The sequence below is a fragment of the Macaca fascicularis genome, chromosome 3, assembly GCF_037993035.2.
Source record: "Macaca fascicularis isolate 582-1 chromosome 3, T2T-MFA8v1.1".
NCBI classification, from domain to species: Eukaryota; Metazoa; Chordata; class Mammalia; order Primates; family Cercopithecidae; genus Macaca; species Macaca fascicularis.
The window spans coordinates 117,522,609-117,585,593 of record NC_088377.1 but is presented as its reverse complement, the minus strand read 5'-3'; the positions used below and the strand labels follow the sequence as shown (position 1 = coordinate 117,585,593).

The following is a 62,985-nucleotide window of genomic DNA, read 5'->3' as shown; positions in this document are numbered from 1 at the left end:
CTAACTGGATATAGGGCAGTAACATTAAAGAGTCATCAATGAAAGTGTAATTGCCCGACAGGTTGTTCCTGTCCACTGCCCAGAAAAACCCAACACTGAGAACAGCAAGAGTTGAAATAGAGAAACAGCTTCATAATTGCAGGGCCAGCCAAGCAGAAGGATGGAAGAGGTTTCTCAAATCCACCTCCCCGAATTTGGAGGCTAGGGTTTTTCAAGTATAGTTTAGCAGGCAGAGGGCTAGGGAATGCAGAATGTTGACTGGTTGGGTTGGGGATGAAATCACAGGGGTCAAAGTTGTCTTCTTGTGCTGAATCAGTTCCTGGGTGGGGGTCACAAGAATAGGTGAACCAGTTTCTTTGTATGGGCTACCAATCGGAGTGGTGCCAGCTGGTCCATCAGAATGCAAAGTCTGAAAGACAGCTCAAACATCTGTTAAAAGAAAAACTTCAGTCGAATTAAATTTAAAGGAGTTTGAGCAATAAATGATTTGTGAATTGGGCAGTCCCCAGAATTATAGCAGATTCAGAGAGACTCCAGGGATGCCTCACGGTCAGAACAAGTTTATAGACAAAAAAAGAAAGTGATGGAAGTGACATACAGAACTCAAAAGTGAGGTATAGAAACAACTGGATTGGTTACAGCTCAGCGTTTGCCTTATTTGAACACAGTTTAAACACTCAGCAGTATGTGACTGGTTGAAATATGGCTGCTGGGAGTGGCCAAGACTCAGCTGTTGTTACTGGTGCATACTCCTCAGTTAAGTTTTCAATGTTGTCTACCTATTAAGTTAGGGTTAGGTTGCAGTTCATCCACAAGGACTAAAATATAGAAGTTTGGAGTCCTTCTCAGGCCATATTTGGTTTGCTTTAACACATCAATCTTAGGTTTTACAATAGCCATATTATCTATAGGAGCAACTGGAGAGGTTAAAAATCTTATGACCACTGGCTACTTGTCTCCTGAACCACAATTCTAACCTTGTGGTGAATTCATTGGTTGTACAAAGGCAGTTTTGGTCCCTGGGCAAGGAGTGAGTTAATTTCAGGATGAGGCTATTATCATATTTGTTTTAAAGTTAAATATAAACTAAATTTCTCCCATAGTTAGCCTGGCCTACACCCTGCAATGAACAAGGACAGCTTGTGAGGTTAGAAGCAAGATGAAGTCAGATATGCCAGATTTTTTTCACTGTCATAATTTTTCTAAGACAGACTACTTTCACTGTCATAATTTTTGCAAAGGTGGTTTCAAAAGAAGTCAAAGTTCCTAACCAATATATTCAAGTCACTCATTATCAGGGTCCACCTTTTTCCTTGTATTTGTCTCATGTCATACAACCCTATGTTCTAATTAACATATAAATTACTTGCTATTTCTTTGGAGCACATCCTGATTCTCTCCTTCTACAACTTTGCTTATGCTGTCTGTTTCTTCCTAGAACGTAGCTCCCTCTCCAGGCCCCTTAACTTTGCCTTACTTTCCCCCAGCATGCACAGGCACAAAGCCTTTTTTAAGAATCCATCTTCAATACTATCTTTTCCATGATATGTGCCCATTCTTCCTGGTTGAAAGTAAACTCACATATTCAAACATTTCCACAGGACTTTAGGTTGTGGAGACCAAGCTTCTTGGCCTTCAGAATGAAGACCCAACTTCCCAATGAGGTACAGAAGCTTATATACCATCTTGAGATTATGGAAAGAATGGGGGCTTGGATGCTGGCAAAACAGCTTATGGGAGGTAGGAGAAGAGGAATTCTATTGAGAGGCAATATAATTACTAGAGAGAATGATTAGATTGGGGAACAGAGATTCACTTGTCAACAGTTCTCTTAGGAATTTAATGATCCTTGGAGACAGTTATTATCTTAAAAAAGGGTCTGTTCAAGTGTGATTACATTTTTAGTCTTCTTTCCTATAAGGAATAATATAACAAGGAAGGAACAAGAACATTATTCTCTTTGGTGAGCCCTTATGTGGATAAGGGGAAAATCTCTTCCAGTACTTGTTGATCTCTAATAGTTTTTAATTTAACCATCTCATTATACTAGGGAGCCATGCTTTGGAGTGAAATTATTTTGATTTTCTTCAGTGTATACCCTTGCTATAGCTCTTATCCTTTTCTACACTGGATTATTGTTATCCTGATTTGACTAAGTTTGTTGAGGACAGGTTTATTCATGAATCATTTTCTATCCACTTACTATTAACATCTCATTTTAGAATTAACTGTGTGTATGAGTCCATTTTCACATTGCTATAAGGAAATACCTGAGACTGGGTAATTTATAAAGAAAAGAGGCTTAATTGGCTCATGGTTCCCAAGGCTGTACAGGAAACATGGCTGGGAGGCCTCCCGAAACTTACAATCATGGCAGAAGGCGAAGAGGAAGCAAGCATATCTTCACATGGTGACAGAATGAAGGGGGATATACTATACACTTTCAAACAACCAGGTCTCTTGAGAACTCTATTATGAAACACCACTAAGGGGATGGTGCTAAACCATTAGAAACTACTTCCATGATCCAATCACCTCCCACCAGGTCCCTCCCTGAACATTGAAGATTACAATTTGACATGAGATTTGGGTGGAGACACAGAGCCAAACCATATCACCATGACATTTTGTACATGTGACATTTTGACACGCTAGTCATTTCAATAACCATCACTTATATTTTTAGCCATAAAAAATAATTTGGATTTGCCTATGCCCAGCAACTTGAACATCAAAGTAAAATAACTATTGTACATATGGTAGCATTGAGGTATTCAATATATATCCCAGTTGTGATAAAGTATTTCCTTAATGTACACTGAAACATAAAATACAATAGCAAGTAGAAATTTAAAATAAATTAAGGTATAGAAGACTCTTTGTATTAATGGTATATTGGATTAGACTTTGTATATTAGACTTTTGAACCACAATGGAAAGCTCACTTAAGTTTTGTCTTGTTCTCCATAGGCAACCAAAATATATTATTTATAGAGTGATAGATACGTTGATATTCAAATACATATGACATACTTTAATTTTTTTCTTAATCTTTCCTCATCATTCGTCAAGAAAAAAGTTTCTAGTTAAGTGTGCTGTTTTTCATCAGTACCTGAGGACTCAAAATGGAAACAAAAATTCTACTTGACTTGTAACTTTAAAATGACCCAATTATATAATCATTTTATAATTTTAAAATGCCCCTCAAATGCTAATTATGAAGTAATGAAAAAGTAGATTATTGACCATCATAAATCAGTTATTTCTTCCTTAGAATTAATAAATTATATTAAAATTACTTGATTTATCCTTTGTCTTCCACATTATCACCTGCCTCACCTGGTCAACTCCTCCACTTCCATTAGGTACAAACAATCACGCACGCACGCACGTGCACACACACACACACACTCAATACGACAAAGGTCGAGTTATAGTTTTTTTTTTTTTTTTTTTTTTGAGATGGAGTCTCATTCTGTCGCCAGGCTGGAGTGCAGTGGCGCAATTTTGGCTCACTGCGACCTCAGCCTCCTGGGTTCAAACGATTCTCCTGCCTCAGCCTCCTGAGTAGCTGGGACTACAGGCACATATCACCATCCCCAGCTAATTTTTGTATTTTTAGTAGAGATGGGGTTTCACGATGTTGGCCAGGATGGTCTCAATCTGTTGACCTCATGATCCGCCCACCTCAGCCTCCCAAAGTGCTGGGATTACAGGCATGAGCCATTACGCCTGGCCAAGTTACAGTTTTCTAAGTGTATGTTCCAGTACTAGCCCACTGCTTTATAACATGTTTGTGGAATTTGTCTTTAAATAAGTGAATTAATAAATAAAATAGGTTTAAGAGAAATATAATAAAACTTTCTCTTCCCATTATTTTCCCTAGAATCTTAGGCCATGGTCTTTCTAAATTGTCTTAATGAACTTACTCAGTGGGTAGTCCCTTGCAAAAAGAACTAATATGTTGTTTATTTGTTTTGTATATATCCATAGAGTTCATTTAAAGATATCTAAAATTGTTAGGAATCCTTTAAAAATTGGGGGTGGTTGGTATTTGACGCAATATTTCTACTCTGTATCATTTCATTAGATATCAAAATATTTTGTCTTAAATAAAACTTCCCGAAGTGCTATGATACAAATTCTCTTTTGAGCAAAAACTAAATTTCCCTCATTAACTATGCAGATGGTTTATATTAGATAATTTGAAATTAGTTGTCTAATTTCTTTTTTTTCTCTTCTCTTTTTTTTTTTTTTTGAGATGGATTTTCTCTCTTGTTGCCCAGGCTGGAGTGCAGTGGCACAATCTCGGCTCACTGCAACCTCTGCCTCCCAGGTTCAAGCGATTCTCCTGCCTCAGTCTCCCAAGTAGCTGGGATTACAGGCGTGAGCCACCATGCCCAGTTTTATTCTGTTTTTCACAAGGAGGGAGCACTTGCAATTATATATGGTTGTTCTAAACAATCATTTGAACAGTGATTGTTATATATCAGGCACATATGAACCCTTGGTAGTAAGAGTCATTTTGCTTTATCTAGACAGATAAATGTATAAGGAATACATTTTATGAAATTAAAAGGAAATTTCTGCCCATTCCCAACTCATGGTGATAAAATGATTTTTTCACTTCTTGTTCAAAGGGAATAGTGTGATAGTGCTAATCATATGCACTCTGATATTTGTGCCTTCACCCCTACCACAAGATAACCAACAGTAATAAAACAAACAAATATTGGATAAAAACAAACAAAAAAAATGTTTAAACCAGAAATGCTTAAAACAGAAAAAATCTGGCTGAAATGTGAGTTAAACATTGATGGTTTGAAGGTAGAGAAAAATTATTTTTCTCAAAATTATAATTAGTTTCTGCCTTAGAAGTTGTACAAGTCTGAATATTCCCTTGGGGCCTCCTGCTCTTAGGATTTAGAAACCCCCCCTTTATTAATTTTTTTTTTTTTTTTTTTTTTCGAGATAGAGTCTCCCTTTGTCACCCAGGCTGGAATGCAGTGGCACGATCTCAGTTCATTCAAACCCCACCTCCTGGGTTGAAGCGATTCTCCTGCCTCAGCCTCCCTGAGTAGCTGGGACTACAGGCTCGTGCTACCACGCCCAGCTGATTGGTTTTTGTATTTTTAGTAGAGACGAGGTTACACCATATTGGCCAGGCTGGTCTTGAACTCTTGACCTCAGGTCATCCGCCTGCCTTGGCCTCCCAAAGTGCTGGGATTACAGGTGTGAGCAACCACACCCAGCCTAGAAAACCCCTTGAATGGGACCATTAGGTATAAAAACATAACAAGTACCTGACTATTGGTTTTACTAATAGTGAAGTAACTGTTAATGCAGATATTTTACATTGAAAAGCTAGGCATTCTATTGTGTACTATTGCATTCAAAGTGGTTTCTCCAGGATTCATGCCTATTTAAGAATAAATAGGTATATGTCATTTGTATTTTCTCTGTATGAACATTTGCCTTCAAAACTAACACTTTTTTTGGCCGGACATGGTGGCTCACGCCTGTAATCCCAGTACTTTGGGAGGCCAAGGTGGGCAGATCACCTGAGGTCAGGAGTTTGAGACCAGCCTGGCCAACATGGTGAAACCCCATCTCTACTAAAAACACAAAAATTAGCTGAGCATGGTGGCACACATGTATAATCCTGGCTACTCGGGAGGCTGAGGCAGGAGAATCACTTGAACCCAGGAGGCAGAGGTTCCAGTGAGCCAAGATTGTGCCACTGCACTCTAACCTGGGCAATAAGAGTGAAACTATCTCAGAAAAAAAAAAAAAAAAAAACTATCCTTTTTTTGTGGAGGTCTGTGGATTCTTGTTTGAGTAGTTATTCTTAGGATAATAAGCATTCACTCAATAAATCCACTGAATTCTTACTGTGTGCCACACACACACATCACTGTAAATACGGGGGATAAGGTAGCACACAATATTGACATCCTTGCTTCCTGGAACTTACAATAGGAAATAAGAGGGGGGACAGTTAGAGAACCAACACAATAGACAGATATGAATCATGTCAGGTAGTAACAAGTGCAAAGAAGAAAAACAAAAGCAGAGTAAGGAATAGAGAGTTCTGGTGGAGAGAAGGGTTCAAGGCAGATACCTTAAATAAGGTGTTCAGGGAAGGCCTCTCTGAGGAGGTGATATTGAAGCCTCAGAAAGAGCTTACCCTCGGAAGCACAGAGACTACATGAGAGGCTCTGGAATTTGATGGGCAGCAGAGACAGAGCAGTGGTGGTGGTGAGAAGTGGTCAGGTTTGAATATGTGTGTCAAGAGGACTTGCTGAGGGGTCATGTATGATGTATGAGGATGTAGATATATTGAGTTCTAATGAATGAGATAAATATTGAGTGAAAAGAACAGGTTTAGGGGCTGAGATGCTTATCTGCCATTCATTTGTAGAGTTCAGGAAAGATGTCTATGTTGAGAAAAATTTGGGAGAATACAGATTGTTTAAATCCCTGGTATTGGATAAAATTACGTAAGGAAAAAGTATAAAGACCTAAGGAGCCTTGGAGTACTCTAACAAGAGGCCATGGAAACTTGTGACAGAGAGGATTAAAATGTTAGTGGAAGAAGACAGAAATGTACAAAAGTGTGCACAGATCTGGACTGTAGAAATAAAATATAACACACAATATTAGTTAAAGCTGGAAAGAATTAGGACTCATTTGTTCTGATGTGGCCCCTATTGAGGCCCTGTTGGACTGGATGTTCTGTCAGTCATCCCAGTGTAACCAAGTTGTTTAGCTTCAAAATGTATATTGAAACTTTTTTCCTTTCCTGCTTTTAGCCTTAAAACATACTTTAAAACTCTGTCTCTGGGCCCTTCCCACCAGACACTTATCTAATTATGTGCTTACTTAGAAGTTGCAGGGGCTAAAGTTTTTTGTTGTTGTTTGTTTTGAGACAGTCTCACTCTGTTGCCCAGGCTGGAGTGCAGTGGCATGGTCTCAACTCACTGCAGCCTCCACCTCCAGAGTTCAAGGGATTCTGCCACCTGAGCCTCTTGAGTAGCTGGAATTGTAGGTGCCCACCACCTCACCTGGCTAATTTTTGTATTTTTATTAGAGGCGGGGTTTCACCATGTTGGCCAGGCTAGTCTCGAACTCCTGACCTCAAATGATCTGTCCGCCTTGGCCTCCCAAAGTGCTGGGATTACAGGCGTGAGCCACCAGCCCCAGCCCCAGGGCCTAATCTTAAGACAAACTAGACACAAAGACCCAGTTGTGAAATTCCAGAGATCACCTCAAGGTGGTTAATCTACAACCTGGCCATTGTTGAGACTCTGATGCCAACCTGCACTCCAGGTAGACCATGACTCAAGACAGCCACCAGAACAAGACACATAGACCTTGTACCCAGCACCACTCCCACATGCCTCCATTCCAAGTTCCCCTTTTAAAACTCCTTTCCCCAGCCTAAAGCTAGAGATGGCTCCTTTGAGGCCTGAGCCCAGCCATTCTTCCACCTGTCAGCATTTGAAAAAAAAGCTGCTTTCCTTTCACATCTCACTCCTTATGCTTTGACTTCTGAGGCCCAGTGGTAAAAGGGCATCATGCCACACTACACAAGACTCACTTTCTAGGTCCCTATTTCTTAACTTTGGATCTGCCTCTTGTAGTGTGGCATGATGCCTTTTTACCACTGGGCTTCTTGGCAGTTGGACCTGCACTCAGGTATGGAGAGGCATGTGAAGGCTTTTCCAGAGGAAGGGGCAAACTGTCCTGTGACTTGGAACTGGGTGGAGCTAGGCCTTGAAGCTGTCCATAAAAGAAGTTCAGGAGGAGGGTTTAGACTTGTGGACTCTGAAAACTCTTATCTAGGACCCATTTCTAGTGAATTTTGGGTTGTACTTCCCTTCCGACATCCTCTTTTTAAAGTTTTATCAAAAATTGTACCCTGGCTCTATGCTGCCATGGATCAAAATGAATTACCCTAATTGTGAACTCCCTAGAATACAGTTGTTAAGAGACTTGGAGCCAGACACAGGAAACAAACTCCTGCTCCACTGCTTTTTAGCTGAAAAATCAGTTAGGAGGTAAATTAGTATAGGTGAGAGGTCACAAAAACCAGATGCAAGTAGTGGAAATAGGAACGGAAAAACATGAACTAAAGGGAGCTTGATAGCTAATCATAAGTGGGATATAGGAGAATTTTTTACATGGCCCTGAAATTTCCACTTGGGACTACTGAATAAACTGCCGTCAACCAAAACAGGAACTAAAAGAGGAAGGCCATGTGTTTAGCAAGGATGATAATAAAGTGATACAAGGGAATCAATGTTTATATCCCTCTCAATAATTCTCTAATAAATTCTCTATTATTCTCATAATAAATATGCATGGAAACTACTAAAGTGAGGTACCCTAAACATATACATCTATATTATCTATACACATACACACACATACACATGCTGTGACAAAGGTAAGGAAAGACACTATTTCAGTATGTACATGCTTAACTTATGTCTATCATAAAAAATCAGGCTATGGAAGAGAAGAAGAATGCCACATGCATCTGATTTTTAATTATTATTTTCATAGATTCAGGGGGTATAAGTGCAGTTGTGTTACATGGATATATCGTGTAGTAGTGAAGTCTGGGCATTTAGTGTACCCATCACCCAAATAGTGTACACCGTACCCAATAGGTAGTATTTCATCCCTCACCCTTCTCCCACCGTTTCACCTTTTGAAGTCACCAATGTCTATGATTCCACTCTATATGTCTATGTGTATCCATTGTTTAGCTTCTACTTAAAAGTGAGAACACAGGCATCAGATTTGATATGGGTCCTGATATTTAATTCAAAAAGAGAATCAAAGTACTCAGTTGTAGTTATTTAAAAGGAGAAAACTTACCCATTTCTTATGATTAGTATTTCTTCTAAGTGTCTAATCATTAATTATCTGAAATACTTACTTAAAATACAGATCACTGACTCCTCTCCTGATGATTCTGATTTGGGGGGTCTGAAACAGGAGGAACCAGGAATCTATACATTTACAAGCATTAACAGGTGATTCTTTCTCATCATTGGCCAAGTTTGGAAAACCATAATTAAAGGCAAGGTTCCCAGAAGCCCTAGTGCCTCAGTAATTTTTTAATGGTACCTCAGGCTAAAATAAATACCCAACCTTTCTATTTATGAAATTGATAGATCCAAACTTGATATTTGTAGTTATTAATATGGTCCAACAGATGTCACTGTGTTTCCCTCAAAAAGTTAAACTATCCCACAGAACCCCTAGGAATTCCGAGGCACCCCAGGGCACTGAAGCACTGTTTACAAGCTACAGCCTAAAGGGATTTTTTTCTGGCATAGAATATAAGTAAAATCTCTGAATGGGTCTTCTATAAGATCATGAAACAAAGTGAACTTTGTGTTCCACAAATTCTATTGCTTTTAGTATCATTTGTTGTTGTTTTCATATGGTTTATATATATATATATAGAGAGAGAGAGAGAGAGAGAGAGAGAGAGAACAGGCATACCAAACATTTTTCTACAGAAGCAGAGAGCACATTTATTTTGTATGTGTGTGTTGTTGGGGGGAGGGGGCACAGATTATCTTGATTGCATATTCTTTTCTTATCCATTCTCTTCCAGCCTTTAAACATGTAAAAACCATTCTTACCTCCTGAATTTGACCTATAGGCTGCAGTTTGCCAACGACTACTGTAGTTTTAAAACCTAGAGTATAACATGAAAGTGCAATTCACTGAGGGTGATTCTGCAAGATTGGAAGCCCTCAGTGTTTTTGTTTTCCTTTTTCCCCTTTTTGCTCCAGGGAAGACTATGCAAGGAATACTGGAAGGGCCTACTGGTTTCAAAACTACTGTAAACAGCGGGTGGCCATAGAATTTTCTTGCTCTAAATTCTTGACTTAAGGAGGATCTGCAAGTTATTCCAGTTTAATAAAGAATCCCTGTTGAATTTCCAAGAAAAGGAAATAGGGTATTGCACTAAGCCCTTTATCAATTATTTGCTGATTATGTGAATGGCTAATGAGATTTCACAATTATAAATAATCAGGCAATCCTTAGTTTATAATAGATTAATTATAGTTTATAATAGATCAATATAATTAATTGAATATGCCATTTGATGTTTCTAGGTTTTATTCCCAAAATTAGTGTGGCTGTCTTGAAATTATGCATTGTGCTTAGAACTTAGGATTTTACGTTGCTTTTTTCTTTTTTTTTTTGTTTGTTTGTTTGTTTTGAGACAGAGTTTCGCTCATGTTGCACAGGCTGGAGTGCAATGGCGCGATCTCGGCTCACTGCAACCTCCGCCTCCCAGATTCAAGTGATTCTCCTGCTTCAGCCTCCTGAGTAGCTGTGATTACAGGCGCCTGCCACCCCGCCCGGCTAATTTTTTGTATTTTTCGTAGAGGTGGGGTTTCCCACCAGGCTGTTTTCGACTTTAAGAATCCAGTATGACAAGTATGCACGTTCCTGTGCTAGTCATAAAAGAAATACATATCACTGGCAATAGTGGTCGTGAGAAAAACTATGATATTTCTTGAGGAAACTCCAATCTATATTTAAAAAGAAAAAAAGGACAATTTTAAAAAAGTGTACCATATAGGTTCTTCCAAGTTACAATCTTACAGCCTTCACCAAAAAGATGTTTTGTCGACTAAAGCTTTCCTACAACTTTAAGTCATTACTTCTTTTGCAAGTTGTCATAAGAACCCTGAAATTACCGCTGAAAACATTTTATAAATTTATTCATCCATAGAGACTCCAATATTCCACAAGGGCAGGGACAGTGTGTTTTGCTCACCATTTTATCCACAAGCACACAGAATTGTGTCTACAGCCTATTAGGTGTTCAATAAATATTTGTGAACTTATTGATCAAAGACAAAACTACATTTAGTCAGAATCATCCAGTGAAAAGCATTTTGCATTTGATGACTAGTAGACTTAGATGAACAGTTTTAGGACCACCGCTAATTTTCCTTGGGTCATTAGAAACATCCCTTTAGGGCTGCGGAGGGAAAATCCAATCTGGCCGCTGCCCCACAGCCTCTTTCCTTTCCGTGCGTTTGCCTCCCCGTTCTGATGAAGGAGGAAATGGAGGCGGAAGAGCAGCAGGGATTTTCTTAGCCATTTTCTTACCAACAGAGGCCCAAGGAAGCAGCATTGCACTACACTGTGGGTTGTCTTTGCGAGGAAGTGGCATTGGGCAGAGATGCAGTTCAGCAAACTTATCATTGCAGCAATTTTGGAGCTAACTTTTCGACAGTGCAAGATCTAGAAATGTGTGCAAGACATGCGAAAAGAACCACCATTAACACTGAAGATGTGAAGCTCTTAGCCAGAAGGAGTAATTCACTGCTAAAATATATCACAGACAAAAGTGAAGAGCTTGCTCAGATTAACCTAGAACGAAAGGCACAGAAGACAAAGAAGAGGATGCAAACAAAAATGCAAAGGAGCCAGCAGAGGCAGGAGTACAGGAAAGTTAAGGATTAAACTCTCTCGCTGCTTGGAAAATGCAGCTTTCTGCAGGTAGAGCCACCTAGTATGTATATGGCCACAAAGGGAATTTTGAAGGGATAAATAGAGATTTTAAAAAAAGGCTAGATGGCTTTTTGTATTGTATTTTCCAAGTCGTTAACTGCAAACGCTGGTTTTAAAGAGAACTGGACACTCAAGCAAAATACTCTTACTCCCATGTCTCACTACAGCATATGCAAATTGTTTAGTTGAATGGTATATCGGAAATTATCGCAATTAAAATTGCGTGAGCAATTTGAAAGAAAAAGAAAAAAAGAAACATCTTTCATCTTTCAGAGTGTATTTCCTTATGTGTCAAACTGGAATATTTCTATCTGTCGCCAGCTCCCAGGGATGCTGCTAGAACCACGTGAGAGAGCGCGTTCACTTGCTCTACAAAAAGCGAAGGCAGGCACAGTTACCAGCCCAGCCAACCCAGGCCGCTTAAGGCCAACTACTTGGGGACCTCCACGTCACCTCGATATACACGGGACCACCCGTAACCCGTGAACTACGGAATCCCTAACCTCGCATCACTTGGCGGCTGCCCCGCAGATGCCCTAGGCGCCCCGAGGAAAGGCCGTGCCGGGGGGGGCGGTGGGGAATCGTGCCAGGCTGGCGGGCCGCCACAGACAGGGATACCGGGAGCAACAGCTCAGGGGTGAGGCCGGAAGTCCCATCCGACCTCGCGGGCAGCCAGCGCTAGGCCGATTCGAACTCGACCTTGTTTTGGCGTTGCTAGGAGACGCGGCTCCTGCGCGCCCCCAACAGGCCGGCGCCCGGGCGGCGCGCGGGAGGGGGCGGGGACTGTCGCGTGGAGCTGCTGGGCGAGCACCGTTAGGGCAGCCTGGCGCGCGGCGCCCGCCAGGCGCCCAGTCCTCCGCCATCGCCCACGCCTTCCTGGTGCCAGGGAACAGGTATCAGCGCGCCTCCCCAGCGGCTGGGAGAAACGTTGAGTGAAGCGAAGGAAGGACGGTTAGTCAGGTGAGCTGCGGCTGGGTGGGCTGCCGCGGCGGCCACGCCCTGTCGAGGGAGAAGAGCCGATTGTGTGCGGAGGGGCAGGGTGAAGGGATCCCGCTCCGGGGAAGGTGGGCTTACCCTAGCGGGCGCGCCAGGTCTCATCTCTAGCACCTCAGGGGCCCGCGCGGTCACAGCCGGCACCCTCGGGCCTGCGGACAAAGGGTTAACGCGTTGGCGGTGACTGCGGGCCCCGGATGTGAGAGCCTCAGGTTGGCGCCCTGGCTGCGCTGCAGGTGCGCCGGGCCGAACGGAGCCGGCAGCCTGGCGGTGACCTGACCGCCCGAGGCTCCCCTTCACCTGCAGCGGCTGCTCGGCTCCCTCCGAGAACGCCGCCTTTTCTAACTTAAGGGCAACAGGTGGTGCCGGTGGACCGAGAGAGAGCCCAGCTCCGCCGTGCTGGGAGTGGCAGTTACCCTCACCAATTACGGAGCGGGGGCGGGAGTTGCATGGCTACCCTGATGCGGGTGACCAATGGGATTTGGGATCATGGGTGGACCGGGAGGAGTGGGCGTGGTCGGAGTCTGAGTCCAAGGTTTCTAGTGCGATAACTGCCAGAGCTGCTTGGAGAGCTAAGCTGGAAAGACGTGGGGGTGCTTATCCCTGCGTGGAAACGCTTGCCAATGCTTTCTCATTTGGACCCAGACTCCGGATCGGGAGGTGAGAACGTTGTTATTTTGGAAGGGTTAGGAGGTAATAGTGATCTTGGGTATGCTGTTAAGTATGTGGAATTAGATTCCCAAGATAGGACTATCAGCTTATGAGTTTTCTGCCAAATAGGCACTTTGTGGTTATGGCCACTTAGACCACATACTGTTAACTGGGTTCTTTCCAGAATGAGGTCTTTGAGGTTTGGGGGCCCAGGAGAAAAACGTACATATTACTGCAATTTAAGTAAACCAGATAATTTCAATCACTGTTATTCCATCGTTTGTCTTGAATTGTGTGTGTTTTCATGTACGTTTCATATCTCGTCTGGTTTAGCGAAGCAAGTTGTTGTAAGTTCTTCGTGTTGTTTATTTTAGCAAAGTAGAGAAAACCTGTTTTAATGTATTATTTCAGGAGAATAACTTATTATTTCTTCCCTCTCCCAGCAGTCTTATAGCTGAATCAGCTACCAAGAGAAGTTCTAAAGCGAGAAGAGAAAAGCACTTCAATTTGGGACATTTATTTGCACCTGGAAATGGGGAATGGGCTATCAGACCAGACTTCTATCCTGTCCAGCCTGCCTTCATTTCAGTCCTTCCACATTGTTATTCTGGGTTTGGACTGTGCTGGAAAGACAACTGTCTTATACAGGCTGCAGTTCAATGAATTTGTAAATACCGTACCTACCAAAGGATTTAACACTGAGAAAATTAAGGTAACCTTGGGAAATTCTAAAACAGTCACGTTTCACTTCTGGGATGTAGGTGGTCAGGAGAAGTTAAGGCCACTGTGGAAGTCATATACCAGATGCACAGATGGCATTGTATTTGTTGTGGACTCTGTTGATGTCGAAAGGATGGAGGAAGCCAAAACTGAACTTCACAAAATAACTAGGATATCAGAAAATCAAGGAGTCCCTGTACTTATAGTTGCTAACAAACAAGACTTGAGGAACTCATTGTCTCTTTCAGAAATTGAGAAATTGTTAGCAATGGGTGAACTGAGCTCATCAACTCCTTGGCATTTGCAGCCTACCTGTGCAATCATAGGAGATGGCCTAAAGGAAGGACTTGAGAAACTACATGATATGATCATTAAAAGAAGAAAAATGTTGCGGCAACAGAAAAAGAAAAGATGAATATCAATACCTATTATATCTGTGTGGAGTAGGTTTTCTCTGGTCTGATTTTGACAAATAGAAGAGTGTCTACAACCTGGTTTGCCTGTCTGCCCTCCTGGATGCTATTAAAGCTTTGTTTTGTTGAACAATCAGATGCCCAACTCTGTTGCCTTGTGGAAGATGAGTAAATGCAGTGCTTCTTAAAGTGGTCTCTTCTCCCTACCCCACAAATCTTTTGGTACTAGCATTTGGGGAAGCCAAGCAAGGATAGGAAATTGACCAGAACACAGTTGTGGAAATTTGGCCTGAAGTTAGTGAAATAAAACTTTCAAGAGTGTCTGCCTAGTGTTTTGTGCTTATATCTTTTTGCGGGGGAAGCCTTTGCAAGAAAACTGCATACAAGGCTTTGTAATGATCAAGTGCTAATCGATGGAAATGTTAAGGTAGATTAACATATATGCAGTTATACTGATCACATTGGTCCAACCAGTCCTTTTTTGAAGTAAGGAACAAGGAGTATTTTTTAAGTTTTGGCCAAATGATTTTTGACGCTTTCTGGAATCAAGTAATTTAATGGTATAGCTTAATTCTAGACAATGTTTAAGTTGGTCTGCCTTTAATAAAAATAAGATATTTGGGGTGTATTCAAGTGCATGGATTAGTTTTCCTGACAAAGCATGTTTTGGTGTGTAGTCTTACTTTTTAGAAATAGCTATGCATCGTTCTACACAGGTTTAAAACAACTTTTTGGGGGATTTAGGGCTATTATAGAAATAGTTTGTTGTCAGAAGCACTTTCTCTTGAAGAACCTAAAATAATTGACTCATTCATAGTAAATATGGGCATGTAAACTAATAAATATGCACTGGATACATATATGGATTTATGAAGAAGGAAATTAATGATTTAGTCAAGAGGATGTAATTAAAATATGTGGTCTCTAAAATATTCCAGTTATGAGATATTTGCTTTATTAATATTTGCTGGCTGAAAACAAATGTGGTTTTTATATATTTTTGTAGTGTGTTGGGAAGAGCAAAAGCTTTATAAATATACCTGATGCGCTGTAGAATGAAAATGTAAAAGATGCGCTGTAGAATGAAAATGTAAAAGATACCCTGTATGTGTTCTGAGCTTTAATTTTTTTGTTTACAAATTGAACAGTATTACATGGGCTGTCCAGTCCTGATTATAGAGAGGAAGAAATGGTAACAGTATGGCAGATAAGAATTACAATTATAGAAAATGAGGGGAAAGTAACAAACCTGTTTTATGAAAATTCAGTGGTGCTGTTTACATTGGATAAAAAGCTCTATAAGGAGGAAAGACCTTTATCTAATTCTTATCTACAGATAGAGACTTACTTCCAGTGACCATATATTACTAAATCAGCTTATTTTTTATGTCTAAAGCAACAGCTGTTGGTTCTGAAAAATCACTGAAAGAAATGCATTTTGCTAGCAGGATTTGTTTTGGCTTTGTTTTTTGTTTTTTGTTTTTTTGGTTTTTTTTAGTGGCATAACTGAGTGTTTGGAACCTTGATTCTTGTGTCACACAAAATGAATGAAGTAGCTTCATGTGGAGACTTCATATGTTAAATATTCCTGCACTAGTGATGGTCACTTAGAATGTTTATAGAAATGTGGATAATTACTACCAATAAACTGCTTGAGGCACTAGGAGAACAGTATTAGATTTTGAATTTTAATGTATTTCCACTTTTGCTGAAGCTTTTAATTAGATGTGAAATAACAACTGACCAGCTAGGCTGTTTAGTCCCATAGTAGTTTAGATCTGCTTAGATGTGACAGGCATTGAAGGCTATTTTCTTTTTTCTTTTTTTTTCTCCCTTCACTGGTAATGAAATCATGGTATCTGCTGCAAACATGAGTAGATCCATGATGGATTAATAAAGCTTGCTGGAAAAAAAAAATCAGTGTATCAATTAGATTTTTCAGTTTGCCTGTACTTTCTGTCTACCTACTATATAAAATAGTGCTGTTTTTAACTATTTCAAAAGCTTGTGTGTTGACCCTTTGTAGCCTAAGAACGTAAGCAAATTAATGTTATCTAAGTTTTTCATATTTAATGGGCAAAAACAAAGACAAAATGGCATGAACACTGTACAAACTGATTTATAGAAGACAATTTCAGCTATAAAACCCATCATAAGATTTTCTAGCATGCTAAGTTCAAGTTTCCTACCCCCTATTCTAGTTAGTAGCACCATAGGATAATGAGTCTTTAAATCCTGAAGAGTTTAGACTATGCTTTTATATCTAGTTTTCTATTATGGTGCACCTTTTCTAGTGCATATTTCTAAAATATTTTCTTGTATTTGAAGTTACTTGGTTTAATACAAAATATTAAGGACTGCTCAACTGAATCCAAATTAATATCAAAGAACAAAGTTTAAGAAAAAACCTTTTGATAAAGATAATTAATTTTAAAAATGTGCAGAGTTCTTAAAATGGCTTATAAATGGTGTTCTTAAACCATCAGAAGTTTACTAAGACTTAATCATGGAAAAATGAATTAAATATTGGGAGACAATAAATGAAGTTATTAATATATGTATAAGAAGAATTACTAGTCTGTAAATGAATGATGGTTCATGAACAGAGGGAAAGGCATAGACTTTGTTTGTACAAGGCAATTTTTTTTTCTTTTTGAGACGAAGTCTTGCTCTCTTGCCCAGGCTGTAGTGTGGTGGCACAATCTTAGCTCACTACAACCTCTGCCTCCTGTGTTCAAGTGATTCTCCTGTCTTAGCTTCCCAAGCAGCTGAGATTACAGGTACACCATCACGCCCAGCTAATTTTTATTTTTAATAGAGGGGGTTTCACCATGTTGGCCAGGCTGTTCTCAAACTCCTGACCTCAGGTGATCCTCCTGCCTCAGCCTCCCAAAGTGCTGGGATTACAGAAATTAGCCACCATGCCCAGCCTGTACAAGGCATTTGACACAAGGATTGTTCCATTAATACTTCATGGTGATGTTGAAGGAAATCTTTGGTATTTCAAGGTTCTATTTAACATAACAATTTCCTCTGTAATGTAAACAGTGATTTCATCAGCGATAATAAAGATGCAAAAAAAATGTTTTATCAAACTTTAGATGATGTAAAACAGCATTCAGCTGATGCAATTGAGAATCTTGAGTACACCATCATTTGAAGCTGGAATTTTACCTTTAAGGTCTAAATTTGGCAGAACATTCTGGAAATAGATCCTGGTGTTATGGAATACTAGAGTGTCTAAGCCTTAATATGAACCAATATAAGGTGCCAATGCAGGCCGGGCGCGGTGGCTCAAGCCTGTAATCCCAGCACTTTGGGAGGCCGAGACGGGCGGATCACGAGGTCAGGAGATCGAGACCATCCTGGGTAACACAGTGAAACCCCGTCTCTACTAAAAATACAAAAACTTAGCCGGGCGAGGTGGCAGGCGCCTGTAGTCCCAGCTACTCGGGAGGCTGAGGCAGGAGAATGGCGTAAACCCGGGAGGCGGAGCTTGCAGTGAGCTGAGATCCGGCCACTGCACTCCAGCCTGGGTGACAGAGCGAGACTCCGTCTCAAAAAAAAAAAAAAAAAAAAAAAAAGGTGCCAATGCAGAATCATAATGTTAATATTAAAATCTATGAAGATCAGAAGTAATAGTCTCAACAAAACACAGCCAGAGTATGTATCCAATTCTGTTCGTGCATATTAAAAATAAGGGAATACCTGTACAGGAAGCTAGTTTAGGAGGATGTTAAATGTACTGGCTAAAGACATGAGCTTTGGAGTCAGATCAGTGTTCAAATCCTGGCTCTCCCATTATTACACATGACCTTTTAGCAAATTCCTTGAAACTTAGGATGAGAATGCCCTCCTGGTTAAATGACTGTCTCATAATTTTGAGAGGTTTGAAATAACGTGTATAAACTTTCACATATTGCCAAGCATTTGATAAAAACTGACCTATTGTTAACCAGTAGGAATCAATATGTTTATTATTTCATCTGGGGCAATTTACTTGCAGCCTTAGTTTCTTAATTTGTAATGTGAGGATTATATCTACCATTGGGGTATAACCTTGATTTAAAAGGATTAAATCAAGCAATGATATTTAGCAGAGTAACTGACACTTAAGCATTCAATGGATAGTTTTTTTATTTTTGTTTTTGTTTTTGTGAGAAAGAGTCTCGTTCTGTCACCCAGGCTAGAGTGCAGTGGCTCAATGTCGGCTCACTGCAAGCTCAGCCTCCCGGGTTCAGGCCATTCTCCTGCCTCAGCCTCCCAAGTAGCTGGGACTACAGGCGCCAGCCACCACGCCCGGCTAATTTTTTCTGTTTTTTAGTAGAGAGTAGAGATGGGGTTTCACCGTGTTAGCCAGGAAGGTCTCAATCTCCTGACCTTGTGATCCGCCTGCCTTAGCCTCCCAAAGTGCTGGGATTATAGGCGTGAGCCACCGCGCCTGGCCCATGGATAGTTATTAATAGCCAGAATACTTTATGATCGATGTATTTAAAGAAAATACTTGTTTTGGCGGGGGAATGACTATAACATGGTGAACTCATACATGTCACAAAATGGCAACTTGGTGGAACTTGGTGAAAGTCTAAATATGCTGAACTCCCTTGAAATATGGATCATTTCCTTAGGTTTCTAAAGTACCAATTTATTGTACAATATTATCCTACCTTTCCCTGTAAGAGACAAAATTTAATTTAAAATCTCAGTTATTTTCTGGTGTAGACATACATCAAAATACAATACCTCACTTTTCAGACATTAAAATTTGAAACTATACATTATGGTTCTTCAAAATGCCTCAAGATTGTTATCTATAATTCACAAATGTTTTCTAATAGTAAGAATCTGTATGCCAACATTTAATGGAAATTTGCAGTATCTGTGGGCACATCTGGTTGGTGATGGTGGTTGTGTTTGGGGGTGATTATGTGTGCTGTGTTGTTTTCCAGTTACTTTCAGTCTTTTGTCTCGTTTTATGTCTCCTGTTTATGTTGCTCTGAAGTGGCGATTACCTGTATTAGTGGTTGAAGAGAGATGTTGAAGTTGATTCATTTCAATGAAGGTCTACCTTTAGATAAAATCTTAACTTTTTATTATGACAGATTTCAACCTTATACAAGAGTAGAATAATATAACAAACACCCAAGTATCTGTCATCTAGTTGCAGTAGTTATCAACTCAGGGTCAATCTGGTTTCCTTTATACTTCCATTCACTTCCTTCCATGACACCTTCCTTTTCCCTCTACTTCTAGATTATTTTGAAGTGAGTTCTGGAAATTACATTTTATTTATAAATATTTTGGTATATGTGTCTAAAAGATATTCACTTAAAAATTTTCACTATCACATGTAAAAAAATATATACTTCTTCAAAATAACCAAATATCCATCCAGTGTTTAGAGTTCTATTATTATTATTATTATTATTATTTGAGACAGTCTTGCTCCTTTCAACCAGGCTGGAGTGCAATGGCACGATCTCGGTTAACTGCAACCTCATTCTCCCGGGTTCAAGCAATTCTCCTGCCTCAGCCTCCCCAATAGCTAGGATTACAGACATGCGCCACCATGCGGGGCTAATTTTTGTATTTTTAGTGGATACAAGGTTTCACCATGTTGGCCAGGCTGGTCTTGAACTCCTGACCTCATGATCCGCCCAAAGTGCTGGGATTGCAGGCGTGAGAATACAGAAAATTAGCTGGGCATGGTGGCGCATGCCTGGAGTCCCAGCTACTCAGGAGGCTGAGGCAGGAGGATTGCTTGAACCCAGGAGGCAGAGGTTGCAGTGAGCCAAGATTGCGCCATCGCCCTCTAGCCTGGGCGATGAGAGCAAAACTCCATCTCAAAAAAAAAACTGTATATATATATATATACACACATATATATATATATTTGATATTTTTCTATCTCTTGCAACTTATTATTCCCATTTATGCATAAATTGTCTCATCTTTAGAGAGAACTGAGTCTTTTTCACACAACCCTAGTAATTTTGGATGGCTTTTTTGATTTCTCATTTACCACAAAGTCCCTATCTTAACCTGTACATTTCCTGTCCCAGATCTGTTTTCCTAGGATGCCAGGTTCCTTGTATTAGGAAATGGTATTTAGAGTCCACAGTCTATACTACTGGATTTGTCATTGTTTCTAGGCCTTTTCAGTGGATAGTACTAGAACTCTATTTTTTTAAGATTAGATACATTATTAATTCACAGTGATAACTCCAATTCAAAGATTTACATTCAGAATGATAAGGCATTTTTTTAGTTTCAGCGATATTCTCTCTTTTCACTCACACCAAAAATACTAATTATGAGCAACACACATTTGCTTATTTGCTTTATTCCACTTTAATCTCAATGCAATACTACTGTCAACAATTGGATGACTGGTAGTCATTTAAGAATATTGTAGTTACCTTTGTCCTTTAGGTATATCTCACTGGAGATAAATTCTTGTATTTTAAGGTCACTTAGAATTGTTATTTTCTGTGGGACTATGTTTTAGGTATATTTGTTTCACAAAATCTCTTATTTGTAGAAATGTTGACTCTGATTTATCTAATATATACAGTTCTTCAAGTATATTTAAATACTCAATTTGGGATAAAAAATTTTACACAGAATACTTTAGGAACCTCTCTTTTATAAATTGATATACATGAATGTTTTCCACAATTATGAGGAATTTTTTCTAGGCAATATTTTTCTTTTCAGTTCAAGCAGTAGAATTGTTTTGTGAAAATTCAAGTAATTTATATGGAAGACATCTGATATATAACAGGCCTCTGATAGAAAAAGAACTCTTACTTTCCTGTTGCAACTCTTTGTAATGTCAACGAGAATCTGAATATTTGTTTTATGGGGTTTTTTCTTTGTTACTTTTTGGTGCAGAAACTGAATAACTAAACAGCATGTGATTAGAAATTGTGGGCATCCAGTGGGCTGAAGTATTTCTTAAGTATTCAAATGAAAAGTGCTTGTTTCCCTTAATCTATCATCTACCTGTAGATACCCAGAAATGAGTGAGTGACAAAATGGAGTTCCCTAGAATGACATTTTTCTAAACCGGCTATACTTCAGAATGACTTAAGGAGCTCTTGAGATTCCTACACTTCACTTCAGACATTTTGAATGGAATCTTTAGGAAATGGGCCCAGTAATTTATATTCCAACTCTTTGTAGGATGTCTTTTAAACATACCTAGATCAGCCAGATTTAAAAACCGTTGCTTTGGAACTTAAAAATTGTGGGCTGGGGATGCCAGAGGGATAATACTTTTAGTGGCAGGAATAAAGGGATCATAAATAGAACTGGCCTAGGAAAACATTACCTGTCTTAGACCCTTTTCTTCTATATAGTGGAACGTTTTTCATTGGCTTGACATTTATGTCATAATAACAAAACTGAGAATGCTGTCTGATCCAGGGATGTCTCAGATCACATGGCTTAGGGGAAATCTGAGTAACCCCAGGGAAAGGCAATATGGAATAGACACTTTTCATTTTACCAATTTTATATATATTGTAGGCTTAATAGGTGATATCTTAGAAATTTACAAGTAGTCCTGCCCATCTCACAAGAGACCAGTTAAAGCTTTAGAGATGAAGTTCTATTAATAACTAGTGCCTACGGTGTTTTTTCTGTAACCCTTTTGAGAACTTTGAATGTCACAGGTTTCAATGATCGTAGCCAATTATTTTGAGGACTAGCAGATATGGTAAGGAAAAATCAAAGACCTATGACAGTAGGAATACTTGAAGAAAATGGGCAGATCCAAATGGCCTATAACCAATAGACTAAGCCCAAGATACATTTGATTTATCAAATAAGCAAAACACCTTCAGTCTATTCTATAGAGAAAGAATGGTCCTTCTTGCTTGATCAATCTGTCAGCAGCTCCTCATGTTAGAAACTGGGTGTTTCTTTTAAATTATACAGGTAGAGTATTGATATGTATTAGCTGTGTAACTTAATGCAAGCTACTTAATTTCTCTTAGCTGCAGCCTTTTCACCTTTAAATGGCGACATTCTCTCTCTTACAAGTTTATTTATGAAGGAAGCTTTATGAGTCATCTGGCATGATTTCTAGTAAGTAGATCAAACATTCACTCAAGTATGTGAATACCTCATGCTGCCGGGTGTTTAGAATATAGCAATCACCAAAACAGAGAAGGGTAGTTTGTCTCTTTCCTGCTCTAGAGTGTAAGCTCCGCAAGGACCAGGTATTTATCCATTGCCATATCCCTAACTCTTATGAACTACACAGCACATACTAAACACTCACATATGTGCATAGTTAACAAATAAATGAAACTTAATTCTAAAGTGATATCAGACAAAAGTTAGTAAAATAAAAAATGTGAAAAGTGCTATCAAGGAAACAGAGGGCTAAGGATGAGAAAACAATAGGGGTGACTTTCATTGGATAAAGTAGTTGGAGATTTTTCTTATTTATCTAAAGAGCTATGGAAAGAGTAGAAGAAAGAGCATCTCAGGCAGAGGGAACTTTACGTGCAAGGGCCCTGAGATGGAAAATCACTGAACCAAGTAGACTAAGTATGCTTAGAACTGTTGAGCAATTGAGAGAATGGCAGGATATGAAGTTGCAAAATCAGAATATAGCATTTATCTGTCTGACAATTGTATCTTTAATGATAGTTTGCTTTTACTTAGTCTTTATATATTTAGTTACAAATTACTGATATTTTGTTTAAACCTACCACATTTTTCCATTTGACCATTTGTTATTTTTATGTCCTTTCTTTCTTTTAGATTTATTAAGTCTTTTTTATTCTTACCCTATCCCCATTGTTATACATTCTTTTACTATTCTTTTTGTTATTCCACAGTTACAGCAGACATCCTTTTTTTTTTTTTTTTTTTGAGATGGAGTCTCGCTCTGTCGCCCAGGCTGGAGTGCAGTGGCCGAATTTCTGCTCACTGCAAGCTCCGCCTCCCGGGTTTACGCCATTCTCCTGCCTCAGCCTCCGGAGCACCTGGGACTACAGGCGCCTGCCACCTCGTCCGGCTAGTTTTTTGTATTTTTAGTAGAGACGGGGTTTCACCGTGTTAGCCAGGATGGTCTCGATCTCCTGACCTCGTGATCTGCCCGTTTCGGCCTCCCAAAGTGCTGGGATTACAGGCTTGAGCCACCGCGCCCGGCCGCATACGTCCTTGACTGACTAAAGCTTAATGTAAATTAGTACATTTACCACTTCTACTTTTTGGACAATATAAAAACATAAAGCTTTTTAAAATTGTATTTGCCACCCTCCCCCACCCGCCTCCCCCTGTGATATATAGGCTTTTTATTTTATTTTTTATTTTTATTTTTTTGAGACAGAGTCTTGCACTGTGGCCCAGGCTGGAGTGCATTGCCACAGTGTAGGCTCACTGCAACCTCCACCTCCAGGGTTCAAGCGATCCTGCCTCAGCCTCCCGAGTAGCTGGGACTGCAGGCGTGTGCCACCACACCCAGCTAATTTTTGTATTCTTAGTAAAGATGGGATTTCACCATGTTGACCAGGCGGGTCTCAAACCCCTGACCTCATGATCTGCCCGCCTTGGCCTCCCAAAGTGTTGGGATTACAGGCGTGAGCCACCACACCCCGTGGGCTTTTGTTTATGAATTTTTAGCTCAACGCATTTAAGATCCTCAAGACATGACTATTATTACTTTTTGCATATTTATCCTTTCTGTACTAATTTTTTTTCTTGAATCTCTATAGGTTTATTAGAACTAAAATCTAGCAAAACTTTAATTTTGGAATCTGCGATCATTTTTCTTCTGTCTGAAGAACTTCCTTTAGTGTTTTCTCAGTATAGATTCTAAAGACAGAGTCTTTCCTTTTTGGTTTCCGAAAAGATTTATTTAGTTTTATTTTTAAGTGATATTTTCACTGTGTACAGAATTTCAAGGTTGGCATTCGTTTTCTTTTAGTACAGTTGATCATTGAACAAGGAGGGCATTAGGAGCACTGACCCCTACACAGCTGAAAATTTGTGTGTACCTTTTGACTCCCTTAATTTTTTGTTGTTGTTGTTGTTGTTGTTTGTTTTTGTTTTTTGAGATAGAGTCTCGCTCTGTCACACAGGCTGGAGTGCAATGGTGCGATCTTGGCTCACTGCAACCTTCGCCTCCTGGGTTCAAGTGATTCTCCTGCCTCAGCCTCCTGAGTAGCTAGGACTACAGGTGGGCACCACCACACCGAGCTAATTTTTGCATTTTTAGTAGAGACGGGGTTTCACCATGTTGGCCAGGCTGGTCTCGAATTCCTGACCTCGTGATCCACTCATCTCGGCCTCCCAAAGCGCTGGGATTACAGGCATGAGCCACCGTACCTGGCCCACTCCCGTAAAAATTTAACCGCTAATAACCTATGGTTGGCCAGAAGTCTTACTGATAACAAACAGAAAATTAACACATAATTTGTATGTTATTTGTATTATATGCTGTATTCATACAATAAAGTAAGCTAGAGAAAAGAAAATGGTATTGAGAAAATTATAAGGAAGAGAAAATAGGTGACATAAGTACTGTGCTGTATTGATCAATACTGTAAGCTTATGTCATGTGTCTTCAAGATGAATAGTTTGCCTGAAATAGTGGGCAACCACAGCTTCAGACCTCAATCTATGGTGTATATCCAAATATTCAACTTTTCCTTTTAATGTCATAACTTTTCTCCACTTCTTTTTTTTGAGACGGAGTCTCACTCTGTCGCCCAGGCTGGAGTGCAGTGGTGCCATCTCAGCTCACTGCAAGCTCCGCCTCCCAGGTTCATGTCATTCTCCTGCCTCAACCTCCCGAGTAGCTGGGACTACAGGTGCCCGCCACCACGTCCTGCTAATTTGTTGTATTTTTAGTAGAGACGGGGTTTCACCGTGTTAGCCATGATGGTCTCCATCTCCTGACCTCGTGATCCACCCGCCTCGGCCTGCCCAAGTGCTGGGATTACAAGCGTGAGCCACTGCATCCGGCCCTTTTCTCTGCTTCTTGAGCGCAGTTCCAGCACCCCTTGGGGCACTTCGTATGATTCCCATGTTTCTTATTCAAGGTTTAGGGTATTGCACCAGACACAGTGAAAAAACAAGTGAGAACCGTGAGGGATCACTTTTTACTGTAATATGCAATTTACTGGAGAGACAACTGCTCGCATGGTAATAATTAGCGTAGCATGACTTTTTTTTCTTCTTCTTTTTTGAGACAGAGTCTTTCTGTCGCCCAGGTTGGAGTGTAGTGGCGCAATCTCGGCTCACTGCAACCTCTCCCTCCTGGTTTCAAGCGATTCTCTGCCTCTGCCTCCCAAGTAACTGGGATTCCAGGAGTGCATCACCGTGCCGGGCTAATTTTTGCATTTTTTGGTAGAGATGGGGTTTCCTCTTGTTGACCTCCACCCACCTAAGCCTCACAGATTGCTGGGATTACAAGTGTGAGCATGACACAACATTTTAAGTGTATACTTGCAACACTTGAGCTTACTGCAATAGCCACAGCAGGTGGCTACGAAATTGTTACAGTAGTAAGATAGGTACTATAATGAATTTGAAGCAGTTATGATTGAATACTGCATCTTTATTTTTGTTTTAAGTTTCTGTCAACAGCAAATGGTGTCATGTATGGTCTGTAAATGTGTGAGAGAAAGTTTTGGTAAATTTTAACTTTTTATAAAAGATGTGTATATTTTAGGATGGTAAATAATAAAATAGACTATGTCTACATATATTTTATGCATTCGTGACATACTTTTTAAAAAAATTTTTGCTATTTCTAGGTGATGCAGTTCATCTGTGAGTTTTTCAAATTGCTCCAAATCTCCAAAAAATTTTCCAATATATTTTCTGAGAAAAAATTTGCATGTAAGTGGACCCATGCATTTCAAATCTGTGTTTTTCCAGCATCAGGTGTACTTTAAAGTATGTCAGGAGAGTGGGGATAAAAAAATTCAAAGTATTTTTTTGAGAAAGTGAGCTATCCTCTCACTCAACAGCAATAATCACAGACAGAAGATTTCTGTGACCAAATGTGTGGGGATTTCTTCCCACCAGCAAGCAAGCAAGCAATCAATTCTGCAGCAGAAATCACCTAGGTGTCCTCCAATTCAAGTCAATTCTGACACTATTTTCCTTCACATAAAACCACAGATTGAAGCCAGGTGCGGTGGCTCACACCTGTAATCTCAGGACTTTGGGAGGCTGAGGCAGGCAGATCACCTGAGGTCAGGGGTTCAAGACCAGCCTGGCCAACATGATGAAACCCCATCTCTACTAAAAATACAAAAATTAGCTGGGCATGGTGGCAGGCACCTGTAATCCCAGCTACTTAGGAGGCCGAGGCAGGAGAATTGCTTGAACATGGGAGGCAGAGGTTGCAGTGAGCCGCGATGTGCCACTGTACTCCAGCCTGGGCGACAAGAGTGAAACTCTGTCTCAAAAAGAAAAAAAAAAAAAACACAGATTGAGGGCTCAGTGCCCAAGACCACCCCTGACCCTCATCAGTCACAAGTCTGGGCCTGTGGAACTTCTGACCTACCAGCTTCAATGTAGAGTTTCCACACTCTCTCTTTGGATTTAACTTGCTAGAGCGGCTTGCAGAATTCAGGGAAACTGAATATATGTTTATCAGTTTATTTATTTCCTTGCTTTTTTTTTCTCCTGCTTTTGTTGCACCCTTCAAGGAAAGAGGCCACCATAAGGCCGAGCTGAGGTACCAAGGGACCTTTTTTCTCTCTTCCCATTGCAAAAGTCACACAAATGAAGCCAGGTGTAACTATACAGAGCCAAGAGAGTCATTTACTGGTTTATTACAAAGGAGATTACAAAGGATGTAGGTGAAGAAATTCACAGGGCAAGGTATGGAGGAAGAGGTTCAGGGTGTCCATGCCCTCCCTGACCACCAACCTCCAGGAGCCTCCAATGCGTTCAGCTATTCAGAAGCTCTCGAAACCCAGTCTTCTTGTGTCTTTTATGGAGGCTTCATTGGATGGGCATAAACGACAGCTGTATAGAAATGTGATTAGACACAAAACATATGATCTAATACTAATAAGCTGAGTCTTAGATAGATAGACCAGCAAGGTCTATCTGTTCAGATTCTTTTTGTCCTCTCTCTGCTGCATTCTTTCCTCCAAGGAATGGGGCAGGACCCCTTCTGAAATGGGGATCTTGTGGCCTACAATCACATAAGATAAGTCAGAGAATTTCTTTATGGCCAGCTCCAAGACAGAAAGGCAAGGAAGTTTTCTGACTTTGAAAGAGGAGGAGCAGATGAAAGGAGGCAGGAGGTAAGAAAGAGAGATTCTGTTTTCTGAGGCCTGTATCTGAGGTTTTAAGTGCCCCAACATTATAACTAAAGACTGTAACAAGGGATATGGGAGTTATAAGCCAGAAACTATGGACAAAAACATATATATAGATAGATATTATAATATCTATTTATATATATTCTCATTATTTCACACATGTCATCTATTTTCTTCTTGTTTCCATTGTTTTTGCTGGGAGGTCAGCTGTTAGTCTGTTTTTTGCTCTTGTGAAGGTAATACGTCTTTTATTCTCTGGTTGCTTATAAGATTTTTCTTTTTTTTTTTTTTTAGCTTTTGCAGTGGGACTATGTGTCCAGGGGTGGTTTTCTTTGTACTCTTTAGAGCTTTGTAGAGCTTCTTGAATACATGACTTGAAGCACCTGTCAGATAACATCAACATCTAGGTATCTATGGGTCTGTCTCTTATTTTAATCAACTTTTGCCCTTTTACATTTCTTCTTTTTATCTGATTGACTGCCAAACATTGTAAATAAAAATTGTAGGCCGGGCGCGGTGGCTCAAGCCTATAATCCCAGCACTTGGGGAGGCCGAGACAGGCGGATCATGAGGTCAGGAGATCAAGACCATCCTGGCTAACACGGTAAAACCCTGTCTCTACTAAAAATACAAAAAACTAGCTGGGCATGGTGGCGGGCGCCTGTAGTCCCAGCTACTCAGGAGGCTGAGGCAGGAGAATGGTGTAAACCCGGGAGGCGGAGCTTGCAGTGAGCTGAGATCTGGCCACTGCACTCCAGCCTGGGCGACAGAGCGAGACTCCGTCTCAAAAAAAAAAAAAAAAAAAAAAAAAAAAAAAAAATTGTAGTTGCGATTTGAGGCTCAGTAGGGTGTTATCTTTCCCCAGAAAGATTTTGCTTTTGTTATTGGCAGAAAGGGTTGAGTTAGATCATCTCTCTGGGTTTGATTTATTTCAGATCTTTCCCCCACATTTTCACTTTCTTTCTAGCTTTCTGATGCCTTCAAACAGTTAAAAAACAAAAATTGTCTAGTTTTTCCAGTTCTCTCAACTGGTAGATTGTTCTGGAACAGTAAAAAATAAATTTTATTCTAAAAACAATATGAAGATACTAAAAAGTTTTAAGAATTGACATAACCTGATTTCCATTTTAAAATGACCTTCAATTAATTAATTGTTTTGCCATATCTTTCCTTAAAATGTCCCCAAAGCTTTCTTTTACCTACATTTCTATTGTTATCATCCTGGTCTAAACTCTATCTAAGTCACTAACTTGGATTATTGTTTTTTGTATTTTTTGGTTTTGAGACTGAGTCTCTCTGTCGCCCAGGCTGGAGTGCAGTGGCATGATGTCGGCTCACTGCAACCTCTGCCTCCCGGGTTCAAGCAATTCTCCTGCCTCAGCCTCCTGAGTAGCTGGGATTACAGGTGCATGTCACCACGCTTGGCTAATTTTTGTATTTTTAGTAGAGACGAGGTTTCACCATGTTGTTAAGGCTGGTCTCAAACTCCTGACCTTGTGAGCAGCCTGCCTTGGCCTCCCAAAGTGCTGGGATTACAGGCATGAGCCACCGCACCTGGCTGAATTATTGTTTTTATCTCACTTTCTTGGTTTCCTGAAAATCATCTAACATATTGAGGCTAGATTCTTTATTCAGAGATTTGGTTTCTTTTATGTCTAGATTTGCAAATTAAAAATAGCTATGAAGATCATGTGTGGTGGCTTATGCTTGTAATCCCAGCATTTTGGGAGGACAAGGCAGGTGGATCACTTGAAGTCAGGAGTTCAAGAGCAGCCTGGGCAACATGGAGAAACCCCATCTCTACTAAAAATACAAAAAGTAGCTGGCTGTGGTGGCACACACCTGTAATTGCAGGTATTTGGGTGGCTGAGGCATGAGATTTGCTTGAATGGGTGACACAAAGGTTGCAGTGAGCTGAGGTCATGCCACTACCACCAGCCTGGGCAACTGAGAGAGACTGTCTCAAAAAAGAAAAAGCGATGGGATTTTTAAAGTAGCACTATTAGTCACACAGAAAACCAAATCAACTTAAGGTGATTAAGTAACTTGCTGAAAGTTATACGGTTAAGGCAGAGCTACCTGTTGAATCTAGGTCTCTTTAATTTTAGAACTTATATCAATTATTTCATATTATAGCTATGCATTCAAATTATATTCTCTTTAAATGAAGCAGCATTTATATTCTTTTGTTGCTAAAAAAAATCTTAAAATGTAAATAATAATAAAAAGTTAAAACTTTTATCATTTGTGCTCATTGACGTCAAAGTTGCTTGAGCTGAAGTTGACTAAAGAGTTTTTCAGCCGGGCGCGGTGGCTCAAGCCTGTAATCCCAGCACTTTGGGAGGCCGAGACGGGCGGATCACAAGGTCAGGAGATCGAGACCATCCTGGCTAACACGGTGAAACCCCGTCTCTACTAAAAAATACAAAAAGCTAGCCGGGCGAGGTGGCGGGCGCCTGTAGTCCCAGCTACTCGGGAGGCTGAGAAAGGAGAATGGCGTAAACCCGGGAGGCGGAGCTTGCAGTGAGCTGAGATCCGGCCACTGCACTCCAGCCTGGGCGACAGAGCGAGACTCCGTCTCAAAAAAAAAAAAAAAAAAAAAAGAGTTTTTCGAACCAAGTGACTGGTGCTTTCAGAATGTCAGAAACCATTCTGGAAATGAGGCCATCCAGGAGGAAACCCTTCTCTGTGAACGTCTGGTTTTTTGTTTTTTGTTTTTTTTTTTTTGTATTTTCTTTTTTTCAATTAGAGATTCAGGGCTTTAAAATCCCATAAATAAAAAGTCCTGGGCCGGGCATGGTGGCACACGCCTGTAATCCTAACACTTTGGGAGGCTGAGGCGAGTGTGTCACCTGGGGTCAGGAGTTTGAGACCAGCCTGGCCAACATGGCGGAACTCTATCTCTACTAAAAATACAAAAATTAGCCGGGAGGCTGAGGCAGGAGAATTGCTTAGCCCCGGAAGCGGAGGTTGCAATGACCCAAGACCGTGCCATTGTGCCGCTGCACTCCAGCCTGGGCTGGAACAAGACACCATCTACAAAAAAAAAAAAAAAAAAAAAAAAAAAAAAAGTCCTGGATATGGATAAACAAGGCTATAGAGATATTTAGCCAAAACAGCATGAGAAAATGTATATTCTTTCTTTCACCCATATATTAGTTCCATGATTCTTCTATAATAGGTCTGTAATGCATGAGGAGACTACAAAAAGCTACCATGTTAGGGGTGAAAAAAAGGCAGTCCTTCCAGATGTGGTTGCTAACAGATAATAAAAAACGGTGAAGCCTTGAGCCAAGCAAAGCCCCAGCATGACTCAATATAGACCAAGGTTCCAGAAAGAACTAATTTCTTTCCAAACAAAGAACATGAAGTAAAGCAGAGCTGATCCCTATGCTACTACATTCATTTCAGTTTTATTTCCATCTGTCTTTTCAGAGACGTTTGACACTAGCCTGTATCATTATTTATATTATTCGAGAATATGAAATTCTAGAATATGAATCCTTTCTATTTATGCATATTTACATTGATTTCATATATATAATCATAGTATAATTTTAAAAAGAGGGTATAAGGTATAATTTAGTGCTTTGTAATTCCTTATTCATTGATCAATACATATTTTTAAAAGATCAGATACTTTTTTTTCCAAACTAGAGATTCTTTTTTTAAAAAACTGTTGTGGGTACATAGTAGGTGTATATACTAATGGGAGTACATGAGATGCCCTGATACAGGTATGTAATGCATTATAATCATATCATGGAAAATAGGATATCTATACCCTCAAGCATTTATCCTTTGTGTTACAAACAGTCCAATTATACTTTTTTACTATGTTAAAATGTACAATTAAATTATTATTTACTATAGTGGCCCAGTTGTGCTATCAAATACTAGGTCTTATTCATTCTTTGTATCTATTTTTATTTTGTACCCATTAACCATCCGCACTTCCTCTCCACCCCTCCACTACCCTTCTCATCCTTTGGTAACCACCCTTCTACTCTCTAGCTCCATGGGTTCAATTGTTTTGATTTTTAGTTCCTACAAATAAGTGCAGACATATGAAGTTTGTCTTTCTGTGCCTAACTTATTTCATTTAACATGACTTCCAATTCCATCCATGTTGCTGCAAATTACAAAATCTTTTTTTTTTTTTTTTTTTTTTGAGACAGAGTTTTGCTATTGTCACCCAGGCTGGAGTGCAATGGCACGATTTCAGCTCACTGCAACCTCCGCCTCCCAGGTACAAGCAATTCTCCTGCCTCAGCCTCCCAAGTAGCTGGGATTACAGGTGCCTGCCACCATGCCTGGCTAATTTTTCTATTTTTAGTAGAGACAGGGTTTCACTATCTTGGCCATACTGGTCTTAAACTCCTGACCTCAGGTGATCTGCCCACCTTGGCCTCCCAAAGTGCTGGGATTACAGGCATGAGCCACTGCGCCCAGCCAATCTCATTCTTTTTTACAGCTGACTAGTACTCCATTGTGTATATGTACACATTTTCTTTATTCATTTATCTGTTGATGTACACTTAGATTGCTTCCAAATTTTTGCTCTTGTGAACAGTGCAGCAACAAACATGGGAGTGCAGATATGCCTTCGATATACTGATTTCCTTCCATATGCTGATATCCCCAGCAGTGGGATTGCTAGATCATATGGTAGCTTATTTTCAGTTTGGGGAACATCCAAACTGTTTTCCACAGTGGTTGTATGCAGAGTCTTTGATTTAATCTTTACTAGGTACTACAATAATCATTTTTGAGTGTTTTTAGAAACATTGAGTATTTGAAGCATTTATTTCTCCAGAGACTAAGATACATGTATCCCTACAAGCATGGACACAGACTGGGAGTGAGGAGAAGCAGAGCCTTGGATGGTTTTTTTGTTTCGAATAAAATTGCTATCGATACTCTTCCCATTAATCTAAGCCTCAGTATCTGCCATTTACACTTATCAGATTAAACTGTCAATTTCCATTTTGGGTATACTTTAAATTCTTAATATGATTTGCAGGTTTTTTTTTTTTTTAATTTTTAATTTTGTTTTGTTTTGAGACAGGGTCTTGCTGTGTCACCCAGGCTGTAGTGCAATGGCATGATCACTACTCACTGCAGCCTTGACCTCCCGGGCTCAAGTGATCCTTCTGCCTCAGCCTCCTGAGTAGCTGGGACTACAGGCCCACACCACCGTGCCCAGCTAATTTTGTATTTTTTGTAGAGACGAGGGTCTCACTGTTGCCCAGGCTAGTCTCAAGCTCCTGGACTTAAGAAATCTTCCCACCTCGGTCTCCCAACATGCTGGGATTACAGGCATGAGTCACTGTGCCCAGCCTTCTTGATATCATTTTTATCTAGCTAACATATTTTGGAATATAATGAATCACCTATGTATCTTGGAGTGATTATTTTTAATTTTTTAGATTTGAAATGCTGTGATTTCAGACCTGATGGGTAGAATAGAAAAAGTTAGACTAAAAGTGTGATGGGATGACATGTAAGAGCTCTCAAAGAGAGAGAAAGTGTGATATTATTAAGACTTGGGTTCTGGAACCAGTCTGCTTGGGTAAAAATGCTTGTTTTGCCATTTATCAGCTATATAAGTTTGGATAGATTATTTAGCCTCTCTGAGCCATGCTATTCTCAACTATTAAATGGAATAACAATATACCCTTTTAGAGTTGTTATGAGGATTACAAGAATCAATACATGTTAAGTATTTAGAATCGTGCCCTGCCCTTAGTAATCATCCAATATTATTATATTAGATTACCAATAAAATTTTGTCTGAGGTACCCAAATATAATGAGGTTTGTACAGAACACATATGAAATTTCTGACATTCTGTCAAGTAATGTCATTTTCAGAAATTCTTTAGAAGTTTGAATGAGCTGATGCTCACTCCCCATATGATATTTTTTGTATCTATACCAATTTTGTATATGGCAGTCTGTGGTCTGTATAATAATTGATAGAAATGAATAAGCAAATGTTAAAACTCTGTTGGAAGAGGGAAGTGTGGATATTGGCTTAAGTAAACATGAGAGGATCAAAGATATTTTTCAGGAGGCAGAACTAAAATTTTGCCTCTTGGCTACAGAGAGGAATGTTCAGGGAGCTCAGATTTGCAGGAGGAGCAGCAGGCAGCCACAGACATCTTCAGGTTCTGCCTTTATTGGACTCTTCTCACCCTCTGTTGTAATTGAAAGTCAGGTGGAGAGAGGGCTTGTGCTGTACTTGAAGTCACCAATAATTCTAAGTAATAAGTGTCACCATTTTGATTACATAGCCTTCCTGAAATGTTGATGGCCTGCAGTTTTACAGGTGCAGTGTATACTAAATTAGCCATTACCACAGACAGGATGTCATTGTCATTCCTTTCAAACTACAGAGTAGTAATTTGGTAATGTGTGAACACCTGGATTTGTGCCTCCTTAAACCTGAAATAAAAGGGAGAGGAATAGTCTGAGTCAATTGTCTTTGTGACATCTGACCCATAGTTCTACATTGCTTTGCAAACATTGTATTTGGATATATGCATAAATATATATATGCACACACACAAACACACACACACACTGTAGCTTTTGTTTCTTAGAAAAGCAGCTCCTTGAGGGAGCCATTACTCTGCTGTATTATGTACAACAATGTGGGTGCTACATGAATGCTAAGTACTACTAATAATATTACTGGTAATTCACTGGTGAGGCATTTTGTGAGTCACCACTTACTGTGTGTTCACAATGCTTGAACTTGGTTATACAAATGTATCAAGTTATTTTTTATATGAAATTGACTATTAGGATATTTAATCATCCAGGTCAGAGTCAAGGACTAGCACTTTAAACATTTTTTTTTCACTTTCAATTTTGGAACAATTTGAAAGTTGGAGAAAAGTTGAAAGAATCATACAAAAAAAGGTATGAATACCTTTCATGCAGAGACCTCATCCGGGGTTAGCCAGTTGTTTTAATAATGTTCTTTATGGTAAAGGCATGCAGTCCAGAATTAGTATGGTATCTGGTTGTCTCATATTGGAACAGTTTCTTCTTCCTTCCTTTCATGGCCATGTCATATTTGAAAATTATAGGTCAGTTGTTTTGGAAACTGCCCCTGAATTTGGGTTTATCTAATGTTTCCTCATAATTATTTCCAGGTAATGCATTTTTTGATGAAATTTCACGGAAGTGATGCTGTGCTACTTTCCTTGCATCCTATCATGTGGCACATGGTGTCAATGTTTCCCATTACTAGTGATGTCAAATTTGATCATTTAAATGAGATGGCTTCTGTGAGGCTTCTCTGTTGTAAAGGTACAATGTTTTCATACATTTTGGAATGAGTAATTATTTTGTGGGGAGAAATTTTGAGACTGTAAAATTCTGTTCCTCCACCTACTTTTATCTGTTAGTTTTAGCATTCATTGCTATGTCTTGCCTGATTATTGCTATATTGATTGAAAAATGTTGATTTTCTAATGCTTTCACTCCTTCTACATTATTTGGTATTAAACTTCCCATTTCTTTATCTATATCACTGAGGACTCATGAATTCCTATTTATTCAATGTGCTATAATTCAGTACTGTCATCATTTCTTTTGATGCTCAAAATATATATAAAAACAAAAATAAAAATAAATAAAAACAGATTTGACCAGTAGGAGTAAGCTCTTTTCCAGGTTGGCTTCTGTGTATTTTTACATGTTCTCATTATTCTTTCAGCACTTCATTACTTCCTGGCACAATCAGATGATTTAAGTTCATTTATTCTTTCCTTGTCCCAGTCCTGAGGTCAGCCATTCCTCTAAGAAGCCTTATTTCTTTCAGCAGAGTGGCATTTAGAAATCAAGATCTGGGTACTAGATATGCTACAAGGATACTGCTCCTTCTATGCCTCCCTCAGTGGAAAAATAATTTATATACATGAATATCGCTATTGCTCTATTTCCCTCTCTCTTTTTCTCTCCCTCACATATGTGTATGTGTGCGTGTGTGTGTATGTATATCTACCTACCTATATATTTATATATACACACATATACTTATTTATGAGTACACACCAACACCTCCAATTCATATTTCCTGTCACCACAGAGTTTATTGTAGTTTCTTCCTTATCACATTCATATATTCCTTCTCTGACAGTAAGATGATAATGGCTTCCATTATCTTACTGTATTAATTGCTCAATCCCCCCATATGTAGTTAATCTACCAAGCTTGCTAGACTGACTTCCTACCCCTTTTTACCTGTCTAATTGCTTTTTCAATGAATAGTAAGTAAAGGACAAAGTAAAGGGTGGAATGAAAGAGGAGGAAGAAAGAAAGAGAATAACACATTTTTAAATCTAAATTAAGATTTAAAGATTTTTGCATTTTTTATGTGTACAGAAGTAAGGTTCTGGGAATCGAATTTATTCTTAATTTTTTTAAGATCTTGAAAATAGGCCAGGCATGGTGGCTCAAGCCTATAATTCTAGCACTTTGGGAGGACCAAGGCGGGCGGATTACTTGAGGTCAGAAGCTCAAGACCAGCCTGGCCAACATGGTAAAACCCTGTCCCTACTAAAAATACAAAAATTAGCCGAGCATGTTGGCACATGCCTGTAATCTCAGCTATTCAGGAGGGTGAGCCGTGGGAATTGCTTGAACCCAGGAGGCAGAGGCTGCTGTGAGCCAAAATTTGTGCCACTACACTCCAGCCTTGGCAACACAACAAGACTCTGTCAAAAAAAAAAAAAAAAAAAAAAAAAAAAAAAAAAAAAACTTGAAAATATATCCTAATATTTTGTCTTTATATATTCACTCATAATACTTAATGGGAACAAGCATTAGGCATACGAAGATGAATGAGACAAAGTCTGCAGAGTTCAGATATGATAAAACAAGCCGACAGGTTAAAAATATTAATAATTCCTATAATACTAGAAGAGTTATCTTAGAGGAATACAAAGAGTTTCAGGAAGAAACTGAGCTACACTATAACACAGAAGAGACCAATAGAATTTGCATAAGCAGCAGAATGATTTCTCTTCATTAAGAGTGATGATCCACATACTGCAGGTTAATTTCTAGTTGATCTTCTGAATTCTGGCTTTTGCTTAACTCTTTTCTTCTGCTCTAGTCATCCTATAGAGGACCAGAGAAAATTAGACACAGTGAAATCTCTCTTCATGGTCAGGGTTGTTACTGAGCAACAGGAAACACAACTATTCCTTATAGGCCTGGTGTCCTGTTTTTTCCAGCCCTCAGGTTGGGAGCCTTTGGCATATTTTGCATATAACCTCTGACTTTGCAATGGATCAGAATTTTATTATGTTTAATACCATATAATTTTTTAGTACTGTATTTTTTGGTGGCTTTTAAAGCCTCTATTAAAAATCTTTTTATATTACCCAATACTGCCAATATTCTAAAATTTTTGTGCAAATAAATTGTGTCATTATGTACAGTTAATGGACTTAGTAGGCAAATCAATTTTTATTTTTTTGGTTAAAGGGCTCTCCATTGTGTAATTGCCTTTAAAACATGCTTATTAGTTAAGCATCTCAACAATGTGGAATGTGGGTTGGTTTTATCACTCTCCAATTAAAAGTTATTGCTCCATAACTTCCAAGAAAGGAAGTTAGGCACTTGGAGAAATTGGTCCAATATTACATTGTGCAAATACAATAAATAAATCCAGATTACTGATTCTCAACTTGTTTTCTGCCCCAAATCATAAGAGAGATAGATTCTCTGTTGTAATAACTGAGTCTCAGATTCTAACTCAGGAAGTCATTATGGCTTCTCAGTACTGGACATCTAAAACCTGATATGTTCAATTTTCAAAGACAATCAATTTAGAAAGAAAAAATATGCTTTGAGATGATAAAAAAGGGAATAGTCATGTAATACAAAATCCACTAAAGCTAACTTTCTCTATGCCTTATAGAAATGGACAATTCTTTAAATATTAAAGCATACAACTACCCCAATTATATATTTTATATATAAAAAATTTCTTAAACTAAGTAGTAGTATTACTTACTACTGAAATCATCTGTGTATATTTGATATGGGACATGGATAATGGGTCACATCTTGACAAGCATTTCAGGCCTATTGAAAGCTGGTTGTAACAGGATGGAGTTCACATGAAGGCTCATTATGATTATATCTTGGACACAGCACAGTGACACTTTACTGTTTTTTTTTTTTTTTTTTTTTGAGACGGAGTTTCGCTCTTGTCGCCCAGGCTGGAGCACCATGGTGCAATCTCGGCTCACTGCAACCTCCGCTTCCCGGGTTCAATCAATTCTCCTGCCTCAGCCTTCCAAGTGGCTGGGACTACAGCCACCACGCCCAGCTAATTTTTGTATTTTTAGTAGAGACGGGTTTTTGCCATGTTGGCCAGGCTGGTCTCGAACTCCTGACCTCAGGTGATCCACCTGCCTCGGCCTCTCAAAGTGCTGGAATTACAGGCGTGAGCCATTGGGCCCGACCGACACTTTTCTTATGGTTTAGAAGTTCACAGAGTTCATAGGCAATTCACGTAAACTCAAAATGTTTGAGTAGTCACATGAACAACTGCAGCTTGGCAGTCCCTCTGTCTCTAGGTTTCTGCTCATTTCTATATATCTAGAAATTCTGCTTCAGTCATCACCTTGGACTTCCTATCTTAGCGTAGGTAGAATTACTCATCATTACTTTGAATCTAGATGGTTTCTTCACTGCTACTTTTAAAACCAGAAAGTCACCAAGTCAAGCACAATCACCTTGTTCATTCTTTTAAGGCCTTCATTTTATTCCTGTTGGTCTCACTCATAACTGGTAAAAAAGATAAATGTTGTGTGAGTAGATAAAAACTTTTGAAAATTTGTTTTCAAAGTTGTTAAAGGAAAATATTTTTCTGAGTGTTTCCCTTCTGGATTGTTATTAGTAAGAAAAATATTTTCATAATGATACTATCAAGCATAATAATCAACAAATTATAATACTACCCTTATTACACAGAGTCTCAGGAAAAAAGATAATAAGTATTACTTTGCATTTAGTGATAGAAATATTAAGGCTCACAATAACAAGTGATTTTAAAATAATGATTAATTTTCCAGCTAAACTACTCGTTTGACACGCATTTACTGAAAGTACTTGAGAAAATGACAGCAGTAATGATAGCAGTAATAAAGCATAGCAGGCTAGACCTGCCTCTGTCATGCTCTTGACTCTTGTGTAATGTAGATAATTAGCAAACTATCGAAACCACTGGAGAAACATCCTGTAACATGGTTAGGGAGACTTTGTCCTCAGATTTATTAGCTAATGACATTGTATAATGATTTGGCAAGTAATTGAGTTCTGTTGACTTTTAAATGTTTGGTAATGTATAGTTAAAACTATAATAAAGTCTGATAGAGGACATGGAATTGGTACATTTTCTTTTAAATTTTTCATAGTAATCTTCCAGTATGTTCTTATCTTCTGTGGAAAACCTACTGTGTCTGTCTCCCAGCAGGTGAAATGAAATGTCAACCATAGGCTTTCATTTTGAAATTCAGCAATTTCATAAGCTTATTGAAATTATGTTTATCATTTGGCAAACTTTACTGGTATAAATATTACATGGCAGAAATAAAATTATAAGTTGTTTGTACATTAGTTTATTCATTTAAACTTTTGTAACACAAAGATCAAGAAACATAACATACTCTGTATTTCTGCCAACAAATATCTAAAGTCATTGTATTTTTTTTTTTTTTTTTTTTTTTTTTGAGACGGAGTCTTACTCTGTCGCCCAGGCTGGAGTGCAGTGGCCGGATCTCAGCTCACTGCAAGCTCCGCCTCCCGGGTTTACGCCATTCTCCTGCCTCAGCCTCCCGAGTAGCTGGGACTACAGGCGCCCACCACCTCGCCCGGCTAGTTTTTTGTATTTTTTAGTAGAGACGGGGTTTCACTGTGTTAGCCAGGATGGTCTCGATCTCCTGACCTCGTGATCCGCCCGTCTCGGCCTCCCAAAGTGCTGGGATTACAGGCTTGAGCCACCGCGCCCGGCCAAGTCATTGTATTTTTAAGTTACAATATCTGCAGTCATAATAAGTATCACAGGTCTTTTAAAATGTACAAATTTGAGGAATAAAAGTAACATGAAATGTTCCAAGTCACAATGGCAGTAAATATAAATGCTAAACTGAAATATGAAAATCTAGCTGAGGATTTGCTTAGAGTAAGTTTGTAAAATTTGTTTTCAAGAAAGAAAAACAGATTGAATGTATTTATTTTTAATATGGTTTCAATTTAATTTAAAAACAATGCAACAAAGCCATTCCTATGTACACGCATAGCCATTAAAGATGTTCCTAGCACAAAGATTCTCAAATATTCCTAGTTCATTCCACACTTAATATCCAAGTAATTTTTTCATGGTGACTCTAGGAAAATAGGAATATCTCATTCGTTTATTAAGTAGTTAGGCCCAAATTTAGTAGTAGCAGTTTGTGTAGTGTCTGACTGCTATTTCTGTGTTCCCCTAAAAATTTAAAAACACTCTATAACAATCCTGTGGGTTCCCGGTATCATGATTGGGAACCATGGTCCTAGCAGCATTAAGAGTATGTGTGTGTTGTAGGGGAGAATAAATAGTTTTACTCTACTTATCTTAGGTTCAGTGCCTGACACCCCTGTATCAAATGAAAGACTAACAAGCAAAAAGCATACACATTTATTTAATATCAGTTTTATGCGACACGGGAACGTTCAGAAGGAAATGAAAACTCAATAAACAGTTTTAAACCTGAGTGTTTTTCCACAGCAGGTTTGATAAAGAGTGGAAAGTCATGGAGAAACGTGATAGAACCAAAGGGATATGAGCTACATGTAATGAGCTGGGAGAAACTTGCCAAGGCTTATTTGTTCAGATTACTCTCTGTGACTCCGTGTCCTTGGAGATAAGGATATTCCCTTCCTCCAGGAATAGGGAAGCACCTCTCACATAAGGATCTTATGCACTGCTTCAAGGGGAGGTCAGAACCTGCTTCCTAGGTTTTATGACCTGCTTCAGGGGAGCAGGGAGGGAGAACTTCACAGAGACCCTCCTGCTTATGCTATTTTCTCAAATTCCTTCAGCTTAAAATATTCAATACGCCAAAGTGCCATATTTTGGGGTAGTGTGTCCTGATGTACCTCTCCTGGGCTCTCTATCTATCCATGCATCCATCCTTCCACATCCACACACACACATATAAATCAGTCTCCTGTATTTTTACTTGCTAAGTAAAATTACATTGTTGTAATTTTCTCCTTGCATTTACCATGACTTGATATTTTCTCGTTTACTTGGTTGTTTATGTGTTTAATGTTTGTCTTCCTCCACTGGGCTATAGGGTCCAAGAGAGCAGGAAAGTTTTCTGCCTTGCACCCCACTATATTCCTAGAACCTAGAACACTGCCTAGGGTATACTACATATTCAGCACACACTGTCTGGGTGAATACACATCTTCCAAAGACAAATATTCATTCTCAAGAACAGTACATTGTAGATTGAAATATTCTCTAACTTCCACATACTTTTTAAGAAACTTCACCTTTCTTGGAGTTCTATTATCACATAATTATGGCCAGTGCAGTTTATCTTTTACTGCTCCCAATTATGCCCTTCAGAACACTTAGAATAAAAAAGGAGTCGTGTAATCCAGTTACCGGAAGAAAAGCTGTGATATAAATCGCTGTCCAACAAAAACCACACACACAAACACATACACAAAACCCACTCTATTACCTTTAGTAATCTTGGTGAAGGGAAGGGAGTCATATATTTTACCAATTATAGGTATTTTAACCTTTCATTTTCAAAACTTTAAATAAAAATATTCAATAATGTATTGAATTTTAATTTGCAGGAGACTATCAACATATTAGGTTGCTTTGGGGTTAACTTTATAAATTTTTTTTGGCAAAAATCTCACAATAAAGCTTCTGCTAACTGTCCATGCGTATTCTGAACTTTTTTGGGAAATGTATTATATGTAATTTAGTGAATTAAAACATTTTAAAAATGTGTTCTTAAGTTACTGGACTTTTTAGTAGCTTCAGGAAAGGTAAATCAATATAGTGTTTCTATATTGAAATTTATCCTAGTGAATGATTTTTGTTTTCTGAATATGTATTTCCTTAGAATTTAAGTTCCACAGATCATTGATATGTAGTCTTTTTCACAAGAAGTTTAAACATCTCTGGGTGATGGTGCCTAAGTGGTCTTTAGGCAAAATGATCTGACGAAATTAAAATTGAGCAATTATGAGGGGGATCTATTCAATATGGACTGATTATGAAAAATTCAGGCCCCTTTTTCTTAATTTTCAGGGATCAGAGTGTTTTAAATTATATAAGTTTCTAAACATGTATTCTGTTTATTGAGATGAAGCCTAAACTGCTGGTGGCAGTGGGGGGTGTGTGTGAATAGAAACAAAAAAAGCCTACCATTGATGCCTTTGATAGATTTTAACTGTTCAATTAATTTGTGTGCATGAAATGTGCATACCAATATTTTGCTTCCAACACACAGATCTCCAGTGGACATCTTCCATCGAAGCTTCTATGATTATTTCACAATATTCAGCAATCCACCCAATGCTAACTGGGGATGTTTGATTTGCAGCCTCTTTCAGAGCAGTTGCTAAAAGTCGCTCCACATCATCAGAGGGCTTCCCTCCCTCAGTCCCTGAGAGCAACTAGGTTTTGCATCAGTGAAAGGAAGAAAAAGCAGGAGTCTGGCAAGAGGCTGCAAAGAGCCGGCACTGGGCTCCACTAGAGTTCCTTCCCACTGCGTTTCTCATCCTGTCTTCTGCCCAGTGGATGTGTCTGCGTGGGCGTGCACACACATTAGCTGATGAAACCCCCTTCCTGTTGCACAGGGTCAGAACTAAGCGGGGTGGGTGTAGCTTTGGAGGGTTCTGAAATCTAAGAACCAGCTTCCTTTCCCACCGCTTTCCGCTGAGTCAGTTCACTGCGGAGTGCTCTGCAGGATCTGGAGGCCTTTGTGTTCAGATTATTTTACTAGCTACAAAAGCCACACCCTTGTGCTACACAAACAGAACACTTTGTCCTTCCAGGAGGTCCGTACTTTGACCACAGCTCTGGGATTTCAAAGCTGCCTCACAGAGGCTTGCCTATTGTAATGTAAAGTGTTGGGCTGAGTGACTGTCCCTGTGTTACAATGCAGCTTCACAACTGTTAGTTTAATGACTCACTGTGCTAGTGGGACTTTGAACAACAGACCCTGTCATTTAAAACAGGCTCAGAAATCCATTTATTACCAAAAAAATGTCAATGACAGTGAGAAAAAAATGGAATATGTTTTTTGATTTAGAAAAAGATCTATTCATTTATTTTTTATGTTTCATTTATTTATTTTAGACACAGGGTCTCACTATGTTGCCCAGGCTGGCTCAAACTCCTTGCTTCAAACCATCCTCTTGCCTCAGCCTCCCGAGTAGCTGGGACCACAGGCGCACACACACCTACCTACTCTTTCTTTTTTAAACAAAGCAAAACAAAACAAAAAAATCCCATACATCCATGTATAGCCCACACACGCACACACACACACATACACGTGTGTGTGTGTGTGTGTGTATATATATATATGGTCAGTAAATGACCATTGGTGCACAGGCAGCTGGAGGAAAGAAGTGGTGTAGTGGAAGGACAACTGAATTTGGACACTGAGCTTCAGTTGGCAACCTAAGTCCCCTGCCTTCCAGCCTGGGAGCAATCATCTTCATGAGATTTTAATTGTATTCCTGTTCTCCTCAAACCCTGTTACAGACTCAAATGCATCTCACATAATATCACATTTTGAATTCAAATAACAATAAATAACTGCCTTTTACTGAATGGTGATTACATGCACTATACTAAATGCTATGCTCATTTTCTCATTTTATTCTCAGCATAACTTTATGAAGTCACTTCTGTAATCCTCTTTTCACTAATGAGGGAAGAGAGGCTTAGAGGTGTTAAATCTCTAGACATGGCCACACTGTTAATAATGGGGAGAACAGAGCTTCTAGCAAGATCTGGTAGTCTCCAGAGCTCAAGATTGCAACTGCTAAGAAATGTGGCCCATTGATTACAGCAGCCTTGGCATAAAGTAGGGCTTGGAGTCCAGTCTGGTCAAACTAGGGGGCCAGAAGACTTGCTTTGAAGTGCTGACTTAGGAAGCAGGTTGTTTTTATTTAGATGGCGTAGGGGAAGTGCTGATAAATATTACTGAACAAGTAAGCACCTCTCTCCACTGGCCCAACAAGCTCTCTCCCACATACGCTTGGCAGAATCACCATTGCCTCTTTTACTGCTTTGCAACCTTATTTCATAAAATTATTTAGGTATCATTTTTGCTCCAGCTGTGCAGACCTCTTTAAAGTCTTCCGTTTTGCATTCAGACCCCCTCTCTGGAATGGACATTCATTATCATCCATCAAACAATATCCTAACTCTTCTTCAAAGTGACTTTCAGAAGATGACATTTCTTTTTAGAATCTCACACCTCGACTAATCTACACCTACCAATTTTAGTACAAAAAACTGTTATAAAACAACCTGCTCCTACCCTTTTGTTTGTTTGCTTTCTTCTTTTTCTTTTTCTTTTTGATATAGGGTCTCGCTTTGTCACCCAGGCTGGAGTGCAATGGTACAATCATAGCTCACTGAAAACTCAAACTCTGGGGCTCAAGCGATCTTCCTGCCTCAGCCTCCCAAGTAACTAGGTCTATAAGCACACACCACCACCCCTGGCTACCCAGCTAATATATGTATGTGTAGAGATGGATGTATCTTTTTTTGTAAATATATTTTGTCTGTTTGTGGAGACAGGCTTTTATTGCCCATGCTGGTCTCAAACTCCTGGCCTCAAGCAATCCTCCTGCCTTGGCCTCCCAAAGTGCTGGGATTATAGGAATGAACCATCTTGCCCAGCTACATTTTTCTTTTGCCCCTTCCTTCCTTCTTTCCTCTCCTTTTCCTTCCTTCCTTCCTTCCTCCCTCCCTCCCTCCCTCCCTTTTTTTCTTCCTTCCTTCTTTTTTTTTCCTTTGAGACAGGGTCTTTCTCTGTTGCCTAGGCTGGAGTGTGCAGTTGCACAATCTCAGTTCACTGCAACCTCCTTCTCCCAGGCACAACCAATATTCCCACCTCAGCCTTCCAAGTAGCTGGAACTACAGGTACAAGTCACCACGTCCAGCTAATTTTTGTATTTTTGTAGAGATGGGGTTTGGCTATTTTGCCCAAGCTGGTCTCAAACTGGGCTGGCATGCAGTGGCACAATCTCAGCTCACTGCAAGCTCCGCCTCCAGGATTAATGCCATTCTCCTGCCTCAGCCTCCCGAGTAGCTGGGACTACAGGCGCCTGCCACCACGCCCGGCTAATTTTTTTGTATTTTTAGTAGAGACGGGGTTTCACCGCATTAGCCACGATGGTCTCGACCTCCTGACCTTGTGATCCGCCCTTCTCGGCCTCCCAAAGTGCTGGGATTACAGGCGTGAGCCACCGTGCCCGGCCGAGTCTAAAATTTCTATCTTCAGTCCTGACATCTCCCCTGGTTTCAGATGTCTAGTCCACATCTCCCTTTGTATGTTTAATTAAAGTGGTTTTCACATGTACAGAAAAGGACTTTTAACTATCCTAGCCTTGTCCATCTAATTAAACCACTATTTACCCTGTTGTTGAAGCCATTTCATAGTCTTTTGTTTCTGTACCTCTCCATATCCCTTCTCTCTCCAAAGACTAGCTTTTCTGCTGTGTATTACTTTCCTAGTGCTGGTGGCCAGGGCTGGATCCCAATTCCAGCCCCTGGCCTGGAAAAGTCACTGTGGATCAGGCTGTGTCAGCTATAAGTCCTGATCCTCCACAGGCAGAGTAGGATAATGATCATGTTCTATGATCAGGTCTCAGGCATGGCTATGGGTGGGGCAGTTTTCAGAGAAGGCAGTTGGTGATGCATGGGTTGGGCAGTCTTCCCAATAATGTTTACTACACAGCCTTGCCAAATTTTCAGGAGTTTTTATATTCCTGACCCCCTTGACTTGCACATTCATGTAAAGAATCACAAAGGAAGGATCATGCTTTTATCAGTCATGACTGTAGTCCAAAGACTTCATTTTCTGCTCTATCATTTGTCTTTTTCTTACTGATTAAAAAATAACTTGGCTTACATGATTTACCAACCCTCCTTGATATGAGACCTTTCTTTAAGATCAGTCCAGCAGGTTTTATTTTATTTTATTTTTCCCCTCAATGTGCCAGCCCAGTTTAGACAACATGCACTTGCCAAGTAGGCCTTTTAGGCGGTAATCAAATATACCAGGAGCTGTGATGACTAAGTAGCCTCAAATTCAACCAGAGTCTGTTAAAATTGTCTTAATTGTAAGCTTCGTAATATGATCCTGAGTCACTGGGGGCGGGGCAGTGGGGAGTGGGTGGGGGTGGGGAGAGCACAGTTATACGAATTCCCCAAAAACAGAAGAAATTTAGTGAGAGAAAAAAAAAGAGCAAATGCTCCTAATGACAATTCAATGAAAGTTTGAAGGGTAATAAACATTCACCTTTCCTTTGTATCTTCATCCATACTAAGCGCATCACAGAAGGAGAGCTGGTTTGTACAACCTATCTTTCTAAAAGAAAGTGGTATTCATGCTAAAAAATGAGGGGGAGAAGCCTCTAGCTGCATGAACTAGAATAAGTTTTACTTATCATCTTATTTTCACTACTTTAGTTTCTGAAGAGTAATTTTCAAACGGAAATCTACTGAGTTTTTTTTTTTTTTTTTGGCTGGGATAGGCCTTCCTGTCTAGCAATGAAGCCATTTCCACTTAATAATTACAGGGTTGTTATGGAAATTCCCTTTTAAAAGTATTACTTAAAAAAATTGTGCAATATTATCCCCCACCAAGACCCTACAAAAATACTTACATCGCACCAAGAATAACTGATGTGATATTCTTTTTTTGTAGGATTGCTGCCGTTAGAGAGAAATGAAAGCAATATTTTAGCAGCCTGTTGCTTCACAGAATAAACATTGCCCTTATCATTCTTTGTGGATTGATTTTTGCCTGTTTGATGACAGAATTCTTCACATGACAGCTAAATTGTTTTGATTAGTCAAAATATCACCATACAAAATATGGTACAATCATAATTTCTTCCCTTTTCTCTCTTTAATCCAAATTATACATCAAAAGTGATAACACATCCGGGCACGGTGACTCACGCCTGTAATCCTAACACTTTGGGAGACCCATGCGGGCGTATTGCCTGAGCTCAGGAGTTCAAGACCAGCCTGGGCAACACAGTGGTCCTCAACACCCCTCAACACAGTGAAACCCCGTCTCTACTAAGCATGGTGAAACCCCATCTCTACTAAACACAGTGAAACCCTATCTCTACTAAAATTAGTACAAAAATTTAACCCGGGTGGGGCAGCATGCGCCTGTAGTCCCAGTTACTCAGGAGGCTAAGTAGGAGAATGGCTTTAACCCGGGAGGCGGCGGTCCCAGTGAACTGAGATGGTGCCATTGCACTCCAGCCTGGGCGACAGAGTGAGACTCCGTCTCAAAAAAACCAACCTGAGGAAAAACCAAGTCATTGGCAATGAGATTCACAAACATATGAAAAGTGGAGAATAAAAAAAACAGGATGAATCATAAAATGTTTTTTGTATTAACTAGATAAATGCAAATGGATAAAAATCTCTGGTAAAATAATGGACTATGGAGACGATTCAGGTAGGAGCTCCTGCTCTGCCTTCTTCCTTGTTTTTTCCAGTGACTATTCCATTGTTGAAAAAAATGGGCAAGAAAAGAGTCACTGATAACTTCCAAATTTTCCCAGTAGGAGAGAATTATGAACTTTTCCTAGAACTTCTTCACTTTGGATAAAGGGTTCAGTGGTCAGATGAGTTTGGGGATCAGTGTCGCATACATACTCTGATTTCAGGCCCTAACTTCTTCTTAAGTTCCAGACCCATATACCCAACCACATTTACAATGTATCCTCCTGGAAGTTCTGCAGGCAATTCAAACTCCAGAACTTAACTCTCAGTGTTTGTTTCCATATCTGCTTTCCTCCCATTCATTTCCTACCAGCTGTCCCATTACCCAAGTCAGAAAACTGGTATTCATGCCATATGCCTCTCTCTCTGTCACCACCCTCTCACCCTTGATCCAAGCCACCCAGCCACCCAGTTTTTTTTACTTTGTGTCTTTCCCATCTCTCTGACATGCCTCCTTTTTCTTTTCCTCTCTTTTTCTTTCTTTCTTTTTTTTTTTTTTTTTTTTTTGAGATAGAGTCTTGCTCTGTCACCCAGGCTAGAGTACAGTGGTATGATCTCGGCTCACTGCAACTCCACCTACCCGGTACAAGGGATTCTCCTGCCTCAGCCTCTCAAGTAGCTGGAATTACAGGCGCTCACCACCACACCTGGCTAATTTTTGTATTTTTAGTAGGGACGAGGTTTCACCATGTTTGCCAGGTTGGTCTCAAACTCCTGACCTCAGGTGATACACCTGCCTTGGCCTTCCAAAGTGCTGGGATTACAGGCGTGAGCCAATGCGCCTAGTCTTTTTCTCTATTTTCAATCACTGACCAGGCTCTCACTTGGTCTGCCTGCGATTACTCTCCTCCTTTTCCTCAAATTCATCCTTCACACTGTTGCCATAAATTTTCTATACAAACCCACCCTGGAGAGTCCCGTGTTCGAAATACTTAGATGATTCCTCTGTAAGATAAAAGTTCCTACCTTTACTCATTCCCCCCTCAGATCTCCTATTTCCCTTACATGAAGCTTGTGCTTCAGAAGTTCCCTAAAGTTGATGCTCTGTCTTTCCAGCACTGCCTGCTCATTCTGCTTTGCTGGAACCCCTTCCCACTCTCGTATGATTGGCCAATTTCTTCTAATTCAAGGCTCAGTTGATATGCAACCTTCCCTGACACTTCTGTCTCCACCTTTCTGAGTAATGTGTTCCTCCTTTATGTTTCCTCAACATCTGGTACGTGCTGTGACACAACAGTAAAAGGCAATGTGATAATAGCTGAAAAGAGCATTGCCACTGGAATCAGGCGGATCTGGGCTTGAATAATGAGTCTACCATTTACTAATATCGACCCAGAAATATAATCTCAATAAACCTCATTTTTATCTATAAATAATACAGATAGTAACTGCTATATTACAAGTGTAAGTAAACATAAGTCTATGTAAGTTTTAAGTAAAATAAAATGTATACAACATAAAAAAATAGTGCCTAGTATGATGTAGTTGGATCTCCCCCATAACTGTGGGTGTATCATGTTCTTTTTGGGATCCTCAGGGCCAGGAAGACAGTTGGCTCAGAAATGCTGCTAAGATGTTAGCATTTGACACTATTGCCAACTTCCTCCTATAAATACACTCTCTCAGTTCAAATTTCTTGACACAATTCTCATCTCTGTTCTTCCTATCATTCTGGCTGCTCTTTTTTCCATATATTTTGCTGAGTATTCCTCATATACTTACCATTTTGGAGTTCATCAGGCCCTGTCCTACTGCCTCTTTTTATCTCATTCTCTCTTTGCCCCATTTGTTCAAAGATTAATTAACCAATTGCGTAAGAATTGCTTGCCTTCCTTTTCCTGGAAACATGCGGAGTAGGAATACTTAGTATTTGAGGGAGATGAGATCATGGATGTGCATTTTTAACAGGTTCTTTAAGTGAGTCTTCAACACACTACGTTTGAAAATTGTAGCCGGGCGCGGTGGCTCACGCTTGTAATCCCAGCACTTTGGGAGGCCGAGGCAGGCGGATCACCTGAGGTCAGGAGTTTGAGACCCGCCTTACCAATATGGTGAAACCCCGTCTCTACTAAAAATACAAAAATTAGCCGGTCATGGTGTCAGGAGCCTGTAGTCCCAGCTACTCGGGAGGCTGAGGCAGGAGAATCGCTTGAACCCGGGAGGCGGAGGTTGCAGTGAGCCGAGATCATACCACTGCACTCCAGCCTGGAAGACAGAGTGAGACTCCATTTCAAAAAAAAAAAAGAAAGAAAATTGTGGCCATAGAAATTTCTTCCTCGGGCCGGGTGCGGTGACTCAAGCCTGTAATCCCCAGCACTTTGGGAGGCCGAGACAGCCGGATCAGGAGGTCAGGAGATAGAGACCATCCTGGCTAACATGGTGAAACCCCGTCTCTACTAAAAAATACAAAAAACTAGCCGGGCGAGGTGGCGGGCGCCTGTAGTCCCAGCTACTTGGGAGGCTGAGGCAGGAGAATGGCGTAAACCCGGGAGGCGGAGCTTGCAGTGAGCTGAGATCCGGCCCCTGCACTCCAGCCTGGGCGGCAGAGCGAGACTCCGTCACAAAAAAAAAAAAAAAAAAAGAGGACGAGAGGAGGGGAGGGGAGGGGAGGGGAGAGGAGGGGAGGGGAGGGGAGGGGAGGGGAGAGGAGGGGAGGGGAGGGGAGGGGAGGGGAGGGGAGGGGAGGGGAGGGGAGGGGAGGGGGTTCTTCCTCTTCTGTATTTTCAAACACTATGCAATTCATCTCTGTGTCCCAGACTGCACTGTTGTATTCCCAATCCATATAGCCAACAGCCTCTTTGGCATTTTCCTTTGGAAGTTTCTCAGGCAATGTGTTCAAACATAAAATTTGTGTACTCCTCTGTTAAGTATTTCTTAAAGGAAGCAGCTTCTACCCAAATGCTCAAACCTAAGGACAGCCATCTCCTTCCTCTTCCCTCCCTCTGCTCTAGCACCAGAATGAGTGTAATATCTCTTGAATCTTTCCACTTCTTTCCAACCCCACTACACACCCCCCAATAGTGTAAGCCGCAATTCTCTTAGCCAGAATTTCTGTAATAGGCTTCCAATTTATCTTCTTAATTGTAATTAAGTATGGGCTCTGAAGTCTGACTTTTAGGTTTCAAAATTCCTGTTTGTCAAAACTTATTTAGCCTTAGTTTCTTCTTCTATGAGGTCGGGATAAAATAGTATCTACCTCAAAGGATTTTAAGGTGAGTTACATAGGTAATTAATTTAAAATTCTTTGTAATGTATGGGACACACAAGAAGCTCACAATAAATTTTTATGAATCACTGCTACTCCCCTTCTGCCCATCAGCCACCCAGTGATAGTGATCTTTAAATATGCAAATCAAATCGTCATATTTTTTTTAAAAACCCTTCAATGACTTTTTTTTTTTTTTTGAGACAGAGGTTTGCTCTTGTTGCCCAGGATGGAGTTCAGTGGCATGATCTTGGCTCACTGCAACCTCCGTCTCCTGGGGTTCAAGCGATTCTCCTGCCTCAGCCTCCCTAGTAACTGAGATTACAGGCATGCACCACCACGACGGGCTAATTTTGTATTTTTAGTAGAAACAGGGCTTCACTACGTTGGTCGGGCTGGTCTCGAACTCCTGACCTCTTGATCCACCTGCCTCGGCCTCCCAAAGTGCTGGAATTACAGCCATGCGCCACCGTGCCCGGCCTTTGTTTTTTTGTTTTGTTTTGTTTTTTTAAACAGAGTTTCGATCCATCGCGCAGGCTGGAGTGCAGTGGCGCGATCTCGGCTCACTGCAGCCTCTGCCTCCCGCGTTCAAGCCATTCTCCTGCCTGAGCCTCCCAAGTAACTTATATTACAGGCATGCGCCACTACCCGTAGCTAATTTTTGTATTTTTAGTAGAGACGAGGTTTCGCCATATTGGTCAGGCTGTTCTCTAACTCCTGACCTCAGGGGATCCACCGGGTTCGGCCACCCGGAATGGTGGGATTACAGGTGTGAGAGCCACCATGCCTGGCCTTTGATGGCCTTTAATGTCTTTACACTACAGTGGTTCCTTGTTATCCTTTGGGTAGTGGTTCTAGTACCCCTCCTCTATTCCTGACACCAATGGATACCAAAATCTGCAGGTGCCTGAGTCTCTTATATAAAATGGTATAGTATTTCCATGTAACATATGCACATCCTCCTGTATAATTTCAATCATTTCTAGATTGCTATGCAATGTAAATACTGTATAGTTGTCATACTCTATTTTAAATTTTTATTATTTTTATTGTTGTATTTTTGTTTTTAAAATTTTTCCAAATATTTTCTATCCTGATTGGTTGAATGTATGGATACAGAACCCTCAGATATAAAGAGCCCACTGGATTGACCTTTATATGGCTTTTGCAATCCTGTATGATTGTCTAGCCACAGTTTAAAGTCCCACTAGCATTTTTCACTACTCTTTCTATTGATTTTTTCCCTCCAGCAATTCTGGATTTCTTTTGTTACTTGAGTGTACCATTCTCTCCTTTGCATCCAGGCCTGCATAGTATTTCATAGTTTCAGGAGAAAAAAACACTTTATTACAGTGGGCTTCTTCCTTTGAATTCAGTTTCTCCTTTTCACCTTTTTATAACAATTATCAAAATTGTAATTTTGTTCTTTGGCCGTTATTCCTATATTCCACTTTGATGCTGAGGAACATATTCACAGTTGCTTTCCCCCAGTGCCTGGCACATAGAAGACATTTGATAATATTCATTGACTGAATGAATATGATGTTCAGTGTATTAATCATTTCCCATTTCCCCTTTGCATATTTTCTCTTAAATAATGATAGTTCTTTTCTCTAGAATCTCACTTTGGATATTAGATGTGTATCAGGATTAAGTAAAAATAACTGAACAATGTCCTAAAAATTCTGAAATTTCTATCAGAAAAATATTTTCATCTGCAAAATTTTTCCCAGAAATGTTACATTTTTGATGTCCAATACATAAATTATTCATTCAATAAAATTGAGTGTTCTTAATTGTAAAAACATTTCTTAATCCTGTATGGTATGTTACTTCTACTTAATATGACAAAACTGCTTTCAGACATATTATTAAACTTGAAAAGAGATATTAGGTTTTATTTGGATAGAAGGACTAAATATTTTATGAAATGTATTTAATCATTGCCCTTTGTTACTTTTCAATATGATAGCCTATAAATATGTAATTGATCAACTCGGTAAACTAATAGAAAATTTGAGGTCTATGGTATTGATGTTGTCAAGACTCCTTAGATCATTTCAAGTTTTCTTCCTTATTCTTTTTTTTTTTTTAAAAAAAAAAAAGATGGGGTCTCCCTTTGTTGTCCAGGCAGGAGTGCAGTGATGCAATCATTGCCTTCTGTAGCCTTGAACTCCTGGGCTCAAGCGATTCTCCTGCCTCAGGTGCCTGAGCAGCTTGGACTACCGGCATATGTCACCATGCCCAGAAATTTCTTGTTTTTTAATTGCAAACAGAATCTTTACCTTTTTCTTTGTGACTTGAAGCAGGTCATCAGATTGTCAATAGCTGTACCTTTCCTCATTTTGATGCTTATTCACCCTTTACCCCCATAGCTACTCCCACACAGCTGAAATAAGTGGGTAATTTATTAGAACCCAGCCTCTTAATTAGTTATACACCTTTAGCATTGGCTTGAATCTTGGAGGCCCATCCCAGCACCCACATTGCTTCCAAGATTTTCAGCCTAGTGTAGTGGCTATAAATAGCTCATTTCTATCTACACTTAAGTTTCCAAAGAAAGAAAGAAATGTTGCTGTAGTTAGAGTCAGAAGAAGAGTTTGTTGAAGAAGTAGAGTTTGTTGAAGTTGTTAATTCTGGTAATAACTGCTAACCAGCTACTAGATAGAAAATATGAAGAGAGAAAAATTGAGCCCTAGGTCACCATTACTTCACACAGTCCCTCTGTGCCTCTGACATTAGCTCTTCCCCCAGGATATACATAGTAAATAATGATTTTACATATTGCAATTTATTGAGTGTCTAATATATGCAGCAAGCTATCTCAAATCCTCTAATTATGTATTTTTGAAATGAAGAAACTGCCTGTCAGGTTAGGTTTGGTTAAATAATCTGTCCAGAGTCCCTCATACAGTAAATTGTGGGGTCTGGTGTTTCTTCCTAACTGTAGGGACTGTTTTCTTTCCAGGGTGCCTCACTGCTTTTATCCCTAAGTGATTTACTTTAAATCATTTAAAGCAGATCAGCTTTGTATCCAAGTGGCTGATTTTAAAAATGACCCATCACTTTTCATATCTGCTGCAGCTCCCCCAACGCCTCCTCATGCCCAGCTAGCATCAGTGGACTCCTCTTTGGTCGGCTTTTTCCACTACGCCACACCTCCCTCCACCTATTGGGAAGGTGGCCTTCCTTGAAGGTATCATGTCATCAAAGTACTGCTTCTATTAAGTCATAAGTCTGCTTAGAGTTGCCTTTGTTCAGAACAAAATAGTCAATTTTTGTACATAGTATAAAACGAGAGAAGGCCTCGACCAAAACTATCTCCATAGAAATTTCATCAATAGAAATTTGCTCCTTTGGCTTTACAAGTCACTTAAAACTGTTTAATTTGCCTGAAAGGGTTGACACTTGTTGCCACTATTTAGCTTAAACTGAACATTTTTGTCAATAGTTTTCCTTCTACCAATAAGCTGAGATCAGCTTTCTTGAGTAAATGTAAGTTTTAATGCAGGGTGGGGTAGGATGGAGTGAATGAGAAGGGGAAGATGGGTGGATGTGGGCTTTAAGGTATTAATGAAGTTCAGTTTTGGAGTAGAGTCCAAAGGGAGAGCAGTTCTAGAACTCAAGCTATTCTCTTGTAAAAACTGGAACTGCCAGAGATAGGCAGAATCTGCTGGCTGCTCCAGAGGAGGTAACACAAAACACAAGGAATGTGGCTATGGCTCAGTCTTAGAGATAAGATGCGTCCCAGTTTTGTTAAGCGCAACTAACTACTGAACCCTGGAAAAGTGATATTTCATCCTTGTCTTCAGCCACAAGTTTTTCCCTAGTGAAAACACTTCCGAGTATATTCTGTCTCATTCAAAGTCCTACTTATGTTTTGGAGAGAAATTATTAGGTTGCATGCTACAAACTCCCACACAACCTGCTTTGGGAATTTTCTTGTAAGCACCCTGGGGACTCTCATGAAAGAAAAGTGCAGCACATGTAGCTGGCCTCACGCGAACTGGACATTTGTCGGGAAGTGACTCTGTTTTTCTCCCTCCCTAAGATTACATGATTTTTTGTTCCAGCTTCTCTACGTGTGTCTGCTGTATTCTTCAGTCTCTGGAGACTAATTTCCTATAAACGTTTCCATATAGGAAGCATAAAAGAACAAAAATATGTGGTAGTTGTAGTTGGAGTGTTACAGGACTTGTACAGAAGTTGTGAGTAGACTGTTTTAAATTAGACTGTGTATTAATTTGGGATGGATTGTAGAGGGTTTCAGCTACCACTGACACACCATCACACATCCCCATGAATTTGGCCTGTCTGTGAAAATCCTGGCAGATGATTCAATGTGGCCTTTCGGTGTCTCAATTCCAAATTCCTAGACCAGAGAATAGTTGCCCAGCTTCAATCTTTCATCAGTGCTTGACCCATTATTAATATTCCCCTCCTCTTCCAGCATAGTGTTTCAGCCCAAATCAAGAAAGACGCAAGTAAACAGCTTTCTATATATAATAGAGAAACTTGGAGACCTGTACTGTCCCAGATGTTATCTTATCACCTTGGTATTTCTTTCTCGTACATGGGAACAACAAAGCATGCATCCTGATTTAGCGTGGAAAGCAAAATAAAAGCACCTATTGGTAACAGCCTTCCTCAAATCCCCTGAACCAGACATCTCCCATTTCCTTTGCCTAAGCTCATTTCCTGACAGCCAGCCGTCTGCCTTTCAGGACTCTTTAATTGTAGTTTACTAAAAAACAAGCAGCTATGTACACTCCCTCTTCACTTGCTGACATCATCTTTGGAAGGTAATTTCTTAGACTTTTCATCTATGTGAATTCTTTGATATGATTAAATCTTATACACACACGCACACAAACACCATGAATGTAGTTTAAAGAATAACTGTTCATAAAACTTTAAAAAGTCTAGAAATTGTAAGCAAAATTAAAACCCTTTTTATTTTCAGGTTTTTTTTATTATTTTATTTTGAGACAGTTTCGCTCTTGTCACCCAGGCTGGAATGCAATGGCGCAATCTTGGCTCACTGCAGCCTCCACCTCCAGGGTTCAACTGATTCTCCTGCCTCAGCCTCCAGAGTAGTTGGAATTATAGGCACACGCGACCTCACCTGGCTAATTTTTGTATTTTTAGTAGAGATGGGGTTTCACCACGTTGGCCAGGCTGGTCTCAAACTCCTGACCTCATGATCTGCCCACCTTGGCCTCCCAAAGCGATGGGATTACAGGCATGAGCCACCGCACCCGGCCCAGGCTGACTTTTTTATTTTTGGCAATTTTAAAATTTGAGTCTACTCATAAGGCTGTATATTTATTGGTGATACTTCTGACAGTTTATTATGATACAATTTGAGATGCTGGGCTTCTTCCATTTTTCCTTTCTTTCTTTGCCATGTTTTCTATTTCAATCATTTACCTAAACTTATTTCTTATAACATGAAAAACTGTATCCAGATCTCACTTTTTTGGATTTCCTCTTCTAAATAAAATAAGACTATACTCCAGCCCCTCTTCCCCACTACCATCCCACTCCCGCCCCACTATCTTCTGTTTGCAGTTTAGGCCAAAATGTGTGTGATCATTAAAAACAAAAACAAAACTAAACCACGCAAGCAGGCTGCAGCTCTGGCTGGGTTCCAGGTTTCCATTAGCCAGACAGTGGGTGGCCCCAGCCCAGCCAACAGGCAGCGTGAGTGTTGTGGGAGGAAGCCTATCTTGCCATCTTTGGGTATCAGGCTGTCTGAGCAGGGTCTAAGGCAGGTTGAAGCTCGGAATGGGGTAAACAGATTGTTTTGCAAATAGTTGGAAATAAACGTTTAGCAGGTCCTATACTACTTATATTTGCCTTAAAAATCAATTAAATTTGGTAGGGTGCATTTAATATTCTATTTTACAAGTTTATTTTTTTCCTCTTAGAATAGTTTAAGTAAAACTGCAACCAATTTTGGAATAACTACAGGAGAGCAAGAAATAGCTTAGCAGAAAGCTAAAAATAGATATATTCTTTTAGTTTATTTCTTATTTCCAAAAGACTTAGCAGTATACCTCGGATTATAGTCTAAAGACTAAAACAAATAAAACAATAAAAAATGCAAGGATTAGCATTTCATTGCATTAAAAAAGCAACTACTGCCTTCTATATTTGGATTTTGAATCTCTCAGCAATTTTGTTATTACTCTGTAAGAAATTACCAAAAGCGAAGAGGATATCTGATAAATGTACAAGCCTGAAGTTATATTTTTGAGGGGACATTTTAATTTAAAAAACAACACATGTAAAACTCTTTAGTTTACTAAGCACTTTGACGTATGTTATTTCAGTTACTCCTGCAAATAACCCACACGGTCTCTAGAAGGTACAATCCATGAAGACAGGGATCTTGGCTAATTAATCATGGCATTCATAGACCCCCCTGGAGAAAACCTCTGAGTTCCACTGAACTGTAATGTGCCAAGGTTGTACTTCACATACAGAATTTCATCTCATAACAGCACTTCCCAACTACTCTCTCTTCACCCTAAATTGGAAATTTTTATTTTTATTTTTATTTTTTTTTTGAGACAGAGTCTCACTCTGCTGCCCAGGCTGGAGTGCAGTGGTATGATCTCAACTCACTGCAACCTCTGCCTCCCGGGTTCAAGTGATTCTCCTGCCTCAGCCTCCCAAGTAGCTGGGATTACAGGCACCTGCCACCATGCCCAGCTAATTTTTGTATTTTTAGTAGAGACAGGGTTTCACTGTGTTGGCCAGGCTGGTCTCGAACTCCTGACCTCGCAATCCTCCCACCTTGGCCTCCCAAAGTACTGAGATTACAAGTGTGAGCCACCGCACCCGGCCAATTAGGAATTTTTAAAATCACATTTTATAGAAGAGTAAACTGAAGTTCCTATAAGACCTACCCATTCTTAGCAAACTTTTTTTTTTTCTTTTTTACTCAAAGCCACCATAGCACAAAAATTATATGCTTAAAGTTGTGCAGCTTCTAATTGACAGATCTAGGACATCTATCCATATGTGATGTCTCTAGCTACAGTCCTCTTTCCACCAAATGTCACCTGTTATTGTAATTTTTTTTAATCCATCATTATGCAAACACTGAAGAACAGGGAGACATCATAAGCCTGGGCTGGAATAGACAGTTAGCTAAGTTGTGGAATGAACCTAAGTGTCCATCAACAAATGAATGAAGAAAATGTAGTACGTATGCACAAATGGAAAACAACTATTCACACTTAATAAGAGAGAAATTCTGTCATTTGCAACAACAGGGATGTGCCTGAAGGACATTATGCTCAGTGAAGTAAGCCAGGCACAGGAAGAGAAATACCACATGGTCTCACCTCCATGTGTAATCTGAAACAATGAAACTCATAGAAACAGAGAGTGGAATGGTAGTTAACAGAAGCTGGGGGCTAGTGGGAATGGGGAAATATTGCTCAAATAATACAGTGTTTCAGTTAGGAGGAATAAATGTTTGATATGATGGATATGTTAATTAGCTTGATTCAATCATTCCACATGGTATCATAGCATCACTTTTTAGCTCATAAATATATACAATTATAGATCATCAACATTCAATCAAATCAAATAAAAAGAATTTAGGGTTTGCTTCAGGAGGTTGACAAGGGTTTTGAAGGAAGACTCACAATCCCTCCCAGTCAGATTAAAGAGGGTAGAAAGCAGTATACATCCCCCAAATTGTCATGGCTAGCAGCAAAGTGGAAAAACAGGATCCAGATTTTCAGGATCCCTGTGTTTTTTTGTTCATGCCTGCCCCACATTTCTTTCCCTCTTGGGGAAATACCTATTGTTTTAAGGTCCACTCCTTTGTCACCCTCCTCATTCCTCCTCTCCTCATCCTTTAAAGGGTTACTTTTGATCTCAACCTTTAGAGAAAGGTAGAGCATACTGACTTCTTGAGCTTAGAGCAAAGGTTAGCATCTAGGGAGACTGATTAAGAGTTCACATGTACCGACAATATATGCTGACTTGGATATTTTGGGTTTCAGTTTAAGGAGATGTCCTGCAAACTTTACACAAACACCCATTCTAGGTTATTTCTATCAAGCGAACTTGAGTCAGGCAGGGGAGGGCAGTGCTGATACACCACGAGGAAAACAGCATGCATGGGGCAAGGCAGACTCTGTTGGAAGTAAACAGGATATGGGTGACCTGGGAAAAAATCCCCAAAACAGCATAAATTTTTAGGCATATATCTCACTAAGCTTTGAACTTACAAAGACAAAAGCTGGGTTGCCCTTTAAAAAGAAAAAAAAAGGAATACTCTTGTTTTCTTCTCCATACTTTTTTCTAAAGGAAATATATTGATTGAAAAATCTCAAAATCCTTACTGTGGGATAATTTTTCTTCTTTTTTCTATTTCATATTTTCTATTTGTTTATAGTTTAACATGTTGCATTCTGCATATAAATTTGATCTAAAATCCTGATTTTATATTTTTGATTTGAAAAACTATCTAATTGTAGTTGAATTCACAAAGATTTTTAAAGTAAAATAAAGTAGTGAATGAAAAATTCAAAAGAAAAAAAAGTTTCTTTTGGCTTTCACTTAGAACATGTGGTTTCTTTATCAAAGGATGACAGGTTCCCCAGCCACACCCAGGAAGTCTCTTAAAAATATTGATAAAACTGTCACTGCAGACATATTCTTGGGTAAAAGAAAATAAACACATTACTAATGTTCAAAACTTATATTTTGTGGAAAAAATATTTTCTCTACGTGGTGAAGCAAAATGTTAGAAAATGTGTATACGTTAATGCATTGATATGAACTTTAAAAAATCACTATAACACTTCAGCTTCTGATTTTGTTCAACTTCACTAAATGAACTTCTGTGTTTCCACAAGTAGATTAATTGGGTGGAAAAGTTTATAGACTTCAATTTAGTGAAATGAAAAAGTTATTAAAGTATATATAATTATTTCAACAAGTATTTTGAAGCATTTACTATGACTAGATTATAAAGCATGTACAGCTTACAAATAAATTCATCTCTAAATTCACCTACAGCTGAATTCAAATTCAAGGCTAATTTTGAAGAAAAGGTTTGAATTCAACAGAAAAGCTGATTAGAAGCAGGTTATTAGCTATTATTTTCTAATTTTAAGACAAAAAGAATACATGAATCCAGCTTGCATAGTTCATATTTTCCAATTGATTTATAGGCCTATTTATATTCTTCTTTTTTAAATTTTTTTTGAGACGGGGTCTTGATCTATTGCCCAGGCCTGTGTGCAGTGGTGCAGTCATAACTCACTGCAACCTCCCGGGCTCAAGAGATTCTCCAGCTTCAGCCTCTTGAGTAGCTGGGACTACAGGTGTGCACCACCTTGCACAGCTAATTTTTAAAAAAAATTTTTAGTAGAGATGAGGTCTCATTATATTGGTCAGGCTGGTCTCAAACTCCTGGACTCAAGTTATCCTTCTGCCTCAGCCTCCCAAAGCGCTGGGTTTACAGGTGTGAGCCACCGTGCCTCACTGCCTACCTAGAATCTTAAATTTCTTCAATTAAATATTTTCCCTAACATTTTGACTCAGATGCTGTATTAGTCTGGGTGCTTCAGAGAAACAGAACCAATAGCACATGGGTGTATGTGGGTGGGTGTGTGTGGGTGGGTGTGTATTTATGCTACCTAACTAGAAATTTATTTATATTTAATTAGTATTTATTTGGCTTATATGACTGTAGAGGCTGCTAAATCCAAAATTTGCAGGGCAGGCCAGCCGTCTGGAAACCCAGGGAAGGGTTATTACAGTACAAGTCCAAACAGTGTTGAGGCAGTTGCTTCTTTCTTGTGGGACTCATTTGTTTTCCCTTAAAGCCTTCAACTAATTAGATGATACCCACTACATTATGGAGCATAATCGGCTTTGCTCAAAATCTACTGGTTTAAATGTTAATCTCATTTAAAAAAAAAAACTTCACAGCAATATCTGTACTGGTATTTGACCAAATATCCAAGTACTGTGGCCTAGCCAAGTTAATCATCGAAGTTGGCAATTATAAAACTACTCCTTTAGTCTCTGAGGTTAGATATTCAAGTTAGATTCTATGAAGAAATAATATATCAACACTATAAAGGGAATGGAGAAATTTTCCGTGGGTTCTGCGGCAGATAATATGAGTTGCCTGCTTAATAGAGTTGCTAGATTTAGCAAATAAAAATAGAAGATGAGCCGGGGGCGGTGGCTCACGCCTGTAATTCCAGCACTTTGGGAGACCGAGGGCAGGCGGATCACCTGAGGTTGGGAGTTTGCGACCAGCCTGACCAACATGGAGAAACCCCGTCTCTACTAAAAGTACAAAATTAGCCGGGTGTGGTGGTGCATGCCTGGGATCCCAGCTACTCAGGAGGCTGAGGCAGGAGAATAACTTGAACCCGGGAGGTGGGGCTTGTGGTGAGCCGAGATCGCGCCATTGCACTGCAGCCTGGGCAACAAGAGTGAAACTCTGTCTCAAAAAAGCAAAAACAAAAACAAACACGATGCCTAGCTAAATTTGAATTTCAGATAAACAATAAATGTTTTGGTGTAACTATGTCTCACATGTTGTATGGGGCATATTTACATTAAAAATTTTACCTGTTTATGTGAAATTGAAATTTATCTGCATGTCCTATATTATATCTGGAAAACTTACCCCTTTGTATTTAGTACCAAATTTTTTTTGGAGATGGGTGTATCTTGCCCAATCTAAATTAGTGTCCCACTCCCCAGTTAGGTTGGTGGTTGGACACATAGTTGTAGCCAACGAAATATAATTAGAAGTCAAATGATTGACTTTCATTTTCACTTTTTGATCTTTGTGCTTTCTTACTTCTTTATGTCCAAAAGCAAATATGGTATGTGGAGGAGGGAAAGCCATTTCGTGACCTGGAAGATGAGGGGCACATTTTAAAAATGGCAGAAAGAAAGAAACAGAGCCTGGCTTCATGATGAGATCTTGAATTGATTCACCAGCCCTGGATTGCCTGCTTTAGAATTTCCTGTTATGTGAAACAAACCTTTATTTGCTTAGGCCACTGTAGTTATGCTTCTTTTACATGAAACTGCACAGAAAAGTAAAAATTGTAATTTCCATGAGTCTTTTGCAGTAAATTCAGAAAAAACCTTAGTTTACTTCTGGAAGATACAGCTTCTTTTCCAATCTTCTAGTCTATGAAAACAACCTTTTCTACTTTCTCATTCCTGAGTGAATTGGGGTGTAGAATTGTCTCTACAGCCAGTCTGAGGAAATGATAGTTTTTTTTTCCTTCTGTATTTTGTGTACTTGTGCTCATAAATATGTGCTGCAGCAAGAGTTAATTTTGTCAATTACCAAAATAAGAGAATGGTTTGCATTTTATAATAACCTTGGAAGCAAAAAAGGGTTTCCCTTTGGATATTCCCTAAACAATGTCTTTACATTCTGTTTCAAATTGTGTTGCTCTTTATCAGAACAAGTTAATAATTTAAGAAACAAGAAAATAATCAGCTACTTTTCTAAGAGATATAGTGTAAAAGTAGACACGGTCTAATTCAGTGGGATTTCGCAGTCCATGAGGATGTTCTTAGAATATAAGGGGAAAAAAGGCATTTTTAATTAGTTCTAGTAAATCAAGTAATAGCTGCAAGTAAATTAAGTACTCGAGTAATACAAGTAAATGTGGGAAAAACAAAGACAGGACTTTTTGTATCTGAAAAAATAATGCAGCTCTCTCATGAGAGCCAATGCAGTTTAGATTTATCAGGCACAAAATAAATTTAGTATACTTTCAAAGGTACATTAAGAATTACAATATCTTTTGAAGTCTTTACTATTCACACATCCCTGGCCCTTCTGTTCACTTCAAAGGAATTTGTGAATTGCAAGAGCCATTTGTGTAATAAAGGATTATATCTGGTCCATTGAGAACACTGTACAGGTAGAGGACATAGTGCTTGATTTTTATATTACTGAATAAAGAAAACTGGAAATTACTTATGTCTTTTGGTTATAACCGAGCCATTCAACCTTTCTGAACCTTAATTTATCAGCACAAAAAATAACAATAATTATAAACATCAATTCCTAAAGAGTGTTGAAATGAATAACATGAAAGAATTAATACTTGGAGAAAAAAAAATCTTCTATTATTTGTTTCATGATTGCTTTTCAGGATACAAAAACATTTCTTTCGTGAATAAACCCATATTTGACAACAGTAAGTATATGAGTTCCATCACTGAAAGGAAATGTATGAAAAGAAGAATGTTTTAAAAATAATGTTTTTTAAGATAATGTATACTGACCATTATTTTACTTATAAATTACCCC

At 39.4% G+C, this 62,985-nt stretch overlaps 1 protein-coding gene, 1 non-coding gene and 1 pseudogene across 6 annotated transcripts; 2 read left to right on the top strand and 1 right to left on the bottom strand.

Annotated features, from left to right (window-relative positions):
- Positions 1 to 11,088: 11,088 nt before the first annotated feature.
- LOC123572336 (centromere protein S pseudogene) lies at positions 11,089 to 11,501 on the top strand (annotated as a pseudogene).
- Positions 11,502 to 12,334: 833 nt separating this feature from the next.
- On the top strand, positions 12,335 to 18,444 carry ARL4A (ARF like GTPase 4A). Of its 5 annotated transcripts, XR_012433220.1 has the most exons (3): positions 13,106 to 13,209; positions 13,647 to 17,600; positions 17,919 to 18,444. XR_012433220.1 is itself a non-coding variant. In XM_005550093.5 (2 exons), the coding sequence occupies exon 2, from the start codon at positions 13,733 to 13,735 to the stop codon at positions 14,333 to 14,335; it is 603 nt and encodes a 200-aa protein (XP_005550150.1). In that variant the 5' UTR covers positions 12,335 to 12,516; positions 13,647 to 13,732; the 3' UTR covers positions 14,336 to 16,250. The 5 variants fall into 5 exon arrangements, 4 of the variants coding, with proteins under 4 accessions (XP_005550150.1, XP_005550149.1, XP_005550151.1 ...); XM_005550093.5 differs by lacking the exons at positions 13,106 to 13,209; positions 17,919 to 18,444 and adding an exon at positions 12,335 to 12,516 and having other exon boundaries at positions 13,647 to 16,250; XM_005550092.5 differs by lacking the exons at positions 13,106 to 13,209; positions 17,919 to 18,444 and adding an exon at positions 12,335 to 12,516 and having other exon boundaries at positions 13,644 to 16,250.
- An 8,550-nt stretch (positions 18,445 to 26,994) lies between these two features.
- On the bottom strand, positions 26,995 to 27,125 carry LOC123572634 (small nucleolar RNA SNORA64/SNORA10 family). Its single transcript, XR_006697187.2, has one exon. It is a non-coding gene; the product is annotated as a small nucleolar RNA SNORA64/SNORA10 family (small nucleolar RNA).
- Between the last annotated feature and the right edge of the window lie 35,860 nt (positions 27,126 to 62,985).

Bases quoted from the DNA above. Each gene is read 5' to 3' on its own strand.
- ARL4A (XM_005550093.5), top strand. From the start codon at position 13,733: ATGGGGAATGGGCTATCAGACCAGACTTCTATCCTGTCCAGCCTGCCT.